This window comes from Lissotriton vulgaris, chromosome 2_1, assembly GCF_964263255.1.
Source record: "Lissotriton vulgaris chromosome 2_1, aLisVul1.2, whole genome shotgun sequence".
NCBI classification, from domain to species: domain Eukaryota; kingdom Metazoa; phylum Chordata; class Amphibia; order Caudata; family Salamandridae; genus Lissotriton; species Lissotriton vulgaris.
In genome coordinates, this window is record NC_141687.1 from 400,134,800 (window position 1) to 400,206,888 (window position 72,089).

Here is a 72,089-nt window from a genome sequence, read left to right on the forward strand (position 1 = left end):
AGACAGTTCATCAGTAAAGGGAGGTGATTGGAATGACACTATGGTGCCCATTGATCGATGGCAAGAGGCAGGCCTGGGTCACCGAATGGGAGAATCTAAACTGTACTACTTGGTCTCCGCCCTGGGGTGGTCAGATGCATGGCGTGCTTATCATCCAGCAGAGTCAGGCTTCACCATCCTCTCAGCAGTGCAAGTGTCACTCTCTAGGCTAGACTACTTATGCCTCCCACTTGCACACATCCATAAGGCCATGGCGGTCTCCATCCTGCCCAGAGGGCTCTCAGACCTTCCCCCAGTAGCACTAAAACAGCATATAGGACCTCAGAAAAACCCCTTTAGATGGCGAATGTCGCCCTGGCACCTGCGGGACCCAGCCTATCAAATAACCCTCCGGCAAGCGAACACAGATTATTTAGAGTCCAATATCGGCACAATCCCTTTCAGTACAATATTATGGGAAGACGTGAACCCATGATATGCGATATAGATGTCAGCTACCGTGTGGGAGAGAAATGCCATGGAGGGGATCCTATGCACTACCATTGCCCAGGCGTTTGTCTCCTAATACTCAACTTTATATGCAAAACAGGAAACTATATCCCCAGGCCATATCTGTGAATTCCTGAGTAATATACCATCAAAATCACTACCCGACCATATCCGCGAACAGCTCAACAAACCACTGACGGTTGAGGAACTCGGTGCTGCCCTATCAGGCTTATGCCCGGCAACGCACCAGGTCCCAATGGATTCCTGAGTGAATGTCAATGATACCAAATGACCCAATTAGGCCTGTACCTCTTAAATACGCTCCATGAAGCCCTGGAACAAAGTATCCTCCCTCCGGACTGGCGACATGCCAAAATTGTGGTGTTCCTCAAACCGGGGTGTGCTCCTGAAGAACCCTCCTCATACCGCCCTGTCTCTCTTTTGAACTTTGAATCTAAACTCCTATGCAAGGTTCACTGGTCGCCTTTGCGCACACATTCATGAGGTTGTCCATCCGGACCAAGCAGGCTTCATGCCACACAGTTCCACCCGACATAATATTAGGCGAGTTCATAATGCCATTGCGAAGGCCCCAGCACTTGGTCGCCCTGCAGCTCTCTTGCAGCTGATATTGATAAGGAATTTGATTCGCTAAGTTGGGACTACTTATTCCTTCTCCTACGTGCCCTCTATTTTGGTCTGCGTTTTCTCCCATATATCCATCTCCTCTACACAGATCTCTCTGCCCAGTACGGATGGCAGGATTGCGTTCAGATCGATTTCCTATCCACCGGGGCACAAAACAGGGAGGCCCACTTTCCCCACTATTATTTGCATTGGCGATCGAGCCTCTAGCAAAGTGATTGAAGTGAGACAACCTTGTGCAGGCAAACAAATGGTCCGTGGAGGCATCTGACAGGATTGCATTATACGTGGACAACATTTTATTTTTTCTTACAGACCTCTGGTTTTCCGGCCCATGAATCCGTGTATTTGGGAAAACCTTGGGATTTGGAACCAACCCAGCGTAGTCGGTGCTATTCCAAATTTGTGGAAACCAGGGGAGGGGCACATGGGTGTCCCACGCTACGGAAGGATTCCAATACTTGGGGGTCTTTATTTCACCATGCCCGATCATCTCTTGGTCACATAATATTCACCCACTATAATCACGTCTTCAAGAGGAAACAAAGTAGTGGTCACTCTATCCTTATTCTGGCAGCCCACCATCTTCAAAATGATCTCCCTACCACGAATATTATACCAACTCCAAAATCTTCCTTATACTATTCCACAATCGTAGTTCCAACAGGTCAATGCACTTCTTAATCACTTCCTATGGGGGTGAGGGGGTGGCACCATTAAGGTGGCTATGCGGACCTGCATGCAATCCAGCTGTTGTGGAGGAATCACATCAGCCAATGCATACGCCTACTACCCTGCCTCTCACTTACTCAACATTAATGAGTGGTGGTACAGTGCACAAACAGGTCCGGCGTTTGCAGTCGAAAGATGGGCAATGAGTTCCCAGTGTCTGCTGGACCTCCTTCATCGTCAGACAAACCTAGATCATCTGCCTCCTATGTGTAAAGTAGTAATATAAATATGGTGCCACACAGTGTGGACGATGAGTTGGGGAGGGCGCTTGATGCAGACGACTCCACTTTGGAATGGAACTTACCTCCGACAAGTGGCCACACTATCAGGATTTTGTACATGGGCCCTTATTGGGATCTGTACTCTAGAGGACATAATGCAGGGGACAGCGCTCAAGTCCTTTCTGCAATTACAAACAGAATATCATCTTCACCACAGCCAATTTTACAGATACCTACAGCTTAGGCATGCATTGACTCGCATGTCCGATCTCTGGGAAGATTGCTGGAATTTCACCTTTTGGAAGGGTGTTTGTTAATGGGAGACCTGGGATCCCACAAAATCAGACAAATCTACCAAACATTAATCACACATAACCAAACTACATTGAGCAGTCTACGCACGGCGTGGGAGCAGTGGCGTAACGAAACTTGAGGGGGCCCCCCTGCAAAGCACAATGAGGGCCCCCAGCAGCCCGGTCCTGGAGTCAGCTGTTCCTATGTCTAAATATACCAATTTGTGTCTTTCGATGTGGTCATGTTGCATTCCCCATGTTAGCCCCATGCCTCTGCGTTTCCTGGTGCTTTGGTATATACAACCAGTGCAATAATCAGACCACCTCTAGATAGTCAATGAAAGTGTATGCTGGATGTCCAATCTTGGAGGACACATAAGTGTTATGCTTCACTAATCACTATGAGAATAAAGGACCCCAATCTCATTGATAAACCCCTGTCCTTACTTTGTAACCAAGAAACGATCCTCTCCATTGCCAAAGTGTTTTACACCTATATATACACCATTTGTATATGGTTAAACTTAGGCCCAAGGAGTTTTTGCCCAATACGTAACTTTGTGATACCAAGCGGTACCTCCCAAAAGCTGGAGGGTTTGAGGAGTGGACTTACACGAGGAAGTCCTACAGACTCAGCTGCCGAAATGCCCTTCCTCTAGCTTGGTTATTGAGACAGTTAATAAATACTTGGTGAAGGTTTGAGCAGACACCCATGTTGCAGCCTGGCAGATGTCCAGTACTGCAACACCTCTCGCTAAAGCTGTAGTGGCGACTTTGGCTCTGGTGGAATGAACCCTAAGGCCTTTGGGAACCTCCTCCTTAGCAAAGAATAGCATATTTTAATACATAGGGCGATCCACCTCGATAAGGTCTGCTTCTAGACCCCTTCCCCTCAGCACCGGCAAAGTCATTAAATAGATGCTCACCTACTTAGTTTGCCTATGTGCATGTGATGTAGAAGCTAAGAGCTCTTCTAGGGCCACACATGTGAAGCCTCTCCATGAGGTGGGACAAAGAAGACAGAGAAAGAGTGATGGACTGTCCCATTTGGAAGGGCAATACCATCTCTGGTATGAAGGAGGAGTGAGTTTGCAGCACCAATGTGTCCAGAAAGAAGGTTGTTTATGAAGTTTGCACTGAAAGTGCCTACAGCTCACTGACACGATACGCAGAAATAACTGCAATTAGGAAAACCGTTTTAATGATCAATTATATCAGTGAACAAAAGCGCATAAACTCAAAGAGTATGTACTTCAAGAGCATGTGCGTCAAGGACATGAGAACCAAGTTAAGATCCCATTAAGGCATAATAAAGGGCACAGAAGGAAACACATATGCAAACTCTTTTAAAAAACGCATCAAAACCTTAGACTTGAATATCAAAGGTAGGTCTGGCAAATGCAGAATTCTGAAAGAGCCAATGAGTAACCTTTTGTAGTGCCCAATACAAAACCTTGCTAGGCCGAGATAAAACAAACCTCAAAATACCAGCCTGTTTTGCCTGGAGAGGATCAGTTTGAAGGTCTCCACACAAGACCATGAACTTTGTCCAACAACCAGAATAAATACATTTGGTAGATGAGCACCTAGCCACAAAAATAGCATTCTCTACTTCCTCGGGCAGATCAAACACAATCAGTTGGTGTTGCTTACTTTCCATGCATGGAGTTGGAGCTTTTGGAGATTCAGTGGAGAAGCCTATCCTATCGTTGTGACAGGAGGTCCCCTTGAAACAGCAGAACAGGAGAGCAAATGCTCACATGATCAGAGTGCCACACCCTCCTGGGTCAATCCAGGCTTTCAGAATGACATGAGCCTAGTCTATTATGATGTTCTTCAGAACTGGGGCAGGAGATGTAGGTGCAGGAATGCATACAGGAGATAGGTGTCCCAATCGTGAAGAATACGTCTCCCAGGGAGCCTCTTGGCCGAAACTAAAAGGTGCAGTGCTTATGACAATGCATTCTCGGTGGTGGAAAAAAGATCTAGCTAGGATACAGCCCATTGGCCAAGACGCCTTGAAGCACCTCCTGGTGGTTAGCAGGTGGTATCTGCTGAACATATCAACTCTGGCATACTGCAAACCTGCCAAATGATTGATCATCGGAGAAATCCTTAGGGAGTCCAACTACTTCCAGAGCTGCAGTGCCTCCTGGTACAGGACCCACAACCCTCCATCCCACTGCTTGTTGCAGTACAACATGACAGTAATGTCTGTTAGGACCTTAAACTTTCTTCCTTTTGATGTATGGAAGAAAGGCCTTCAGACCAACCAAATGGAGTGAAGCTCTGGCAGGCTGATGTGGTGCATTGGCTCTAAGATCAAAGGAATGCTACTTCTCCCAGATGAACATCCTAACTCAGAGGTGACAAATCTGTCACTACTGCGAGCGTTGGGTGGGGATAGGAAGAAAGGTCTGTCACATCTGGTTGCGTACCAACAGCCAGCATTGGAGGTTACAGGCTGTCTTTTCTGAAATATGGATGTTGTCTGAAAGCCCACTAAATACCTAAGTTTCTTTGCTCAACCATCATGTGCCACCTGGCCAGGTGAGACTTGACAGCAGCCCACAAATGGAACCAAGCATCATACTGGTATCATAGGCTAAATGTCATGGACATGTTGTGGCGGTGGAAAAGCTTTGCATGCCACTGTGTCAAGGAAGGCTCCTATAAATGATGCTCTGCATAGGCTGCAAGTGGGACTTCGGCTCATTGATAGAAAATCCATCCCAGAGAAAACAGATAGCTGACAGTTGTCCACAACAGACTGTTCCAAGCCCACCTACAGTAGGCAGTTGAAGAAGTACATGAATAAAAGTATCTGGCCGCAACTACCACCAGCATCTTCGTAAACACCCATGGGGCAGAGGTGAGGTCAATGGCCAGGAAGGTTAAAATGGAAGTGTTCCAACCGTACCAAGAATCGAAGGAACATCTATGAGACTGGGTACATGAAAATCTGTGTCCTGCAAATTCAAGGACACCATCCAGTCATCTGGATCCAGGATGGCAAGAACTTTGGCCATGGTTATCGTCTTGAGCTTGTCCTCTCAAAGGAAGGTGTTATCCTGGGTCTTGCATCCTTTTGGGCACCAAAAAAGAGTGAGAGTAACACTTCTTGCCTTTCTCTGGAATCATCTCTAAACACACTCTAGCCAACAGAGACTAATCTTCTTGTGCCAGAATGGAAGCATTATCTGCTGAAGTCTGAACGGAAACAGGTTGAAAACGAGAGGGGCGGATGCAAAGAGAAGGGCATAACCACGCTGAACTATTTGCAGCACCCACGTGCCTGAAGTAGTAGTATAATAGCCAGACAGAAGAAAAACATATTCTGCCACCTATCAGTCACACATGATCATGGGAGGGGAATAAAAGACCTTTGGGCACATCTTGGGCTATAACATTATGAAAGCTATGAGTAGAACCTCTTTGTTGAACACACTTCATTACCAGAGTTAACATGTACCCTCAAAACAGAGTGTTTCGAAAAGGTGTCAGTTGATGTAGTTTACATTGTAATTGAAATTAAAAGGCACACGCAGTAAAATATCGCACAGTAGACCCTTTTTGCAAAAGGCCTCTATTTTTTTGTATCATTAGGAAAGTCTAGGCGTGCATGCTTTTGCTTTGGGAACAAAAAAACATAATTCCAACAGCAAGTTATCATGACAGCAAAGTAAAACAAATACATGTGCAAAGGTGATTAGAGAATAGTACTGTGTCTTGATGATATGCTAAAGGCATCCAAATAGCATATACTTCATAAAGAAATAAATCCAGACAGCAGCAATTAAAATGCAACCCTGTCTGCAAATGTATATCAAAGGACACACATTGGCTCTCATGTTGCATGTCCAGTCTAACAGAAGAGTTATTTCATGCCCTATAACCAAACACTAAGGGGAATACACATGGAACAATGGAACCATTCTCAAAATACTAAGGACTTGATGGATAACTCGTCCAAGCAATCAATGACAAAGTATGACCAATACATGAAAGAAAATGGCTGAAGGGGGCTGACCTTAATTCAACTCTCTCTGAACTATGTATTGTACATAAAAATAAAAATGATGACATGAAGTCTCAACAGAGCTGAACATATCTGAAGTTATGTTATGTTATATGCTGTTTTGTAACGCGCACAACTACTACCGGAGTATCCTGGCGCGGTATACTGCTGGGGAACCCATACTGGCTTTCCCTGTGGGATAGTCCCTACTGGGAGTCCCCAAGGTGGAGCCAGGCATCCCCAGCGTTGATGAGGCCGTTGTAGAGATTAGGCAAGCTAATGCCCAGAGTTGCCGAGTGGGACCCCTGGTTAGAGTAGGCACCGAGGAGAGAATTATCGAGTCTGCTGACCCTGGTCCACGACCCTGTTGCGTCGGGAATTGAACCCTGGTCCCGGGCCGACTCCTGCTTCCGTGTCTGCCGCCTCTAACCAGTGAGCCACACCACTCCACAAGTCAGATCTAAACAGTAGTTAAATCCTCAAGTTCCAGCATAAGCCAAATTGCACAAGCCTATTCATCCCACAAGAAAATGCACTGACCCCGAATTAGGATCTGTCCTGATACAAGAGAACAGTAAAAGAGAAGAACATTTCATTGCTCTGCTGGTACAGGAGTACCAGCAGAGCAATGAAAGCAATTATATGACTGAATAAGAACTATTTGCGATCAAAGAAGCATGCATTACATTGAGACATCATCGTCCAAGACTGTGACTATAGATCACGATTTGAACAGATCATCACAGCCTCAAAGTACTGCAACAACTCGAGAGAAACACTCAACAGACCCGACGGACTTCTTTTCCTTGCACATATTTGTATTATTTCAAGTTGCTCAGACACATGCATGTTTTCAGAGGATTCGTTATTGCACATTTTACAGACTCGTAGACCAAACTGTCACTCTTTATTTCCCAGTCCCTTCCACCCTGAGCTTCTCCCATCTCATCTTGCACACCACATCCTCTCAATTTCCCCAACCAAACTTGTGGGGTCTCTTATCCATAACATAAAGAAATACTCCTGCCACAGCACCACACTTTTTGAAACTTTACCTGGGTGACCTCTATTCTTAAATACCTCCTTCTCCACTAACATGTAATAGAAAATGCCCCTCAACCACTTGGCAATGCATGGTACGTCCCTCGACGCTGACTCAATGATGTATTTCTGTTTCACCAGACGCTAACTCCACAAAAATGATTTTGTACTTTGCTGGCACTGCCAAGCAGAGCAAGCATAGGCTCAATATCACAAGCAGAATAAGCTCAGGCTAATACCACACGCAAAGCGGAGCTTAACCTCAAGCTATACTCCAAACGCAGTCACTCTAGTCAAAGTATCTCCCACCTCCCTGCAAAACTGATGGACAATAGGAAGTCCTAATGCAAAAATGCCAAGTCTTTTCAGGAAACAACTGAAGACCTGGGTCTATCAACAATCTGATGCTTATGTTATGGCCGCTATTTAGAGCTTCCATCATCCAATCCCATCCACACACAATCTCTCAGCGCCAAGATGCTCCTTCCGGAGCGATAGGCTGCGCTTAATAAATACTCACAAATACAAATACAAATACAAGTCTCTCTCTGACTCTATACCTTTCAAACCTGGGTCCCTAGCTCGATCTGCCATTGGGGTGGCTTGGTGAGCAAAATAACAATGGATTAAACCCGGATCTGTGACTGGGGGTGAATGTTTTGCCATTGTGCAACATTCCGTCCATCATCTTGTGTGTTTTGCCATTGGGTCTACAGCGGCATCTCACTGATGAGGCCCAACAAGGGTGAAACTGCTCTGGTGCGGATTGTAATTTCGTTCAGAGCGAGTTAGTACAGTGCTTAATTTTTAAAAGAATAAATAGGGCCCAAAGTTTTGCTCAGAAGCCCATGGCTGGTGCAATCGAAGGTCAGGGCCGGAATATCAAGAGTGTGTCATCTGGATTCCACCTGATGGTTCTTTAAGCCACCACCAGACACTTTCTGTCTCTTTATCTCACTCTAACCAGTTCCTGCTTTCTCTTTGTCAAAGTTTTCCTTTCTCCGTACTGCGTTTTTCTCTCTCTCTTACTTAGTATCAAAGCCTGAAGAGGAAAACTAAGTGCTGCTCCCCAAAAATGAGTGCTGGTTGGCCCCACCGGCAACCACAAGCTAAAATTAAGCTCTGAGTGGGTCTAGAAGCTCAGGATAGGCGGTTCCAATTGGAGCAGTGCCAAGGCTGAATGGCATATGCCAGGACCATGTCTGTAATGGAGTAGACAACACTGACACCAGGTTTGAAAGCTGTAAGGAGACCGTTAAACTCTGGATGGACAGAAATTGTCTAAAGCGCAACTCTGCGAAGACGAAAGTCCTACTGTTTGGAGCTCATACCTCCTTCTGGACCCCATCCTGTTGGCCACTGGAGTTTGGCCCCCTACCATCTCCCATAAAGAAGGTTCATAACCTGGGAGTCTTGATGGACGATAGACTGTCTTTTTCAGTCCATATTAATTAAGTGACCTCTTCTGCTTATTTTTACTCGGAGGGCCATTAAAAAGATTCTTCCCTTTTTTCCAATTCAACTCCCAAAAACTCTTAGGTCATCGCTGATCATGATAAAACTGGACTATTGCAATGGACTACTCTTCTCTGCCAACCAATGTGTTATAAACAATTTCCAAACCCTACAAAATGCAGCTGCCAGGCTTCTTTTTAAGATCCCTAAACATCATTCAGCTTTCAATGCCATAAGACAATTGCAGTGGCTCCCCATTAAACACAGAATAACTTTCAAAGTACCCTGCATCGCCTATAAAGCACTGCATGGACTAGACCCACTCGTTATTTAACAGAGTATCATATGGTACACTCCAGGTAGAACCTTATGTTCAACCACAGCTAAACTTGTGGTGCCTTCCAGATTCAAGCGGGCAACCTAGGGAGGAAAGAGTGTTGTACAGGGAGCCACAAAAGCCTGGAATGTACTCCCACTGCATATTAAGGAGGCCCCAAATATACTAGTCTTCAGAAAACTGTTAAAGACTAAGGGGCATATTATCAAGGGGGTTTATCTCCGCTTTTTTGGCTTTAAAAGCCAAGAAAGCGGAGATAAAATTATCTCCCTATTACCAAGCTGTCGCTAACACCAGTTAGCGACAGCTAGTAGGAGATAGCGACCATCTTGGGCCCCACTTTGCATGTCAGTGATATTTATCACTAATGAGATGCAAAGTGGGCGTGCCAAGATGTTAGAGACTGAAAACAGTCGCTAACATCGCTATCTCCTATTACCAACCTTTGGAGATATTCGCGCTAAGCAGGAATATCTCCAAAAGCTAACACCTGCCCTGAGCAGTTCTTAGCCATGTTATCCAATGGGAGGTGGATAACATGGCTAAGAGCATTTGCTCGACAATGCATGAATATCGCTGACTTTTCAGCGATATTCATGCATTTCGGCCGTTTTTTATCGCATTTGCGATAAAGCTTGTTAATAGCAAGGTTTATCTGCGATAAAAATCGCCGATGTGCGGCGATAATTTTTGTCTCTAAACAAGTTAGAGACAAAAATTATCGCTAGTTGTTGGTAATATGCCCCTAAGTTATTTAAGTCTCTATAGCTTTTCTTCTTCCGGGTCCACCAGTTACACTGCTAGCTTTAAAGCCAACGCCAAAACGCTTTCAGGTATGTGAGCGCTTTAGAAAACTTTATAACATAACAAAAACAATTCCAGAGCAATTATCAGTTTCTTATTATTTCAAGCAGTTTCAGCCATAATTAATTTGCAGTACCTGGTGTACAGCTCATTATTCATTAGAGAGAGGCAGTCTAAGCAATCCCCTCATAGATAAATTAATTCTGCTATAATAATTCAAAAATGAAAACACACAAACATAAATTGCAGGTTTTTGCAGTGGGACCATTTCTTAAAATGGTTCACTTCAGTATATAGGCAATATAGCTTCAACGAGGTGCTCTGTGGGCAGTGTAAAAAGTGGTTGTGGAATAAGTGAATGTGCGTGAAAAAGAGAGACCATGAACAAGAATCAATTCCAAATTGTTTCAACCTAGTTACATAATAATGTATAAGTGTGTTCCAGCTGGTTAGGTATGTATTTGTTTTGACCAAACAAAGTGACGTAGTACAGGCAATTCTATTTCCGGATTTGGAAGTGATTATCTTTCATTGTATATCTTTTTCAGGCGCATTCAGTTATTGCACAAGCACTTTTTAGCATAGTTTACCTATGAGGGATTGCTTTGAGAGCCTCTCTTTAAGTATTGTAGCCTGAATTAATAGATCCGACAGACCTAAGGTGTTTTTATGTACTGTCTCTAGTCCAGGTTCTTATGAACACAGTGGGGCCCCATTGATTACTGCATACCATTACTCATCTCATCACATTTGTTTTCTTATTGCAGATTTATATACCTCAAACTCGACCCGAAGGTATTGGAGCACTTTACATGAGCACCATTTACATTATACAAGGACGGGTTCATTTTTTTTTGTTAGGCACGGGTAGATTAGGTGATTTGCCCAGAATCACAGGATGTGAAGTCGACCTGAGGCTCGAGCCTTGGTTTCCCAGCTCTAAATAAGTCAGTCTAGCTGTGAGACCACAATATCCTCTCCCCACATGCATCAATAGTAGGAAAAGGGAAAAGAGAAGTGTCCAATGAATTGATTTATACGAGCTTTAGAACAAGTGTTATTATCTCCCAGTTCAGAAGGATACATGTAATCAATATCAGACCAAGATAAGGCTCAGTCATCTGCACCGATAATGAAGCCAGTGACCTTTGGGTTACATACAGAAATCTGCAATGGGCGTATCACCACACTAAGCAATTATATTTTAACATCTATGTTTTTGACCAGCTTCATCAACTCAAAAACAGAGCTCCTATCTTTACCCAAAATCATTTGTATCATTGGAAAAATGGTACACATATAAGAGATGAAGAGGATAACCAAATTAACTACTAGTAAGGGATAAGACGCATGTGCCCTCACGCCGCTCCCAACTCCACACTACCGCCCCACCAACAGCACATCATTTCACAACTAGTAGCTGCTGATAAAACCTGAGGACACATTTTGTACATTGTACTAGTAGTAGCAGGCAACTGGTTTATCTGTGCCCCCCACCCAGGTGCAGTAATCTTTAAATCCCCAGAATCGCAACGTACAAAGAGTACCTTAAGCGCTACTTTGGTTATAATATTTGCATATTTTGCAATATTTTTGGCATGCCTGTTTCAAGCACACATCGAAGAATATGTTGCTTTTTGGAGGTACCATAGTGAGATGTGAAGTGAATTAGCTGGCTCCCTTGAGGGAATACCTAAATAGGTTTAGGAATAAAAGCATATTTCTTCCTTGGTGATTCTGTATCCCCATGGAATTCAAATATGGACATAATACAAACAAGGATCCTTTTCTGCGCAAGTTTATAAATGGAGATATGCAGAGCGATTTTTTGCTGTTCTGCCACACAAAGCTAGTGAATTGAGTGTATTTTGGCTTCTTGAAAATAAAACAGTTTGTTGGGCTGTTTTTTTTGCAGTCTTTTGGAATACTATTAGGAAGCTCTTCTTGTAAATATGACTTACAACTAGTATTTACAAATGGTTTGGGTTAAGTACAGTCTGTGGGCTGTCCTTTGTTTCTGTCCTAAGTGTTGATCTGTGGGTTAAATGTGTGTTTAAATGTCTATGTGGTTTGTGGATTTCACATTAGTGATACTTCTGTAAGTAAATAGCAATTGTGCTCTTTGTGTAAGGATTGCTAGCCTTAAGCGCGCTGTATTATGTGATTCTGAGTGTATGACCCCTTCTGTATATGTCTGGAATGAGCTCAATGTGTGTGTTTGTGTTGTCTTGCTGTCATCAGTCTGTTATGAAAAATGTCATTTAATTAATATTAAATAAAAATTAAATAAAAATCCAGAAATGAACCACATGATTTGCTAAATAACTGCATGTTACTATTGAATTGATAAGAGTGAGCAACTATGCACATGCACAAACTGCTAATGCTTAAAAGATTAAATTAAAATTCATATTTAATAGGAATAAAATAGGCCTAAAAAAACGAAATTGTGTGTTTTTCAATAAATAAACAATTATAAAACATTTTCCTTAGACACATTGTATTAGATATAAACAGGCAAACACATCATCTAAGTAAATTGGATGTTGCTGAACTACACACATTTTAGAACTAGAAATGCCTCAGTTTTGTGTCACAACAGCTGTGTTTCAACTGCTGAGCAGCAGCTGTTGTTTTGATTGTAGGCCACGGAGAGACAGGAATGTTGACTCAGCCAGGATTTTGTCACAACCGAACATGGTGTAAAACTCTGCATTTTAGACTGCGGTTTTAAAAAGGTACAAAAATCAGGTTCATTATTTTGGATAACAGGAAAACGTTTAAAGTAAGGATTTCCTTTTCTAAAGCCTTTTTACATAAGCATATCCGTGGTTCTGATTTTAAATAATGACTGTCCTTTTTAAAAAAGTGGCGCAAAATGTTTCATGTTTCAAGTTAGGCTTCTGTGCTTAGGCTTATGAATGAATGTATCTAAATATGATAGGCAAGAGATGCAGCTTGCTTTTCCTATGTGGAATTATCAAAATGATTGGTTTATTAAAAAATATATATATTTTAAAAAATAAGTGCTTTTAAATTTGTTTTTTAATATTTATAAAGCTTAATACTCATACTGTGACCTTCTAGCATTAAAATTAAATGTAAGTCGTGTTGTACCACATAATGCGGATATTTGCATGTGAAATTTCACTCTGGGCAGGCGTAAAAGCCTCATTTTTATAAGGGTATGAATGATATTTCTGAAGCCCAAATCTCTGGGATTTGTAGAGAACATTCTGAGGATGACTATTATGCAAAGAAATTATAGGATATTCATTTCTAAGTGCCCCAAATATCAAAGTCGAAATTGGGCAAAATTCATTAATTTAAAAACTAAATTCTGCATTCTGAGCAGCTTTTAAAGTGCCTTGGGCTTCAGTAAATGCATACATTTAGGTATAATACAAATAGCTGACTCTATATTGTTAGACAAGTATATTGGACACTGCTTACAATTTAAAATATGTATCAAAAACCAGCAGAAGTTATTAAACTGACAAACAGAGGAATGGGTCAGCTTTTTGTTTTCAGGGTGACTTTGAATAGGGAAAGCTGCATGGAAAATGTGCACACAGAATAGGACAGCTGGGAAAAGTTAAAGGTCAGTTCTATATTTAGAAGCCTAGCAGGGCTACCAGAGCAAGGTCTCGTGACATTTTGGCATCTGAAACTTTTTGAAAGACAAGATGGCAGCGCAGGTAAAGAAGGAGGAGTTGTGCTTATTTTTTGTTGGCAGAAGCAAGTTTTTATGCACTCATATGAATATACCACAATACAATTGTATATGTGAGCTTGGCCATATATACAGCACTAATGCTTTTAGTTTGGTGCTTACTAGGGCTGAGCCAGTGGGATTTAGTTTGAATTCATTCGCCCTCATGTTTTATATTTGCTAAAAGAATTGGGGTTTGGGCATTCATATTCTTTACCTCCTCAAAAGTACTATTTACCTCCTATAACTTTGTTTATGCCTAGTTGCTACAAATAGAGGTTGATAGTGTTGACAGAAGTGAAACCTGTTTCAGGTTTCCTAGTGTCAAAATGGGGGAAGAAGGTTAGCTCCTCTACAAATTAAGGCTAGGTAGAATGTATGTTGCTCTCTCCATTTCTCCATTTGTTTTTGTCTGTCTAAATTGTCTGTGAAATAGCAATGGGACACCTAATTGGCTATTCAGTAATACTGTTTTAAACATTGTTAGCATCAATAAAATGAATAAAAATATATGCTATGTTACTGCCCATCCTGTTTGATGAACTTATGACAGGATCAGTAGTCTAGATTGTTGTTCCCTTATTTTGATCTTTAAGGGGAACTAGATGTGGGTAGTTTTTGTTCTAAAAGTCTTAGGTGATAACACCATTATTATATGTTTTTCCATGCTATATAGTTTAGCAAGAGCATTGATAGTTTTTTTATTAGCTAGTCCTTGTAAATAAACTGACAGTCCTTATTAGAGCTGATGTTGCATAGTTTGGATCATGAAAAGAAGAACGCAGGGAAGATGCCCATGTGATCCTTAGCAAAAAAATGTTTTGAAGGAAATGTTGTTTTATAGATCAGACTCCTGTTAAATTAGCAGTTTTAGATTTTCCTGCTGCTCCTATAACATGAGAGCATGGTCCTAAGCGTACAATGTAGGTGATTTTATTGGGAAGAATCATTTTAGAAGTTTCTGCAGTCCTGTACAAGTAATGTAAAGTTTATGAGCAAAAGTGTAGAACATTTCCTTTTTTAGGGTTTTCAGATTAGTACACAGGAATACACCAATGTAAGGATTTAGAGTGTGTCTGTGTTATTTTTCTCTTTTTCCTCTGAGTTTAGTAAATTAATACAGACTTCCTTGGCTGCTTGGGATTGGGTGATGTATTACTCTTGTCAGTTCACCAAAGAATTCTTTTATACTTGCCAACAGGTCCAGGCTGTTGTTTTTTTTACTCTCTCATAGATGGATGAAAGTGGTTCTTGGGTGCCTTGCTAATATATGGGGCGTCTCAAGACTAGGAAGTATTCTGACACTATCCTCTCTGTTGATAGACTGTTTCTGTGCATTGTCTAAAGACATTTTGTTCTGTCCACCAATAGATATTTGCTGCTTTACAACCATTGCCAGAGGGCCCGGACATCAGATTCAGCCTGGGGAGTCAGAGTCACCACCAGTCCAGCTTGAAGCCAAAGTGAAGGTAACCAGCACAGGCATTGCTGGCAACTAGGACCTCCGTGAAGGCGGAAGCCCTGAAATTAATTGTATACCCCTGCCACTGTCTTGGGCGAAAGACGGGGTCACAAATCAGAAAGGAGAAATCGTGGATCACGCCCAACTGAGAGTCACATACCGACCAGAATGGCGAGGAGACTTTGCTTGAGGTGACCCCTTTTGAAACAAGGGCTGCTACAGAGATCCTAGCATCAGGCCTCTGAATCCTGATCCTAAAGTGAATGCAAGTTTGCTCCTTTGTTTGTTGGTCAAGAGTTACCTGAGCACACTGGATGCAATTTGTGGCCCCAACGAATGAGCAGTGCGGCAGCAGAGCAATACAGGAGTTAGGGAAGGACTTGAGTTCAGGGTACAGGTGCTGTGTCTCTGGTGCCTGTTAGATTGAAGTGAAGAAAACTGGTGCACTGCCTGAGTCACTGGACAGGATCGCTAAGAGCATTTGCCTGGTGGGTGACGGCCATATCCTGAAAGAAGAGACTCTTTTCCCTTGAAGCTGGGCTGTGATTCATGAGTTGCGAGTTGTGCAGCTCTACCGTGGAAACAACAGGAGCCTGCCTGTGAGGCTCAAACGGACACAGAGAGAAGACTCCCCTCTGGCTTGGTTGTACAGCGGCTTTAATTTCCACAAGGACTTCTTCTTTTTCTTGTTAATAATGTACCCCTTTAGTCGTCCCATTTTTGAGGAGGAGCAGCCCTTTGCAGCTCTTCGTTCTAATTATTATGGCCCTGTGTGGTCCTCCTGGTCCCAGATATGATTGTTGTTCTAGCCATCATAAAAGGAAAATGGACAAGTAGCCCTGAAAATGTTTACTAAATGGTTTTAGGATTTGCTTTTGCTTAGGACTAAAAAAATGATAATTCTGTTTGTAATAATGGTCATTACTCTCTCTCCTACTGTCTGTATGTTAATTATGACCTAATGCTTTGTTCCCTTTGTATTTGTCCTTATACTTTATATATACCCACTTAATGAAATGTTTAGAATGGAAAATGCCCACCTAGCAATGAATTAGGATATTGATAAATTTATGAAAATTAATGTGCAAATATTTTCTATGTTCCTACTGGATCATAGGAATGTCTTTAGCTGATGCTAAAAGGACTATCTGTTAAATATTGCAGGGATTTGTTAGCATGAGCTGAAAGCCATTTTGTAATTCTGGCAGCCATCTTGTTTGTCTGCCACGTGCTCGCCATGTGCTCTGTCCTCCCTCAGTGTTGACTGCTCTTGTAATCTGCCTAGAAACAAACTATATTTAACATCTTCCACCTTCGCACATGCTCAGAAGGGCCTAGCTAGTAGAATGCACCTGCTTCTCTAGTATAACTGTCAGGCTATTTTTGCTGCTGTTTGGAGAAGTAACTCTCCTCTCACTTTGTTGAGCAAGCAGATCTTGCATGCCCATCTTAGGCATTTTGCATGCTTACATGAGCCAGGACTGCCCCTTGGTCTTATGCTGACTATGTAAACCTAAGCATATATAAGGCCCTTGTTTTCTGTACTCCTTAGACTGCCTCATTTAGTAGCTAAGGCTTCTGTGTGACGTAGTCTCCCTCATCTGAGGTGAATAAATGCATTCTTTTTATATTTCAGCTTCTGAGCCAATTTCTTCTTTGTTGGTTTAAAAGGATCAAGTATCAGTGGGACTCCTGAGAAGGTTTCTATTTTCTACACCCACCTCAAGGTAACTTAATAAAGTATGTCACACCCCCTACACCCATCTCCACAACCACCACCACCCTTCTCCTACCATTTTGGATACATTCCTGATTTGTAAAAATTTGCTCTGTTTGAAAGGAGGAGACATCACGCACCCTGTTCTTCACCTCGCGCTCTACTTTCTGTAAGGGACGTAACGTAAGTTACGTAACTCGCAGGATCGGATGTTTGGAGTGCTGAGTGGTTGCTGGCTGCGTGCCGGCCTCTGAGGCGGCCCCTGGAGTGTGGGGGCCCCCCCCGCACTGCAGGGGCCTGTGTTACACCCCTGCGTGGGAGGTGGATGTTCCAGACTTCACAGATGAGGACTGGACAGCGGCTCTGGCTAGCCCCTGTAGTGCCACTATCAGAATACCACCTAATCCAGTTCAAGTATGTGCATAGAGCATATAATATGAGGTCTCACCTTTGGCGTATGGGTATTATCCCACCCCCTACCTGCCTCAGATGTGGGAAAGAGGACAGGACCTTTCTACACACAGTATAGAACTGTAGGGCACTTGAGCCCTTCTGGTATAAGGTATCCTCTTGCTTAGAACTGGTCCTATCTTGGCATCTCGTCCTGGATCCCAAATTGTTCCTATTCACAGTACAGATGAGATTGGAGGAAACAGATACAAGCAGAACATCCTATTCCTGGGACTTACACTGTCGAAGCGGTACTCTGCCAGACATTGGAAGGGGACCTCTCCACCATGGTTGGAGACGTGCCATGGACAGGTGCATGGGGACGGAAATGCAGTGTTCAAGGCGTGACGCTGCCCACAGAAACATAAAAAGATATGCTCTTGTTGGGCAAGCTCCAGGGGTATAAACCTGACCCCCCACACAATCGATAGACATGGAACAGGAAATACACTCATTTGGCCACAGAAACGTCCATGACTAGCAGACTCCACCATCCGACTAAACTTGACAGACATTCTTTGTTGGGGGGAGAGAGGTGCATTGCCTGTACCAGGGTTGTCTAATCAGTTCTTCTTCATTTTTCATTTATCGGTACCATTCTGTAACACATTCCAATCTTACGTGTGTAATTGGCCATCCGGCCCTGATGTACACCAAACAATCAATACAAAAAAAAAAACTTACAAAAGTAGTTTTACTGGTAGATCCAAATATAAATCATAATCCTGGTTTTTAGAAGGAAAGAAATTTGAGGTAGCAGAAACATATAAATACCTGGGATTCAATGTTGAACACCAAATGAATTATAAACAGCACTTAGCAGTCATGAAGGTAAAAGCCCAATCGTTAACCTATGGTTTTAAGCTTTAAAAAAAGAAATTGAATTGCCGACACTCAGCCATTTGCTATCCTTATGCATGCCCAGTTAATGGCAACTGTGAAGTATGGCACGGAAATGATGAGGGGCCGTAAAGCACTCACCTTAAATTAAATCCAAACAAGAGTGTACAAATCTGTGTTCAACATCTCAAAATCAGCCTCTGATTAACCAAACATTCCAAAGCAAAAATGCATTTATTAAATTATGCTGGATGCTGCGTGCATCTGAAAGAGGCGACATCCACAATCTGTGCTGGCAGGAAATTGATGAGCAAAAACAGATCAACAAAAAAGGTTCCTGGGGATTCTATTTAAACCAGGAAATTGAGGAATTAGGTGTACAAGACGTTTGGAATGTGAGCATAAGGAGAGCAGCTTTTTCTAAAACAATTACAGCTATAACCAAAAATCTGTCTCAAATAATAGACAAGAACACCTTTACACGAAGACGACATGCCTGGACCGTGCCAATTCATATAAAAAAGGACAGCCTCAGGAATACCTTGCAGCTCACTTATCACTGATCATAAAACAGCAGTTTATGCAATTCTGTTTCGGCATGTGGGAAACCAAAGACCTCATTACTAACTGGAAATATCAGTTTTAAAACCAAGAATTGTGATTGTGCAAATATAAGCAAGAATCTTTAACAGACATTCTCTGCAAGTGCCCAAAGTTTAGAACAGAAAGGAAAAAACTATTTTATAAAATTGAAAATCTGCACCTGCAGGTAAGCACTAGCTACCTGGTTAGGAGGCTCTCTAATTCCCCTCGTTTGCAGGGGGAGGTAACCTTTTAAAAACTGAACCTAAAAGAAATAGACCAGACAAAGGCCTAACAACACAAAACATACACAAGGGTACCCGATCTGGTCGGATGTATCATACAAGGAACCAGTGACTACACCAAGGTCAATCTTTTTTTTTGCAACTTGTTTTTTAGGTCTCGACTAGCATAGGCTGTGCACATGCGCAGTCTCGCTGGCGAGATTTAATGACTCTGAGTAGCGAGGGTAAACCCCGCCCCTCTTCTCCATTGGCTGGCTTCCTAAACGGCGGCCAGCTATTGGAGAATAGGTCTTAGTTACGTCATTCTCTCACTCTAAGCCCCGTCTTTTTCGGATTGGGGGGTGTGTTTTTTAGGTTTGTTCTACCCTCTTCTCCATTGGCTGGAATGGTAAACAACAAGTCAAAAACACGCCCGTTGTTACATTTCAGCCAATGGAGAAGAGTGGGGAAAGAAAAACACGCCCCCCAGTCTGAAAAGGACGGGGTTTACAGACGCAGCCTGGCTCGAGGCAGGTCACTCAGGGAAGAAGTGTCGGCGGAGGGAGGAATTCACCCTCAGGCCACTACAGTGGGCTGCTCCCGCGTTCCTCCCAACGCTCGTGTGCCATAGGATCATTTTCCCTTCATGCCCCAGAGCCCGTTGCATCCTTGCTCCACTGCTGCGCCCAAGTGTGGGCGCATGGCGGCTTCAGATCCTTCGTTGCGACAAGAGCCCTCGATTGAAGGCGCTGGGTGGCCTGAGGCCACCAGCCCCCGGAGTGAGAGGAACAAGCGCCGCAGCCGCACGATCCTCAGCAGGGCCCGGCGGCCTCCCATTCTCACCGCACTCCCCCAGCCCCCTCCCTCGCTCTGAAACCTGTGAGTCGGAGGCACCGCTTCTTCTCACAGACACCGAGGGGTGGAGCCAGGCGGGGGAGAAGGGGAGACGGGGAGACGGGGAGCTAAGAGCGCCGAGCCGGGCAGAGAGGACGAGTCTGCAGCGCGAGCATTATTTTGTTTGCAGAGGGAAGGGAAGTAAGGGCACTGACTTAGCAAGGATTCTATTGGCCACGGTGCAGCCAAATGCAGCCTATTAAGGAGGTAGTAAAAATACAGCAATGATCGCGGTGCAGTGAGCACCGGTGCCACTGCACTCGCTTCACCAATGGTAGTGCACATCTGTCGTAAGTGACGATTGAGTTGCTTGACCTGAAGGGTACAAGACTGGCAGGAATGCACGGGAGAGGGTTCGTATACCGCTAACTTAACACGCGTGTTAGTGTGTAGGGGGGAGTCGGCTTCAGGAAGGCACTAACCTAGCGCCTACGGGTGTGTACATTCGGGCTTTTGTTTGAGTTTCTCCAGTTGCTGTTGGTGATGGCATTCGGGTGTCCGGAAGTCAAACTCGGGGCTGTTGGGGGAGGATCGATGTATAAGGGGGAGGGGCTTGCAGTAATGAGACAGTGTGCAATGATGTGGGGTCGCTCCAATGAACAGACGACGAGCGGAAGCCATTGTAGTAATGAGATTGTGAACCGCGTACTGGAGGGGTGAGCTGTGCCGGGTGTACGTGTGGCACCGGTTGATGTCTGCCTTTGAAACTTCGACCTTGGACTGTGGCCGGAGGGGCAAGTACCCCCAACAACCTCGGTCATGTTGGCATCATGTCCGCTTGGGTGCCAGCCGGATCAGGCTGTGTTACGGATAGCTCGCTGTGCATCCTTGCATGGGCTTGGGGAGAGCGCTCTGGGGCATTTATCTAACTTTGTATAGGTTGAAGTTGTTGGCGCAAGAGTTTGGTAAAGAAGTCTTAACTTCATACATATATCGATATTGACGTCTTTTATTATTAAAGTGCCTAGAAACGTTGTAGCATGAATTTAAAACACTCCTCTGCAGTGTCACGACCTCACGGCGTATCTAGTTCCGCTACAGGTCTCGCGCTGGTCTGTCCGCTTATGTTGATGCACGTTCCGATCCCAAAGGGTCCACACCTCTAGGCACACACCCACACCTTCCTCGGAGACCTCGACGGTGTTTGTGCCTGAGCCGCCTCTGCTCTAAATCCCGGTAATATGCGGTAGCCAACCAGCTTCGGCTATGGGCTCAGGGAGTCCGGGGGGCGGGGTGTCGCAGGCGCCGCTTTGGTCTGTGGTGGGTGAACGCTGGTCATGTCTGGACCACTGAGTGGCGAGCGCCCACCCGCCCCTTGTTCGTGCCTGCGCCGCTGCGCCTCTGTGCCTCAGCGGCAGATCAAAGACTGATCTGGTGGTGGGTGAGAGGGATGCTGGAGGGGCCCTTTGAAGTTAGATGGAGAGTGAAACTACCCCTGAGGCATAGCCCGCCACATTCAATACTTGTTTTTTTTTTTGGGTGGGTGGAGAGGGGGCCCTGTACAACAATAAAGTCCGTGGGGAAGAGGGGAAGATGCTGGGGGGAGGGGGCGGGGTCGCCACGTCACCGGCCTAGTGGGTTCCCAGGGAGCGGCTGGCGGGCTTAGCACTGATCATTTCCCATTAAGCCTTGTGAAATTTCAGTGTTCGTGAAATGATATTTCCCTCTGGTGCTAGCACCTAAAACATTGCATGCCTTCGATCAGTTTCTGAGTACACTATCTTCATCCACTTCCATTCCTGTTTACTGTGCCCGTCGCCTGAGGCTTCGTTGCAGAGTCCAAAAAGATAATCCGTCCAAGGGTATAGTGAGTGTTCCCATTCTAGGTATAGCCTCATTAGATCACCTAATACCCGTTAAAAAATTATGGTAAACCATTGTTCCCGAAAACCCATACTTACCTCGTTACGTCACCAACACAATGGAGGTAGGCCTGCTCTCCCCGTGACAGCACGGAGCTCCCGAGTTTCGCTTTCTCTCCCCCACCCCCTCCGGACAAAACTGGCAACGCGGCTGAGCGTGTTCAGTGTCTGAATTAGACTTGATTGTGACCTGGCTAGGCCAGTTTCAATCATGATATGTGTAACCGAAATTTGATGTGTGTGTGGCTGTGTGTGTGTGTGTGTGTGTGTGTGTGTGGCTGTGTGTGTGTGTGTGTGGCCCTGTGTGTGTGTGGCTCTGTGTGTGTGTGTGTGGCTCTGTGTGTGTGTGGCTCTGTGTGTGTGGCTCTGTGTGTGTATGTGTGGCTCTGTGTGTGTGTGTGGCTCTGTGTGTGTGTGGCTCTGTGTGTGTGTTTCTCTGCGTGTGTGTGGCTCTGTGTGTGTGTGGCTCTGTGTGTGTGTGTGTGTGTGTGTGTGTGGCTCTGTGTGTGGCTGTGTGTGTGTGTGTGGCTCTGTGTGTATGTGTGTGTGGCTGTGTGTGTGGCTATGTGTGTGTGTCTCTGTGTGTGTGTGGCTCTGTGTGTGGCTCTGTGTGTGTGGCTCTGTGTGTGTGGGGGGGCTCTGTGTGTGTGTGGCTCTGTGTGTGTGTTTGTGTGGGGCTCTGTGTGTGTGGGTGTGGGGCTGTGTGTGTGGAGCACTGTGTGTGTGTGTGTGGCTCTCTGTGTCGGTGCAAATGCAATAGGTCTCGCATTTGCGAGAGATTAAGCTATTGGCATTGTACATGACAATGCCATTTATTTATGTTTTAAAAACAAAAACATATACAAAAATAATGTCATGAGCAATGCCAATAGCTCTAACATTAACAGAGATGAGACCATTGCATTGTAAATGTTTGTTATTGATAGCACTGCATCAGATGATAACACTGATATTCGTCATGTCCACACTTTTAAATTATAGTAGTCCTCTGTTTTGTTTCTTTGTTTCCGGTCAATTGACTACATGACTTTACATCATCATTGCCACTCTGAGAATAGGTTACTGTATACTGCAGTATGCGCTAAATCAGAATAATAACCACAACCACAACCATAAACTGAAAAGGTGAAAACAGCATTATAAAGGGAGAGTACCCCCCGGCAGCTATCGGCAATTGTCGCAACTCTTTTAGTGGGCGACTGGACAATTAGCAAGAAACTGGAATAGGGTATGTGTGAGAGGATTATTAGACTAGTTCTGCATTAGGTAAGTGGGAATTCCGGGTGGATGGTGTGATGGGTGCAGTATCATTGTCGCTTTGTGCTGTTGACACAGTCACTTCTGTTAACATTTGTTCCCAGTCTAGCAAATCTCCCACAGCATTCTCATCCACTCTCACCGCCCTAAGGCAACATTCCTCCACCACTCCCCACTCTCTCATGTCATGCTTCCACTTACCCCATATGGGGTGGGGGGGCGAATCCAATGAATCGTTATTCGTCTCTTCGCCAGAATCAGACCCAGCATAGCAAACTTATGTCTCATCCGTGTCCCCTTCTTTGTTGTTGGGAGTACTCCCAATATGCAGTGTTTTATGAATGATTTGATTTGCACTGCGGTAGATGTGCGAAAAGAGTTTACCACCCGGTTTCAATACGTTCATAGGCGCATGCAGGTCCAGGTCATATGTAGGAAAATGGCATGGTCTCTGCCACTCCGGGGACAGGAGGGAGTCAGACCTGGGGTAAACCATTCCCAGCGTTGTGTGGTTAGATATTCACAATGTAAAAAATTGAATTGAGTGAGCTTGAACCTCGCATTACTTGGTGCTTCAACCACCTGCGCTAGTGCCCTCTTCCGCTCACCATCGGTCAATGAGATGGGTAAGTCCTCCACCCACTTTCCCCTAATTGCCACAAAATTAGTCCCTCTGTCTTCCTTCAGCACTATGTATATGCGTGAGATGAAACCCCTACTTGAGCCCGTGTCCAGCAGCGTCATCAGCATACATGACTCGCACTGCTCCTCTGGAAACGTGGTCCACATCTCATGAACCGTACGCGATATCTTTGGGTATTGCAAAAAATGCCCTGCTGTTACCCGGAACCAAGTCTGTGCCTCATCGAAGGTTAGAAAGGCTCCATTCTGGTAGAAATCCACTGTTGTTTCACATCCTCCCTCATACCATTTTGAAATGCCATACGTCTTGTATGTTCTGAAATCCTCATAACCATCACAGTGGTAGTCAACGAGCATACGGAGCCCTGCGAAGAACAAACACAACTGCCTGTTTTCAGGCCTCGGTCACCTGTCGAACTATATAAGGAGAATCTTTCGGAACCCCCTGAGCCCATCGTAAGGAACTGCTGTAGTTGCGTTCTGTCGTTCCAGCAACCTAATACGTCAGTCTTTGCCATGCGTTCCCCCATGCACCACTGTGCTGCGTATTGCTATAATCCTGCTGTATAATATAATCTGAGGTCAGGCAGTCCCAAGCCCCCCATGTCCATATCCAGCTTAAGCATCTCTAGTTTAGCTCTACTTTGTCTCCCACCCACACTAGTGAGATCAGGAGGCCATTCAATATGTCAAACGTGGACTATGGAATTTTACAAAAAGAATTCTGTAGAACATAGAGACAGCGGGAAAGGAGCACCATCTTTGAGAGTGCCACCCTCCCCATAAACAACAGTGGTAATCGGTTCCAAAAGTTTATCGATGCCTGCAATCCTGTGAAGACTCTTCCCATATTGAGTTCAAACTGGCTCTCCAGCCGATGGGCCACCTGGATACTGAGATATCAAAAATGGTCACATTTCCAATCCAGACCTACTTCAGGAAGACTCGGAGGGGGAGAGGACCGCACCAGAGCGCAGGTAGTATTATCCAGGCTACAGGGATTGTCTCTTCTGGTTCTGTAACATAGAGAAGCTTATCATCTACATACATGGAGACCACATGCGTATGGCCATCCACCACTATGACCCATGGTTCCCTGTCTCTCCGCAGTCTCACCACCAGGGGTTCCATCGCCAATGTGAAGAGTAGCGGGGATAGTGGGCATCCCTGCGGCATACCTCTCTCTATCTGTATAGTCTCTTTGAATTCCTGCAAGGTATTCAATAGGCGCAGGAGTAGGACATCTGCACGTGCCTGATACAATTCAACAGGAAGTCCATCCAGGCCCATTGTTTTGCAATGAGCCATACCCCGCAGTGCTTCCTGCAATTCCTTTAATTGGAGCGCTGCCTGCAGCTCCTCCCTCTGCTCGTCCATGAGCCGCGGGAGTGGGATATACTGAAGGTAGTCCTCCTCTCTCATCTTCTCACTCCAGAGGCTTCATGATAAATACTGGCTAAGTGATTAAATAGCACCATTGACACTGGCCTGCGTATTGACCATGAATCCCTCAGGGACGCACAATCTTATTATCATCGTGGGAGAGCACTCTTGCTTTAACAGCCATGCCAGCAGTCTTCCCAATCTATGGCCCTCCCTGTGCAATAATTGCCAATATTTCCTGTGGACTGAGCAGTCCAGTCTATCCCAGACCTCCCCAATTCTACGCTGCACCTGAAGGAGGAGATCCGGGGGTCGCCCGTCACTCAGTTCTCGCACTGAAGCATGGTCAGCTTATGTTCTGCCTCTGTAGGTTGCAGCTCCAATCGTCTTCTGGTACCCACCACTCGAGACAGACAGTCCCCTCTAGTGACTACTTTGAATGCATCCCATTCTGTACTCCTAGTATCAGTGGTTGACCCGTTCATTGCAAAGTAGCCTTCTATAGATTCCCTAAGCTCTGCTCTGAACAACGAGTCACATAGTGTGGCCGGGTGCAATCGCCACACTGGGACTTTTGGCCTGCTCCTCTCCGGTCCCCATTCTTGCAAAACAGGGGCATGATCCAACAGAAAATGGCCCAGCACCGCTGTCCTTCCCACGGTACCACACATCTCTCGGGCGAGCAGAAACTGATCAAGTCTGCTATATACCTCACGGAATGGCGTGTAGCAAGTATACTGTCATTCACCCGGGTGTGTTTCTCACCACACCTCTACACAATGAAGTCTGTCCATCACATCCCTCATTTTCGGTTTGGTGTGGTGTTTTGGTGGATGCCTGTCAAGTGAACCATCCATCACACAGTTAAAATCGCCCGCACATATTAATGGCATCCCAATAAATGGGAGAAGCAAACTCTCCCTTCCGGTAAAACAATTGACCATCATTTGTATTTGGGGCGTAAATATTCACCAGACACACCTCTACCCTATGCACTATTAAAATATCTTCCTTCCACATCCGCCTCATATCTGCGCTGTTTGAACTGGACCTGTGGGGCTATACATATGGCCACTCCATAATTGGAGAAACTGGATGCAATCAGCTGACCTCTCCATTTCTTATGTAGCTTCTGCACCCCAGCGTTTAGGAGGTGTGTCTCCTGCAGCTTGGCCACATGAGCACCATGTCGCCTCAGATATGTTGTATTCTGTAACGCTCTCACATTCCATGTTATGATTATATGCTTGCCCATGTCCACCAATAAGTGCCAGCCTTAACTAAAATATATATAGTCCATTTTTTGTCGCTGTCACTGCAAGAGGAGCCCTTACCCTGATCATTCTGAACTCCCCACCCCCGGGTAAACACTGTGTTAAACAAGCGTGCATCCTTATATAGTCTCCAAACCTGGTTCCCACCTCCCTCCCGTTGAACATCAGCAACAAGTAAACAGCGATTATCTTAGCGTGAGAACACATAACAAAAACAATGATACACATGTGTTCCTCATGCAGCCCCTGTCACTCAATTTGCCCACAATCGCTACACTTGCGATCCTCCAATGTGTGTCAAGTGTCAAGCCAGAGATAGCGCTCCTCCCAGACACAAACCATCAACTAAGCCCACTGTTGGACCTGGGGTTACCAGTCCACATAGGGTAGCCTGGCACAGAGTAGGAAGGTCTATTCTCAAAGGCAAATTCGTGTTATGCTTGCGTCACATCCCTCACAGTAACCCAGCGCCCATCCACAGAAAAATGACACTACACCAGTTTAGAAAAATACGTATGACTTTTATAAAAGATCTTTGTTATCTTGTTCCGTTAGTCATAGTTTGGTTACACACATTAGGCACCTCCCCCATCAATTTCCTGCACCAAAAAAGATACAGCAATACATCGTTCCCTAGACTCAGTGGATTCAACAATTACACTTATTACTTCAAATTGTAGACAGTTTCTTGGTCGTTTAGGGAAGGTTCAATAGGAAAAACATTTTACATTAAATCTGGTTAGCAAAATCATGCATTAGAACAGTTTGGAGACCACTTTTTATACTTGTTTAGTTAAATTGCATTAGGGGGTTGCTCAGCAGGTGCCAGAGTCATTACTTCCTGTTAAGATAGGAGCAGGCAGGAATTTCAGTCAGTATCATATATTGGTTTAGATGTCTCACCATGCACTGGCCCCCTGTCTTACTTTACTGACCAGCGATAGCTCTAGGTCTGGTAGATCTTCGGTTTCAGATTAATTTTCTTGCCAGATCGGGCTCCCCTCGCCAGCACAACAGTTTTAATAGGGTTCATATGGGTGACTAACCACTAGGACCTGTGGCGTCGGCTTCCGATTTCAAGTTCCTCACCAGCCCCCAGATCCCTGCTTACTTGTGGCCAAGGGCACCAATGTTCCGGTTCAGCCGTCTCTGGCAGCTGAAAAAGATCAGACCCCACCGTCAGCTCTTTCTGTTCAGCGTTGTCTCCCTCGCAGGCCAGGCCGCTTTACCTCATAGCCTGCACTGAGGGGAGGACGCAATTGCTGAGCGGTGCCGCTGGAATCACCTCGTTGTGGCTCCTCACCAGAACGCTTTCGTCGTTTCCTTGTCAGGCCGCGCAACTGGACCTGCGCGGGGGAACAGAGTCTTCAGTGCGGTGCCGCCCCTTTCCTCAGGCAGCCGGCAGGCCCTCTACCGGACCCACTTGCGAGCGGCTGATTCCCCGATGCCAATCCGCCCCCTTTCATTTATGATTAACCCTCTACGGGGCCTGCGTGGGGGAACAGTGTCCCCACAGTTTCTCTCCGCCGTCTACTCCACCTTCGCCTCAGAGCGGGCAGTGGCTCCCAGGGCACCTCCGTCGCCGGCTCTTTCCTCCCCCTTCCTTAGTTGGGAGCCTCAGCAACCTCCTGGGTTACGGCCAGAATCGAGGCCGTGAGACAGGCGGTCCTCACCACAGCATCAATCGATATGTCTCTGGGGGGGGAAGACAACCTCCCGGCAGCGCTTCACGGCACAGGTGAGAGGGGACAGGTGGCACAAGAGTAGGTTGGTTATGGGATGGGGAAGGGTGTAAAGTTCCCTCAGTCCTGTCCCTACCCTCCTGTAATTTTTTAGAGTTCTTGGGCAGTTTCCTTCCACCGGATAGCGGGGCAGAACTTTCCACTCAGCTCAACCCCCCAGCAGTCTCACAGTTTCATCCCAGTGCCAGGGGTCAGTTCCTCTTGACTCGTGAGGACCCTATGACCAGGGACATCAGGGGTGTAATTAAGCAGGGCCAAGTCTCCGGGTAGGGGGGCGGTGACAGCAGTAAGGAAGCAACCCTTGAAAAGAAGTCAACCCTCTGAGTGTCCTAACCCCGCCCTGGTTCTGTCCTTATATACCCCTAGGCCCAGGTCACTAGAATGGGCCAGAAGGTTCTAAATCCCTCTCACTAGTCTATGGGCCAGTCCCTGAGGTAAAAATTTGGCAGTTACAAGCCTCCATTTTGTGTCTCTCTACTCGTCCATTTTAAAGGAGCACCTGTGCCTCAGGTTGTTGTAGGGATAAGGAGGCACCCAAAACCCTAAAGACAACACCAAAAACTTTAGTGGACACAAAAATAAAAGAAGGTTAGGAGGCAAAAAAAGGGCCAAAATACATAAATAAATAGGAGGGACCACCCAAAGGGCTGACACGCGTCCCCCCCAGCTGAAAGTGGGGAGAGCTACCCAACCCTTTGGGAGTTCTCATCACTAAGGCGGAAATACCTAGAGAGACCGTCTGCATTGGTGTGGTCCACTCCAGGCCGATGTTCCACCCGGAAGTCCATTCCCTGCAGGGAGATGGACCATCTCAACAACTTGGGATTCTCTCCCTTCATTTGCATCAGCCAACGAAGGGGCCGGTGGTCAGTCTGTACAAGGAAGTGCGAGCCAAACAGGTATGGCCGCAGCTTCTTCAGAACCCATACCACCGCAAAGGCTTCCCGCTCAATCGCACTCCACCTCTGTTCCCGGGTAAGCAGACTCCTGGAGAAGAAGACAACAGGTTGGTCCAGACCCTCTTCATTGAGTTGGGATAACACTGCCCCAATGCCATGCTCTGATGCGTCCATTTGGACAATGAATTCCTTAGAAAAATCAGGGGCCCTTAGGACTGGAGCTGCGCACATTGCTTGCTTCAAGGTGTCAAAGGCTCGTTGACAGGCCTCTGTCCAGACTACCCATCGGGGTTGTTTCTTGGATGTGAGTTCAGTTAGAGGTGCCACAATTGTGCCGTACCTCTTCACAAAGTGACTGTAGTATCCTGTGAGGCCCAGGAAAGCTCGGACCTCGGCTCCCAGGCCATGATAGCTTTAATCTTAGCCTGGAGGGGCTGCACCGTTCCCCTCCCCACCAAGTGGCCTAGGTACACCACCGACCCATGCCCAATCTGGCATTTGCTGGCCTTGATTATCAAGCCAGCCTGTTTCAGGGCTTGGAGAACAGCCTCTAAGTGACACGAGTGGTCCTCCCAGCTGTTGCTGAAGACGGCAATGTCGTCTAGATAAGCAGCAGAGAAGGCCTCCATCCCGGAGAGGACCTTGTTCACCAGCCGCTGAAAAGTGGTAGGAGCGTTCTTGAGCCCAAAGGGCATCATACTGAACTGGTAGTGGCCCTCAGGCATGGAGTAGGCTGACCTTTCCTTTGCTCCATCTGTAAGGGAGATCTGCCAGTATCCCGAGTGAGCTGGGTATGCTCAGACGTGAGTCCCAGGCTCTCCACATCACTGGAGTCAAGCTATCCAGGCTGAAGAAGGCTGATAGCCAGAAACCGGTCCTTGGATGCTTGATTCCGGTCTAGGAAAGACATGGCTTGGTAGTTCGGGCTGGACTGTTCCCATCAGGCACAGGGTCAAGGCTGATTTGCATATAGCCATTGTCTGACCTAGGGTGGTGTGGAGTGCAAAAAACGATGGATTTAGGCCCAGATCTTTGTACTGGGGTGAATGTAAGACATTGTTCTGCATTCTGTCCATCAACTGTGCTTTTTGCAATTTTCACCCCGAGTGGGCTGGGTATGCTCAGACGTGAGTCCCAGGCTCTCCACATCACTGGAGTCAAGCTATCCAGGCTGAAGAAGGCTGATAGCCAGAAACCGGTCCTTGGATGCTTGATTCCGGTCTAGGAAAGACATGGCTTGGTAGTTCGGGCTGGACTGTTCCCATGAGGCACAGTGTCAAGGCTGATTTGCATATAGCCATGGTCTGACCTACGGTGGTGTGGAGTGCAAAAAAACATTGTATTTAGGCCCAGATCTTTGTACTGGGGTGAATGTAAGACATTGTTCTGCATTCTGTCCATCAACTGTGCTTTTTGCAATTTTCACCCCGAGTGGGCTGGGTATGCTCAGACGTGAGTCTCAGGCTCTCCACATCACTGGAGTCAAGCTATCCAGGCTGAAGAAGGCTGATAGCCAGAAACCGGTCCTTGGATGCTTGATTCCGGTCTAGGAAAGACCTGGCTTGGTAGTTCGGGCTGGACTGTTCCCATGAGGCACAGGGTCAAGGCTGATTTGCATATAGCCATTGTCTGACCTAGGTTGGTGTGGAGTGCAAAAAAACGATGGATTTAGGCCCAGATCTTTGTACTTGGGTGAATGTAAGACATTGTTCTGCATTCTGTCCATCAACTGTGTTTTTTGCAATTTTCACCCCGAGTGGGCTGGGTATGCTCAGAAGTGAGTCCCAGGCACTCCACATCACTGGAGTCAAGCTATCCAGGCTGAAGAAGGCTGATAGCCAGAAACCGGTCCTTGGATGCTTGATTCCGGTCTAGGAAAGACATGGCTTGGTAGTTCGGGCTGGACTGTTCCCATGAGGCACAGGGTGAAGGCTGATTTGCATATAGCCATTGCCTGACCTAGGGTGGTGTGGAGAGCAAAAAAACGATGGATTTGGGCCCATATCTTTGTACTGGGGTGAATGTAAGACATTGTTCTACATTCTGTCCATCAACTGTGTTTTTTGCAGTCTCCTGTGTCCACATCATGGGTACACAGGTGGGTCCTTCCTGGGATAAGGGAGAACAGCGAGGAATATTGCTCCAGGACTTGGCGGCAGTCCCTCCGCTGTTCAGGAGTTAAGGATGGTGAGAGAATCACTCCCTCCACGGACCCATCCTTTTCTTGAGACGAAAATAGATCAGGGGGAGACTCACTTTCCTCTTCCTCTGCTCCATCAGAGACCATCATCAAGATGGCCTTGGGCCTCTCATGGTGGGGTTTGAGGCGGTTGGCATGGAGAGCCAATGGCGCTGCCTGGGGGTCTTAAGGTCCACTAAATAAGTGGCCTTGCCCTTCTTTTCAATCACCTCAAATGGGCCTGTCCAACGATCCTGGAGGGCACTAAGCTCTCCAGACTCCATCACCCACACTTTCTGGCCAGGCTCCAACTCCACAGGGTGAGCATTGTGGTCATACCACTCTTTCATCACTGCCTGGTAGGCTTCCAAGTTGTCAGAAGCATGCTTCCACAACTTAGCCATTTGGCTCCGTAAGGCCAGCATGTAGCTCACTATATCCTGGGGAAGCTTCCTGGGAGTCTTTTCCCATCCGTCTCTCACCAGGCTGAGAGGTTCACGAACAGGGTGCTCATACAGAAGTTCGAAGGGGCTGAAGCCCACTCCTTTCTGTGGCACTTCCCTCTATGAGAACAACAAACAGGGTAGGAGGAGGTCCCATTTCCTCCGCAGGCTCTCAGGCAGACTTCTGATCATGCCCTTCAATGTTTTATTGAACCTTTCCACCAGACCATTGGTCTGGGGGTGGTAAGGAGTGGAGAACCGGTAGGTACCCCCACACTCCTTCCACATAGCCCGCATATAGGCTGACATGAAGTTGGTCCCTCTGTCAGACACAACCTCCTTGGGGAAACCCACTCGGGTAAAAATCCCCATCAGGGCCCTAGCCGCCGCAGGTGCAGTAACGGTCCTCAAAGGAATTGCCTCTGGGTACCGAGTGGTGTGATCCACCAGAACCAGGATAAACCTGTGACCAGCTGAAGTGGGTGAATCCAATGGCCCAACAATGCCGATGCCCACCCTTTCAAAGGGGGTGCTAACCACAGGTAGTGGTTCCAGGGGAGCTTTTAGCTTAACCCCTGTTTTCCCACTGGCTTGGCAAGACACACACGTCCTACAATAAGTGTTGGACGCCACCCTCATTTGAGGCCAGTGAAAATGGGGGACAAGCCGGGCAAAGGTCTTGTCCTGACCCAGTTGTCCTGCCAAGGGTATCTTGTGAGCCAATTCTAAGAGAAAGGTTCGGTAACGTTGGGGGACTACCAAGGCCCGTGACGAACCGTGCACTGGAGCCTTGGGTTCACTGTAAAGGAGTTCATCCTCCCAGTAAATGTGGAAGTTCCCTACCATTTTACCTGATGCCTGGGCTTCGGCCTGGCGCCTCAGACCCTCAAGGGTAGGGCACTCCTTCTGGCCCTGACAAAACTCTTCCCTGGTAGGCCCCCCTCCACGTGCCATTCGGCAGGGATAGGTAGGTTCTCCAGGGAGACAACATCCCCCTCCGTGGAATCCGGGTCCACCACCACAGGTGGCCTATCCATCTCACGGGGTGTGGATGCCGAGGCAGGTGTCTCCTGTCCCTGGATCTTTCCCTTTTTGGCAGCTGGCTGTGCCTTTGTTCCAGGCTCCAGCCCAGGCGAACTCCCCCTCCGGGTAGTCGCGGACCGTGTGCTGGCACAGGTCCAGTCAGGTATACCCAGCATCTCTGAGCGAGTACGGTATTCCACCTCCTTCCAAGCATTGTGCTCCATATCATTCCCCAACAGACAATCGACTGGCACGGCAGGGCTTCGGCAACTCGAAGATGACCTGCGACCCCTTCCCACTCAAAGGGAACTTCGGCCACAGGGTAGTGGCCTATTCTGCCATCAGCCATTGTGGCGGGGTGGAGTACGTTTGGGATCACCTGCTCTGGGGACACCAGATGACTCCTTTCAATAGTCATACTGGCACCTGTGTCCCTCAGAGCTTCCCCTCTTTGGCCATTGATGGTGACCCACTGCCCATACTTGGTGGTATTTGGGGGCACCTGGATCTTGGGAACCATCTCTTCGTCTCCTAGGGAAACTAAGGTGACTCCTGCCCACTCCCCTCCCTTATCTAATGGCAACTCCTCCCCCGAGCACTACACTAGCTACTCCTGGGGTTTTTCCTCCAGTGGGAGGGGGTGGTCTCTTTGGGCACTTGACTTCTCCTTTATAGTGCACAACTCCACCACATTCATAACAGCGGACAACCCTTGGCTGCTGACTATGGTCAGGATGAGGGTTTTTCTGCCACACAAAATGGCCACCCTGGTTCTGTCCTTATATACCCCTAGGCCCAGGTCACTAGAATGGCTAGAAGGTTCTAGATCACTCTCACTAGTCTATGGGTCAGTCCCTGAGGTAAAAATTTGACAGTTACAAGCCTCCATTTTGTGACTCTCTACTCTTCCATTTTAAAGGAGCACCTGTGCCTCAGGTTGTTGTAGGGATAAGGAGGCACCCAAAACCCTAAAGACAACACCAAAAACTTTAGTGGACACAAAAATAAAAGAAGGTTAGGAGGCAAAAAAGGGACAAAATGAATAAATAGGAGGGACCACCCAAAGGGCGGACAGGTCTAACATCCACCCTATCCCCAGTCGTCACTTACTCCCACTCATGCCATCACCATCCATACACACTCATAACATCAAGCCTACCACCCACCAGATGGAACAACCATACAAGAAATAGAATAGGATGAGCAGGAAATAATATTAAGAGCAAAACGGGATAGAGAGATGTAAAAGAATCAGAAAGAGAACAGGTAAAGGAAGGAGGCCCTGTCCGCCTGCCCAGCAGCAGTGTCCATCAAAGTTCACCCCTCCATCTGCAAATTAGGGGGTGATGGACATTACTGAGACCATAAGTACTGTCCAGCAGAGAGGATACGGGTCCGACCTCTCGCCGCTATTACATCTGTATGTGAGTTGATTAGAGGTCTTTTGTCTGTGGGGTATCCTCAACAATGTCACCTGTGCTCATGTCCAAACCCGTGGCCGTTACCACCTCAACCAGCACCGTGGGGGCCTCCCGCTCGGCTAGTTGGGTCTCGGGTCGATTCTGGGCGATCATCTGCCCTTGCTGCCCGAGTCCGCTTTCTTCAACTCTAAGGATCCATCTTGGCACACTACCACTCGCAGTGTTGATCTGGAGGCTTTTCTGGACCTTCCCCTGCGGCCAGTACTCTTTCCATCTTAGGGGTTAGTGGGGTCTTTCCATCCCTCATCCCCCGCGTAGCGTCCTCTCATTTCCATAAACCTCCAACCAATCTCAGACCGCCTGCGGGGTGGCAAAAAAGTGTGCCCGATGTGAGTGCAGAACTTTTAACTTCACTGGATAAAGGAGCATGTATTGGAAGTTCATGTGGTGCAGCTTTTGCTTCACCGCAAGAAAAGACGCTCTCTGCTGCTGTACCAAATGTGTGTAATATAGAAATGTACACATTTTCTGATTCCCGAATGCAGGGTCTCCATCGCATCTGGCCGCCTTAAGGATGCAGCCCCTGTCCCTGAAATTCAAGATTTTACAATGAGAGTCCTGGGCTGGGCACCTGGCGGCTTCAGCTTGGCGAGCGCCCGGTTCGCCTGTTCTACAATCAAGATCAAAGAGAGTACGGCTGCGGGGAGGGCCTCTTTGATCCATTTTTCGAAGGGGAGTTCTGGCTCTTTCCCCTCAACCTCTTCTGTAAATCCAGCAAAGCGTAGGTTGCATCTGCGGGAGCACCCCTCGGTGTCCTCGGCCCGACGTTCCAGGGTCCCTGTTTTTTGTTTTTTGTGAAAGTTCGGTTAGGGTTGCCTTCAGCACAGAAACGTCTTCTTGTAGTCTAGTAGTTCACTGCTCATCTGTTCTGTGGCCAGTGAGTGGTCCGCAACCATGTGAAGGTCAGCACGCAGCAGCCTCATGTCTAGGGAGACAGAGTCTATTTTTGCCTGTACAGTTGCGCTGGAGGCTTCTATGGCCTCCAGTATTTGGGACCCAGTGAGCTCAGACAGTACTGTGCCACCCACCGTTACCACCATGTGTGGAGGATCCGATTTCAGAGGGGCCCCTGCTTTGTAAATTCATCCATCTTTGTCTGCTGAGCTGCTCTTGGAAGGTGGTCCTTGCCCATTCTGTGTGAGCCCAACCAGCTGCTAGTAGGGCACACGTTAACCTCACTCCACAGTCTGTATGAGGAAATATGGAATCGCACCCTGGAGATGGAACCGCAAAACAAACCAGGCTGATTATGTGTCACAATAATCGTTATGTTGCCTCAGTTAGTGGTGTCCGCAGACAAGCATAGGTGAAAGCCTGTTGTTCCCCCAACCGCAGACCCCAGAGGAGATGGGCTATCCCATATGTGCACGGCAGCAAATCTAGGTGGGAAAAGGGGGGGGCACAAAATGTACTCATGGCCCCCAGTTCAAAGCATTCTCCACAGTTTACTATGAAATAAAGGGCTCTCCCAACCTGCTGCTAGGATGGGACTATCCCATCGTGCCTGGGCCAATCCATTTTACCTGCCCAGGGATTTCCCAATAATGACGGCATCAGGGCTCCGCCAACCCCGTCTCGTCCAGTCCAGGCCCAATCCAATGCAGTTCTATACACAGACCCACTCTCTCCTCACCTCGTGTCAGGCCTGGGCACACAGTCCAGATGCAGCTCGCCTTCCAAATGTGCTGCTGCGCAGACTCCCAGACCGCTACAAAAAGGGGGGGGGGGAGACAAACCTCGCGCTGTCCTCTGCTGCGTTCAGCCGCAGGTGCCCCGCCTCACCACCTCCTCAATGCGGCTTGCTCGGGGTTGAATAAAGGGTGGCCCCAGGCTAGCTCCCCAGTGCAGGCGTACTCCCACTCGGAAGCGCTGCCTTAGGAGCGTGCCGCCAGCAGGCCCACTGGGTCCGTCTTCTTCACTCCCCGCACACCAGGCTGGGGGAACGACAGCCGCATCACAGTGGGGAGTGAGGGAGCAGCACACCTGACAAGTTCTGCCTCGCTCCGAGTGACTCCAACCGCCGTCGATCACCATCAGCTGGGTCCGCCCACCGCACCTCTTCCCCACTCCAAATCAGGCAGTCCCCAGGGCTGGCGGATGGATTTGCAGCAGGAAAAAGGCCTGCTGGGTTAGGCAACAAGCCTGGTGGAGCAGTGGCCACGCCAGCATCCAGGCGGACCACCACAGTGATTTCCAGGTCAGTATTGCTCTCCTCCGCATCAACGTGATGCAGTCCCAGGCCGCAGCCGATTGCTGCCCAACACAATAGTTTTGCCCCCTCACCACCAAAAGTCACACAACATACCGCCACCTCCTCCCTATCCTCTGGAGGTGATGATGCAATAGCAGGAGGGCTCAGATGGGCAGGATAATGTATGGGCAGACTGCGGAGCTCACTAGGCAGGTTCCAAACCGGTCGCCATCTTGGCCATGCCCCCACCAAGGTAAATCTTAAAGATTACTAATTGCACAAAGCACTTGTTCTTTACTAAGTAGAAATGCCTGGATCACATTCACTACACTATTAGGTACGAACTATGAACTTTGAAGAAGCAAAATAGCCAAACGCAACCTTCAAACTAAAACGTTGATTCTCAAGCAACTTCACGGCCAGCGCCAGTACAGACATTATAAAGAAATCATCATGATCCAATGCTTTGACATGTTATAATTGAGCTAACAATGGTTTTATTAGTTTGACGTATCTACACCAACAAGTACGAACTAAGAATTTTGAAGGAGTATAGACGCCACTCGACATTTCCTATACAGAAATCCCAATTGCAAAGGAACTTAACCTGAATTTTGTAAAGACATCTTTTGATAATGCTCTATTCCCAGGGGAGACAAGCCTGTCATACTATGTATTTTAATAAGATTCTATTTCGAATTTTGTCTATATTTACATTTTTATACTCAAATTTCTGTAAAATAAGTATTTAAAAGGTTTTTATGAACGTATTTTTGTGTAATGGTTTTAAAAGACTAAATACTAGAACAAAATAAACTTGAAACTTGAACTACACCCCCTATGTGACCACTTCCTGTGGGAAGTGGGCATAACCCTGTCCCAAATCTTTTAATTCTGCAATCACCAAGATGCCAGGATTTTCATAAAGGAGGGCACATCAGGCAGCTCACCATAGGGGCATGACTACCCTTTCAGTGCACCACACCTCCCTGCATATCTAATTTCTCACCTGTCCTGGTGCAAAATAGGCAGGGGGTTGGCATTTCCCCTGTCTGGGTAAGTCATAATCACATTTCAAAGGTGCAGAGGCCTTTGAAAAGTTCTATCTTGATATGTTGATTACTGAGCCAACCTACTTGGAGTAGGCAACAACATCTCTGGCCAGAGCAGGTATTGTTTCTGCCCTCCGGGTAGGCTCTCACTTTCAGGGGGTCAGAAACCTGCCCGTGGTGGCAGGCTGGTCTGCACCAGTCATCCAGCACACTAGAGGCTGTTAGGCTTTGAGGGGGCACTTCTAAGGTGCCCTGTGTGTGCAAGCATTAAAACATCCAAAACTGGAATTAGTGTGGGTTTATTAATACAAGGTGTTTGATACCAAACACCATAGATTTCTGTGAAGTCATCATGTAGGTGGCAAACTCGTTTTTACCCAGTGTCCAGCAGATGTAATTAAAATGACTTCCCTGTTAAATAGTGATATCTAAGAATTGGCTTAGACATTACAGGGGAATGTTTGATCATGCAGATATGTCTACACATGTAGTGTAGTGTACCCTGCCTTAGGGCTGCAAGACCTGCTGTAAGGGTGACTTACCTATACAGGAAGGTGTGCCATGTGGTATTTTCACTTTTATCTGCAACAAGACACTCAGCCTGCAATGGCAGTCTGCATGAGTTAGATGATGGCACAATACATGCTGCAGCCTTTACGGACCCTCTTTAGTACCCATGCTCTGGATACCCACGGTACCATTTCATAGGGACCTACAGGGATGCTAAAGGTATGGCCAATTGGGTGAACAATTGTACAATTTTAGGGAAAGAATTCTGGCACTGGAGACCTGGATAGCAGGAACCCAGTGCACTTTTTGTCAAAATTGTATCAAATACCAGGTAAAAAGTGGGGGGGATGACCATTTAAAAAAAAGGGCAATTTCCTAACAACGGAATTGCTTACATAACAGAATGAATTGTTATGTCTTTTATTCAACATTCAATATTCAATGAACTGCACCCGTCAAGAGCAAAGATGAGGGGTAGGAAGCTACAGGAGATGGGGAGTGGGTATTCAGTCCATTTTGTATCTCACATTTTACTTTCTTCTTATTTATTAGTATTTGCTTTTTCAATTTGTTGCAATTCCTTTTTTTCATGCAACATTTGAGTATTTTATGGTGGAAAGCTCTATAGGTGGACACAAGATCAGATTACTTCTGCCTACTGATTATGTTACAAAGCCTTAGGATGCTCGCTTCGCAAGAACATATTGATATAGAAGAGGGTAAGACAAAGTCCCACAGTGCTTCTGTCTTACTGTAGTCCCACAGCTGGAACATTGTATATGTAACAAAGATGGATGTAAGGTCACACAGTGTGCTTGTCACATGGGTACATAATGTGAGCAGTGTTCACAATGTGCTTCAACAGCTAGAACACACATGCAACAAAGGGACAGAAGGTAACATGGTTTAGTGATCTAGGCAGTGGTGCACAAATGTGCATTATGTTTTATATTGGGAAATCAGGTTTTGACCATTGACTTTAATTTGCTCTAACTCCATCTTGAATTTTGACTCCGTCTGGCCTGGGTTCTGCACACACAAGCAGGTCCCCAGGTTACTCACAGTTATTTGCATTCAAGATTGCTTTCCTCTTTGAGGGTGTTTTTTTGTACATTTTGAGAAGTGTTCTACTTTCCCAAGCTTTACCAAGATAAGGGGCTGGAACATGTAGCATGGGACACGTGAGGAGAATGTGTGAGGAATGCTTGCAGGAGCTTGGCCCGCTCTGAGGAGTTTCCTTGATGTAGGTGGTGTCTTCTTGAAACTTCTCATTGATTGAGAATATTATAAAAACTTGGGATTCTTGGCTCTTAGATGGGACCTCTCTTGAGAGGTGGACACATCTGCTCAGTGCTGCATTTCCTGGCTTGAGGAGTCTCTTAACCCTAGGACTGTTACCTGAGACCCCCAGTCCTGGGAGGGTCAAGATGAAGATATTACAGCCAGTGAGGTATTTTTTCTGATCATTGATATTGAGATATATATGTATAGATATATATTGTTATCTTTATATGTGTTTTTGGTCGGTGTGCACATTCATTTATTATTTGCTTGTGTTCTATTTCCTTGCATTTCACTTGTAAATGTTTGGTTATTATCTGACTTGTAAGTGTTTATTATTTGCGTGTTTTACCAGTATTATCTTCTTATGTCTTATCTCATGCATTTGAACTTGTAAGTGTATTATTATTATTTGCTTGCACATTTATATACATCTATATATAATTTGCACGTTGTTTTACCTGATTCATTTGACATCTGGGAAAGTCTTTCTGTTAAAGAATATTGCATTAATAAAACCCCACAATGTATTTTTGAACTGCCTTTTGATGTGCTTCATTTTATGAGTGTTGAGCCGCCTTTCCGGGTGCTTTCTCTTACTTTACGGAGTGCCTCTGCTTGGGAGTGCTGAATTTCTTATGTTTGGGAGTGTAAAGCAAGACACACGGTGCCAAGAAAATGGGTGACCATTCCTGCACCTTGTACATCAAACATATCTCTAATACATGTAGTATTACCCACCGCATATGGTGGGTTTTGATCGAGCACTGTCAGGTCATAATTGTTCCTGCTTGCCTTGCATCATAACCACAAACTCCCTTTCTCTTTCAACCCACGGTCCCAACCTGCAGGCCGGACATTATTTTTCCCACCAGGAACCAACTGGCAGCCTTCAGTGGAAAGATCATGCACTTCCAATTTGAAACTTGTGTTTTTTGCCTATTGATGAATTATTTCCCCTCATCTCCGATAAGCTTTAAAACTGAGCCGTGCGTGCCTTAAATGGTACCAAAGACACAGAGACTCACTATACTATGGGGTGTGAGTTTTCAACATTAAAATTTACAATCACTACTTATCTTCTAATTTTTAACAGCATTATACTGTTCCCTTCTTTAGATCATTAAAACACCCCATGTTTATGTTGAGAGAGGGAACATTATTACTAGTAGTGTGCAAATTGCTCTATGTGTGTGCATTACTGAAATGTTGGCTGCTTAGACTTTTACTGAGAAGACTTAACAGTTCAGGTTTTCTTGGGCTAATGGCCTTGTAAAGCCGCTCCTTTACTATATTAATAATTTTAAAAAAATGATGCAGTTTGTAATTATTAAATGTTTACCAACTGACTTGTAGGAATACACGCCGTGCGTGGCTTGTGACATTCCTAAAATGATTTAAGTTGTAAAGCTCATGAAGTTTGTTTGCACCTGCAAGAGCAGTAGTGCAGCCTTGGCATTACTCTCCTCATGCACAAGTCAGGATAGTATGTCTAAAGGGCTCAAGCTCCTCATACCAGTTAAGTGTAACTCACCAAGTGTTGTTTTGTAGGCTGCATTCACTACAAGCTAAGCAAATGACAACCAACCAAACATAACAAAAACCTCATGCATTTCATGTGAGACAAGGGTAGTGCTGAAGTGAATGGATTACAAACGTTTATAGGGTTTCTACTGGAGCTGCCATTTTGATAATAATACTGACCGTGCAGTGCATACTAGCAATGGAATGTGTTTGGTTATAACAAGAGATGTTAGCATCTCAAACTCAAGGTACTCTTTTTAATGTCCTGACTTTTCGCTACCTGGGCCTACAATTCTCAGACAACGATTCTTGGACCCCACATCTGGCCTATGGACGGTCTAAGTTTATTAAAGCTATAAACTCAGTATTGACCCTCCCCAAGCCTAAAATATTAGAGGTGGTATTGTCATTACTAAAAATGTATAGGACACAACGTGTTCCAATTATGACGTATGGGGCTGAAATTTGGGGATACACAAATTTAAAAAATGCACAGGCTGAGGAGAACAGATTCTGCAGAAGGCTTTTGGGATTACCAATCTAATCATCTACTTTTATAAGCCACACCGAACTGAAATTGTCTTATTTGGAGGATTACATTAAGGCTCGCCCTGCTTTGTTCTGGATAAAGATCTGGAAAAACCCTGAAGCTTCTCTGACCAGGGAAACTCTGGCTGACTGCCTAAAATGTGATCAGGGTATCAAAATCCCATGGCTGGCCCAAGTACGGGCGAGCCTGGCAGCAGTCAAGTTTGAGCACATTTTTGATAGCCCAAATGGATTAGATGGGATTAATGGGAAGACAATTCGCAACATTCTTTACAAGCATTATGGGGAGACCAGGTATAAAGTAGAATCGGTTAAAACAACTGTGAAACAGTATATCCAAATAGTAGGTGATACTGAATCCACTCCACGTACACCAGCTGGATACCTCCTCAAAGATATCACATGTTGGGAGCGTAGTCTTCTCTTTCGTTTAAGAACAGGTTCTATAAAGTATTTATTGTGTTTCCCCATGGGCTACCAACCTAACATCGAGAACTTGGTCTGCCCATGCCAGAACTCAGGAAAACAAACACTGATGCATTTTTTGTTCTTCTGCTCCTATTACCAAAAATATAGTAAGCCCCTCCTGATATCATTTTTTAGAGCTAAAGGCATAAAGGATTTTAAAGTGGCATATAAAACTGCTCTTCAGCATCATATACTGTGTGTGCACCTTTTTAAAAATGGCTATTCGATCTCGTTCTTCTATGAATTCACACCTACTTACTTAGACTAACGTGACTCATAAACATTAGGAAGTGGTCTATTTGTACTTCGCACACTTGCACTTTAATTCACTGCTGTCATCTGTAAATACTCGAGTTAAAATAATCTGTGTATTAATGTCCATCAGGCCAATATGTACTATCTGTATCTAGAGGCGCTGCATATTAGCACTTTGCACAGTTGCACCTTATTTTGCATTTTTACCTGTAAATACTGAGCCATAGTAATCTACCTATTTGTAATGATCCTCGGGTGACCTTGCATTCTGCACTTTATTTAGATGGCCTATTGATTAGGAATCATGCTTTATGCACTATGTACTTTATAAAACCAACACCTTAGATAATGCTGCTAAATGCTCCAGTAAGCCCTTATTTTAACTGATGCTTGAAACATGTGTCCTGTGTATATATTGCTGCTATTCTAAGGGTGATTCCTGCATATGTATATTTCATTTGATAATGCCATAGAAAAAAGATCTGAACTTGATGATTTGGATAATAACGACACCTTGCACTTTGTTATTTCAGTGTTGCTGCTATTGTTAATAACAAGGAATCCAACAATGTTTTTACCCTATTTTAATGTGATTTTTATTCTGACCATGTACGTAATTATGTATGTACTTTTATGGATAATGAAATATCCGAATAAAGGTTATTGACTGACTGACTAATGTCCTGACAAGGACAAAATGCTGAGTCAACCTGACACTTTAAGATTCTAGAGTTAGTGGTTAGAAACATACCTTTGTGTTACCTTGTGGGGCTATCTTCAGGGATAACATCAGTAAAAACATCTGATCCAGAAAATCTAGGGGCTGCAAACACCTTTTCCTGCCAGGTCATGTTCTAAGTTTCATCCTTCATTTTCCATAATCCATGATTCCAGGGGCATTGTATTCAAAAGCAGTCAAATTCCTATACCCTATTAAATGGTGACTTCTGAAGCAGAGTTTACAAAAGTGTAAAGGAGGCAGTGCCGGCAGCCCCACACTATCAGCCCTGTTGTTCAACTAGTGTATGTGTTATACCCGAACAATGAACCATGCAATCAGGTGAGGCAAGGCACTGGCTACTAATCAGGAGCTCCACAAGGAAGTTTTTCACAAGAGGGTTGGTTACACAAAGTTTTCGGCCTTTCACCTACAGTACACAGGTAGCACATTTATCTGCACAGGACCGTGTAAATTATTTTACTCCTAGGAGTAGAAATTAAATTCTGCACCCCAAGCGTCCTGCCTTCTCCTCTTGATGCATTGTTCCTTCCCTTGAATGAGCCCTGCACTAGGCTGGGACTTCTACTGTCTGTTTCAGGCTGCTCTCATGAAACATCCATGTCACAGCAGAAAGCACTGAGGCTGGGGCCCCCACAATATGGACACAAAAAGTGTGAGATCTTAGCAGCTGACTATTATTCTTACAGTAGTAGAAAATAGGAGGAGGCAAAGGACAGACCTGACCTGAAAACCTCCTGACTTTGAAAATATTCCCCCTCCATCCACCAAATGGCAGCATTCAGGGTGCTAATCTACATCTCATTTTTAACAAAAGACTTCATAGAATTTCTAGCGGTAGCCTGGTCTCTCCCTCCTCACCTCAGTGTCTGGGCCTCCTCCCTCCAGCTACAAGAAAGCAGATAAGACACTGCCACAGTCTGGAAAAATATCCTCTTCCCCTGGCTATGCTAAACCCGGGACATCCAAATGCTTTGCTTTTGGTTCTTAGGAAAAGAATTTGTGAGGCAACAGTTAAGGTTTCTGTCATGTTTCTTTGATCATGAGGTTCCGTCTCATTGGAGCACAGTCTAAAGCTCTTGATATGTCCTTATATATTTGCACAGCCATTACTTCGCACTTCCATTCCTGGAGCTGATCAGCTGTCCATGATGATGCAGTAGTCTAGTAGTAGCCTAGCAACAGACCAACTGTTCACCTGATTCTATTGCCAATCAAAAGTTCCTAATACAGCACTATCTCACAAGCAAGTAAAGCATCCTCAGAGTACATCCTACCTCAAAAGACTACTCTATGTGCCTAAAAACCTTCGTTATTATATTGATCTTGACTTAAAACTTCAGATTATCTTTTTCTTTTAATGTCACTGTTCTAGTTTCTTTCCTCTACATCCCTCCTCTCTGGCTAAAGCCTACTCTAAGTTGCATGTATGTTTGCCTTAAAATCAATTATTGTATGTGAATACATTTCCCACATCTCATCTCAAACATCACATCACAACTTATCCTTCTTTGAAATTTACTCTGTTTTTAAACATTCTTTTTATTAATGACTAAACCAGGGTATTTCTGTAACATTACAGTACATTATTAACGATGAAGCTACCTTTAAAGAATCTATAGACATAGTTCAACAGTCTGAATTATTATGCTAAATGTCCCTTTCCCTATGGAATGCAAAACCCTTAGTTACTCGCTAGGGGAATGGTGTCGAGCCCAGGCAGCATACATATGTCTATACTGCTAAAAACTTGACGATGAATGGTCAACTACTTGGCTGCACTTAAGAGCAATTCTAAGATCAATAGTTCTACGCGCTAACACCCTCAGAGGCACCGCCCTACCTCCGTAAACCTTGTGAATAATTCAACACAGGAAGGAGCGTACTTGTAACACAAGAGTTAATACAATAACTTGAATTCACAATAACAATTTTCCAGAACTTCTTCTGTATTTGAAAATTCTGTTTATTCTCTCTGTTAGGAGTCAATGGTCACAGTGTAATCAACAGCTGATGCGTTTCGTCCCAAGCAGGGATGTCCTCAGGGCTGTGAAAAAGAGTACAAACAATAATCACTAATACATTCATCATTGAACATAATACACAACCAATCTAATACAAATCAAACTACTAATGTACCCTGTACCATAAGCAAGCTGTATATATCATTCATCATCACATCACAAAAATATCTGTTCTTTTATTTTTTACAACAACAGATTGCCAGATGGGGCGCCAGAGCTTTTTCCGTGGTTGCTCCACAGCTGTGGAACTCCATTCCCACAGATATAAAAACTCTCCCGTCCATCGAGTCTTTCAAAAAGGCTCTCAAAACCTACTTCTTTAAGAGGGCCTACTTATGAGTAAATAGGACTTTGTAGGTTGCTAGCTTCTGCATTTGATTTAGGCGCCTTGACGCCCACTGGGCTAAGTTCGCGCAATTACAAGAACTGTTTCTTGCTTTCTTTCTTTCTTTCATTATCACTTCCTATTGAACATTCTAAGCATGGAGTATGGTATCCAAGACCCTCAATCTTCAATAATGATATATACAACTGATCTGCATGGAGCTTCGTATTGCTGGTCATGTATTCTCGACAAAAACGTCACTATATCACGATATAATAGCTCACCTTAAAATAATGTATTTCCTCAAAAGCATATAAGGTGCAAGATTCCTTTCCTTTTGTGGATTTTCAGAAGGCGACCCAAAATTCAGGTTTATTAAAACTAGAAAGTGACAATGAATATCATATTAATGTTTGTTTATCTCACTCAATGTATCAAAGATGTTTTGAATACTGCTGACTGGAGACTAGAATTATAAGATCTAAGCTGCCACTTTCTACTGTGCTAACCACACTCTTTAAAGTTCAGAGTGCTCTCTAATTTGAAAACTAGCGGCATTATTCACTCCTCGCAAGAATTATTTGCCTGTAAGTTCTGGTATTCTGTTTTATCGAGTCCTCATGTCGCACCATTTTTAAACTCCGCCCCCTGTATTCCAATATCTCAAGGGACCCTCTATATTACTGTAGGTCAATTTCCTGTAGTTACCTATATCTCAATGCATGTGCTCTCCTTGTAATCCTCTTCTATATTCAAGTAGATGCACAAACGTAATCAGCCTGATAATCCATCAGTGATGCGCTTCACCAAAACAAAAAATACATATCATAATTATCAATGGGCCCACCAGGTATTTCCTATATGCCAGTGAAGACTATCTTATCTAACTTACTGTACTTCTCACCTTATTCTATTTTAAAGTGCGGACTCCTTTCTGGTTCCCCCTCGTATCAAAGTATCTTTCATATCTCCTTATCTCGTTACTTGCTGGTCGTTAATTGGCCAAAAGGAACGCTGTGTAAAACAGACAAACAAAAGTCTATTACCTCCTACAAACCAAGTATAACACGTTTCCTGTACGATTGCTACTCCTATTCCATTCTCACCTCGAGTATTCCTTCGGTTGCCTTCCGATCTACATCTCTGGTCAGAACAATCCAGTGTGCAAACAACCCCCGTTTCACCAGCATTTTTATACTCCGTTCCTCCAATCTGTGAAAGCTACCAATCTACCTCATTATCCATCAATACTAACCACCTGTACACGGATCAGGGGGTTCCTCTCTGGTCCGCCAGTCATATTACATCTGGTGGAGCATGCCTCCACTGCCGGTCCTACAAGGTTCATTCCCCGTTAGTTCATCGTCACTCCTGATAGGCCGATGCATGGAAACTAGCAATCCCATTTGTTCAGCCCCTACCAATACCAACCTCTGTTTACTGAGTCTGAGCCGGTATATACGATCTTTCATATACACACCAGTACTATTTTAGAAACTAGCAATTCCGTTCGTAGAACCCTTACCAATATAAAACTGTGTTTACTGTAACCAAACCGCTAAGTTCGAACTATCGTGAATTCGTTAGTACTATGCCGCCGAGTATTTAATATGTCTGTCACTTCGAAGTGCCTCCACTTCCGGTCCTAAAACTTTTTTTTTGTTCAGACGTCACTCCTGATAGGCAGCGACCTGGAATAAGCAATCCCATAGGTTCTGCCCATGCCAATACCAAACTCTGTATGCTATATCCAGGCCGCTATATTCGAACTTTCCTGTACACGCTGGTACTGTTTTTTTACAACAGGCACTCAGATCCCTTGCCAATATACAACTCTGTTTACTGTATCTAAGCCACTAAGTTCGAACTATCATAAATACGCTGGTGCTATACCGCCGAGTATTTCTTATGTCTTAGCTAAATACAGGGAATAATTGAATTATTAAAAAAAAGATCAACTAGTGAATTATAATAAGAGTGCTAAACAATCTATCTGTAAAGTAAAGAACAGCGCATCCTTCCGCACCAATATCTTGACGTCGACAGGGTAAAGAACTGGCAATCCAACTGTTTATCCATACAAATCTCCATTTCATTTCCTACTAAAGCACTTTGTATAAGATCTTACTTTCTAATGTATCTTAACCGGTGAATGTGTTGAATATCTCAATCTCTATTAATTGTAAGCGAAAAACGAAAAAAATATTGGTAACATTTATATTGTATAATTATATACAAATACCCTAAGTTCTTACAGAAACACATATTTAGTCCAGCACAACCTTCAGCCCGGTTGTCCTCACGTAAACCAGGTTGTAGGTGGTTCCTGCTGTCTATTCACAAACTCCTGATCTATTGAATAGATCCTATACATGACTAGTCCCGCACAGGCTACTTCAGTGACGCCAGCTTCGTACCTGTCCAATATAAACCATACCCATCTAAACCTTTCCATACATGGAGCGATCACCCAACATACAAGTACTTGGAGAGGTTTAACCCAAGAAATAATGCAATTCTGAATCCTTATTAAGACCCTGTCTCACTGATCTACATTTACTGATCCACCTCGCCTCTATTTGCCTGATTTTAAGATCCCAATCCCCGCCTCTAGCATTTTGAGTAACCTTCTGAATTCCATGTAATCGAAAGCTTTTTAGAGTGTTATGTTCACTTTCCATGTGTACAAATAATGGTGACTTGATTTCCCCATTAATTATGGCACGTCTGTGTTCCTGAATCCTCACTTTCAAAGGTCTTCTGGTGCTTCCTATGTATAGCTTGGTACAATCACAAATATTGGCGTAAACAACACCTACACTATTACAGTTGATAATCTCACTAATACAGTAACATTTACTCCCATTATACACAAAGTTTTTAGTTTTGTTGAGACCTAAAGCACATACATTGCACGACCGACAGACATAAAAACCTTTAGGAGGGGGTGGTATGCAATTCATAGTACCTGGGCCTTCTGCTTGAATATAATTTCTGGATGCTTTATCCTTGATTGTTTTGCATTTCTTATATGTCACCATAGGTTTGTCACCTATCACTCCCACCAAGCCAGGTACACCCTTCAGCAAATTCAAATTTTTATTTAATGCCTTCCTGATTTGGTCTCCCTCAATGCAATATGTTGTTACAAACGATATTCTTATGTCATTGTCCCTTCTATTTTTCTGCACTAGTGTTGATTCTCTGCTAATACTTGACCCCCTTATCCTGGCCTTTGCGAGATGTTTATTGGTATAACCTCTCCGGCTTAGCCTATTCTGTAAATTATCCAACTCCTCCTCGCAGTCGCTGTCGCGACTGCAATTTCGTCGAACCCGGACCATTTACCCAAAGGGAATTCCTGAAATAACAGAGGCCGGGTGAAACTGTCTGCCCGCAGTATTGAATTAGTAGCCGTTGTTTTTCGGAACACTTTACTTGTTATCCTATTGCCTTCCACTACTAATGTCACATCAAGATACTCAATTTGTTCAGTACCAAATTATATGCAGCTATTAGATTCGCCAACCAGATTTGCATAAGCGGGGGAGTCTTATCAAGCCAAGCCCTGGCTAAAGTTAATCTATAGACTGCCATTACCAAAAACATAAATTCATTCTGTACAATATTACTTCCGTCTGGTCCAATCCCAGCAGAATCCAAATGGGAGCTAGGATTATCTGTATCCCTAGTGACCTATGCAAAAAGTCCTCTATATCTTTAATTAGTGTGTGTAGTTGTGGACAGGTAGTGAAAATATGGACAATATCTGCTTCAGGGAAATTACATCTAGGGCAAGTCGTCCCCTCAGAGCCCCCCCATTTAGCGATCCTAGCTGGCATATGGTAGAGTGAATTTAAGGTCTTATAGTGCTGGGATTGCACGGGGGCTGAACACAGGATAGTGCGGCCCAAGTCCAATGACTCCTGGAAAGCTTCAGGTTCAACCCCTAATTTCTCTGCCTACTTACTCCTATGTTTATCCATATCTTCCGGTTTGCCTCTTGCTAAAAACGCATATGCTGATCTAATCGTAGGCTCCCCACCAGTAGTTATACTCTCCATAAAATCATTGCAATTGTACCCTGATGGGCCCCCCTGTTTGTTGCTCATAAAGCTCCTAACCTGTAGATACTTAAAAAAATCCCTTCTGTCTATGTTATATCTAGTCAGAAAAAATTTCTGGAGGAAAGGATTTATTATTATATGGTTTAATATATATATTGTATCTACCCAGGCCCGACTTTTTCAGAAAGGCATTCCATATTGTAAGGGCCACACTAAGGGTCTTAAACGGTTTCCTTCTAAAGTATCCTAGCTCAGTGTGGTATACGAAACAATTTTCTGCCTCTTGCCCTAACACTACTGCATATACGTCCGTGGACATAATTATTTTCTGTAGGATACCAATCCCTCCAATCAATCCCTGCATATATTGCAGAGCTGCCGCAAGATAGTACAATCTAAAATCTGGCGCGCCCCAGCCCCCTCTTTCTTTTGGTAGAGACATAAATCTATAGGCACTCCGAGTACTTCCATGAGCCCATATGAACCTATTTAGCATACCTTCCAGCGTGTTAAACCATTTGGCTTCAAAAAATAGGGGAATCGCTCTGAATAAATAAAGAAACTTTGGTAAGATCACCATTTTCACAACATTAGTGCACCTCACCAAAGAAAGATGTAGGTTATTCATCCTTTCTAATTTTTTTTTAACTTTAGCCAGTAATGGAGCCATGTTGATTTCGACCACAGTATCCAAGTCCGCAGAAATTAATATCCCCAGATATGTTGCTGAACTAACCACCCTGGTATCAATACTCCTAGTGTAGCGATTCCTAACTATCTAAGTCTTGAACTTATTTAAACTATAGCCCGAAACTTGTCCAAACAAATGAGCCTCCGCTTCAACCCCCATGATAGCTGTGTCTGGATCATGGGTCAGTATAGCGACATCGTCGGCATAAGCTAGAGATTTAACTATGCAGCCATTCAATATCATTGGTGGAATCCCTTCATTTCCTTATAATCTTCGTAGCAATGGCTCAAGGTACAATGCAAAAAGCAGTGGGGATGACGGGCACCCTTGCCTCGTCCCCCTTTGTATTTTAACTGCATCTGAATGCCCCCTATTCACTCTGATCTTCGCAGTTGGATCTTTATACAAGGCTTGTATAGCTGTTATGAAGCCTTTACCTATGCCACTCCACCTCAGGACTGCCCAAAGGTATTCCCAGGCGACCCTATCAAAGGCTTTTTGGGCGTCTAGAAAAAGGTCCGCAATAGGATCGCCCAGGACCCCTGCGGCGTCAAACATAGTGACCACCATTCTGATATGCTGAGTAGTGCCCTTCCTAGGTATAAAGCTGTGTTGTAATGGGCTTACCAGCTGCTCAATACTCCCTGCAAGCCTTTTTGCCAGCATTTTAGAATATATTTTTAACGTCTGAATTCATCAGGGTAATGGGTCTGTATGAGCCAGGGATTGTTGGAGGCTTCCCTTTTTTTGCAATAACTATAATATCCGCCCCGCCCCAAGACACTTGAGGTGGACCACCCCGTTGTGTGTGTAGCATAATATCAAACATGTCAACCAACAGTACACTTTGAAATACTTTATAAAATTCAACCGGGATTTGATCTGGCCCAGCCTCCTTCCCTGAGGGCAGGCTGCCCAAAGCCCCAATAAATTCCTCCAAATGCAGTGGAGCATCTAATATTTCCCTTTCCTCTGGAGACAAGGAGGGGGAAAGGATGTCGCTAAGATATCTATCTATTTCGGCTAGGCACCTTGCATCACCCAAGGAATATAATTCATCATAGAAATTCCTGAAAACTTCTCTTATCAAATCCGGATCTGTAACAGAGTCTCCCTGCGGATCCAGAATCTCCTTAATATCAGCCGCAGCTGTACGCTGCCTAGTTCGCACTGCCAGGATATGACCAACTCTCTCACTTAATTCATACGCATCCTGCTTTTTAGCCAGATAGTTCTTGGCTGCTTTCCTGGTAATACCTTTGATAGCATCCCCTTTAAGAGCTATGATTTTAAACAAAAAGGGCTCCAGTGAGAGATTCTGTCTTATAGCTGTAGCTAGATTTTCTTCTTCTACAATTAGCCTTTGCCGAGTTTCTTCTATTTTAATTCTTTCCCTTTTTTGTCTTGCCAACACATAGCTCAGCGTCTCCCCCCCTTACCCCAGCTTTGAAACAGTCCCAGACCGCCCCTGGAGATGCCGTGCCTCTATTGATATCCCAGAAAAATGTTATCCAAGCTTCCATACGCTTCTGATACGCCACATCCTTTAATAGGATACGTTCAAAAGTCCACTGCGTGTTCCTACTCTGAACCAGAGGCATATTAAGTGTTAACACCAGAGGGCTATGGTCTGAGATAATCCTGGGTTGTTTTTCCACCTGCGCACCAGGGATTAAAGACATAGAAATTAAGAAATAGTCCAGTCTGACCAAAATTTTATGTGGGGCGGAAAAGAAAGTGCTACCATCCAAAAAGGGATGTAGCTTCACCCACGGGTCAAATAAAGAGTTGTGCTGAACCATACTGGCCAGGGCTCTGTATGACTTCTTCTTTATCCCTGCGTATCTCCCCCCCCCCCCCGGTTCTGCGAATGAACTTTTTGGGTTATGGATGTTGAAGTCCCCGCAACATATAATGGGCTCTGGCCACTGAGCAAGTTCCGTATCCATGAACTGCCAGACATCAGGATCATCATCGGTGGAGCCATATATTGTAACCAAGGTAAACCTTACCCATTTAAAGCATATTTCCACTATGACCCACCTACCCCATTGATCCTCCTTTTTCCTATGAACCACTACATCCCTACTTCTCCCCAAGATTGCCACCCCTCTGGTCCTGGTTCCTTGTTTACTGGCTGCTAATACTGCAAACCCCAACTGATCCAAAAGGTATACCTGTGTTGCTTCAATGTGGGTCTCCTGGAGACATACCAGGTCTAATTGGAGAGCTCTCAGCAATCCTGCTACTTTCAATCTCTTATTAGAATCATTGAGGCCGCATACATTAATTGAAGAAATCTTACAAGGCATTAAAGGGCGTCAAATAAATCCCTGCTCATAGACCATCCTTCCACAGGAAAAATGTAAAAACAACATCCTGCTTTCTTTATGCGCTGTCTTTACTGCCTGTACTGTACCTTACACCCAGTGTAAATGTGCGTTATCAAACCAAGAAGATCAACAATTTTAACCGTGTTTAAAACCCCTACCTCCTCTCTTGCCCTCCCCCCCCCTACTATCCCCACCCCCCCACTACAGGCAAATAGGTCAGGAATGACCTATACTTGACCGTTTTTGGGTTGCATCAGTCGCACCCCTCATCCATCATCACCCTCCAACTAACACCCCCCTCAGAAACCCTCAAAACCCGATGTTCCTTATAAGACCCGCATGTCTCTTGGTATTACGAATGCGCTACCAACCCAGCCATTCAATTTATTCTTTGTACATCCTATTTTTTCAGCTCTTCCATGAACTGCTGTGCTTTAATTTCTGATAAAAACACTCTGGCTCTCCCTTTCGTGACTACTTTCAGCTTGGCAGGAAACAATAGATAGGCCTCTGATCCCAGAGCCTGAAATTGTGAAATCATCTGCCTCAACCTCCACCTTCACTCGATTGTCACGTGACAAAAGTCCGGCCTAGCAAAAAAAGTGGTGCAATCAAAAGATCTCTTACTGTCAGGCCTAGCTTTTTCGATGATTTCTTGCCGTAACAAAAAGTTCCCTACGTAAACTAGAATAGCTCTAGGAAAGGACGCCTGACCCCCTCCTTCTGCGCCATGCACCTTCCTCTGAGTGAAGGGGAACCTATGCGCCCTCTGGATCTCCCTGTCCCACTGCCACTGGGACTCCGGGAACGCACCCTTGAGTAAGTTAATCACATAGCACCTGGTATCCAGCCCTTCCAACCCCTCAGCCACACCCAAAAGTCTAACATTGTTACGTCTTTGTCGATTTTCAAAATCCTCCATTTTCCACTGGAGGTCTTCTGACATCTTCTTCTGTGTCGATTTAAAGGACTGACAGTTACCAAGATCATCTTCAAGCTTGCCCGTTCGCTCTTCCACCTCCGTGACTCTACCAACAAGTTCATCATAGAGCTTATTCGTCTTCCTCAATGTCAATTGTATTTTCTTAGAATCCTGCCTTGCTTTCCGGCTCACTGACCTAGCCTCAGCTTGCATTTGTTTTAACATATTAAACAAAATTTCAAATGGAGCACTGCGCTTTGAAGACCCAGCCGAATCCTCTTCCTGGTATCTCTGGGAGGTTGCTGAATAATCCCAAAGTAACCGCTTCTCCGTGCCCCCCGGGGACCCTGCCAACTGTCGGCAGGGCTGTTCTGATCAGTACCGGTACTCGTACTGGGTTTCCCCCGTGGCTCCGTCTTCTTCTTTAGCTGTGGGGCCATCGTTTTCCTTATTGCCCCAGGGTTCTTGGCAGGTCCCCCTGGAAGCACTACCTCTTCAGTTGGGGCATTTTTTCCCGCGTCCGCTTGCTCTTTTGCCCTTTCCTTCCCTTTGTCGACTTTGGCAGGGCGCGGGGGCATTTTGGACGGCTGCTGATGTAGAATTCTCTTAGAACCGAAGGAACTCATAAGGTTACTGAGCCTTTCCTTCAGCCACAGACGTTCAGGTAACAATCTACTTTTAAGCACCGCACTGGCAGGGTGCACCAAAGCGTAGGTTGTTAGTCGAGCATGGCACCACAACTCAGGGGCCATCGGGGGGTCGTTAACATATTATGAAACACTCGGCATCTCGGTGTCGACGGGAGAGAGGTCTAGTGCAACCATTCAGCACAACCCGTCCGCGGCCATCTTGCCTCTCTATTCTCTTAGGTGTGACACAGCACCAAGAAGAATATAGTTTGTAACAACATATTGCATTGAGGGAGACCAGATCAGCAAGGCATTAAATAAAAAATGGAATTTGCTGAAGGGTGTACCTGGTTTGGAGGGAGTGATAGGTGACAAACCTATGATAAGTAATCAAAATAGGGAGGAGGAATAAGTGTCCACTTGCTTCCCCTGGGTGAGTATGTAGGTTATCAGGTGTGAAATGGACACTTGTAACAAATCTCAACTTTGGATAAATTTATGGTATTCTCAAAAACACAATGTTTTGGTTGGAATAGCGGTATATATCTTTCATCCGCCCCTACATTGTAGTTGTGGCAGTTATCATTGAATACCATAAGACGTGCTAGGTGCTCCTCTGGTTTCGATTTGCAGTGTCCAGAGATAGATTGAGGTGTGAGTTACGATTGTAGGGACCCCAAAAAAAAATTGTAATTTTTATTTTTCACTTTTTCTTCTTTTTTTTGGGGTCCCTACAATCGTAACTCACACCTCAATCTATCTCTGGACAGGCGGATGAAAGATATATACCGCTATTCCAACCAAAACATTGTGTTTTTGAGAATACCATAAATTTATCCAAAAGTTGAGATTTGTTACAAGTGTCCATTTCACACCTGATAACCGACAAACCTATGATGACATGTAAGAAATGCAAAACAATCAAGGATAACGTATCCAGAAATTATATTCAAGCAGAAGGCCCAGGTACTATGAACTGGCTACCACCCCCTCCTAAAGGTTTTTATGTCTGTAGGTCGTGCAATGTACGTGCTTTAGGTCTCAACAAAACTAAAAACTTTGTGTATAATGGCAGTAAATGTTACTGTATTAGTGAGTTTATCAACTGTAATAGTGTAGGTGTTGTTTACGCGATTATTTGTGATTGTACCAAGCTATACATAGGAAGCACCAGAAGACCTTTAAAAGTAAGGATTCAGGGCGTGGCCAAGATGGCGGAGTGAGAGGACGTTTCTTCTCGATGCTCCCCGGTCCGACTAGGCCCGAGCCCTGAAATATAGCTCTTTCTCCCCCCTCCGGAGCTTAACGGCACGGGGGGAGGCAGAGGAACCTGCAGAGACGACGCTGGTCGAGTCCTAGCCTCCGTTTAGCCTCAGGACAGCCTGTCAGACGGTGTTGAAGGTCGGGCCCGGGAAGCTCGAAGAGGAGGAGGCCGACCCCAGAGCACGTCGGCTGGAAGCACGCCGCGCCCAGTGCCGCTTGGAGTGAGCAGCCGGAGGAGATACCGCAACGCCTCGACCGGGAGGTACTGGGAACCTAGAGGGACCACCGTATCGGCCCCGGGAGAGCAGCAGAGTGAGGCGCTTGTGTCCCGGCATACGCGTCTGGCCGCCCACCGGGAGGGCATCGAAGCAGCAAAGGTGCGGACCCGGGACCTTGCGCGGAGCCTTCCCTCCCCAGCCCCTCCGGTGGCGAGACTCCACAACTTAGTGAACGCCGAGGCTCACAGCGACATCGGAGTCCTTGGCTGCCCCACAGCTTGTATGGGCGGTCCCGGAGCGACTCTTGGCCATTGGCACTGTGACGCACGATGAATTTAGCCGAAGGTGGGAGATGGCGGAATCGCCCTGAGGGGCCTCTGTTGACGGCGACGGCTGGAGAGTCCTGCGCATTCCCGGAGGAGTCCACAACGCCTCCCCCCTTGGGAGAGATCGGAGGCAGAAAGAGGGGACAGTCGCAGGTGATACTACCCGGGCCTAGTGGAGGCCACGACGGACGGCGGCTGGCGAGGCCCATAGGAGGAGTGCGTATCCCGCCATAGCGACCATGGCTGGCCCTGGCGCGACGGACCCAGAAGTGCTGTCCCCAGACGGTGCTTGGTGCAGTTGCCGGTGACGATCGCCGGTCCCATGTCTGCCACGGGAAGGGAGACCTGGCCCGTACTCAATCCAAGATGGCGTTGGGCAGAGGCACCAAGCGGGGAGAACGCACTCTCCCTGACATGCTCAGCAGATCCCAGCAAAGAGGAGATAGGGGGCCGTTATCAGCAAGCCCGGCCGGTGGCTCGCAGAGTTCGAATGGAGGGGAACCACCGGTCACCAGATCGTTCCTTGAGTCGCTGTTCGGCACCCTCAGAGACGATTTTCAGACACTGAAACAGGAAGTGGCGGGCGAGGTTCGGGAGGTATGCAGAGAAGTGGAAGAGATCGGGGAACGAGTCGCCACGGTGGAGGCCACGAACCACCGTATCGATGAGGAGTTAGTCATGCTGCAACAGGAGGTGTTGCGCCTCAGAGAAGAGCACCTAGATCTGCAAATGCATAATGAGGACCTTGAGAACCGCTCTCGGCGAAACAACATTCGAGTCCGGGGGGTTCCGTCCTCGGATGAAGGCACAGATGTGACTGGCTACCTGGGAGACTTGTTCCGAGCTATCTTGGGTGAACCGCCTGAATTCCCGGTCAGGATTGACAGGGCGCACCGAGTGGGCCCACCACGGCGAGCATCAGCACCCACCCCGACATTTTGGCCTTCCTTCCGGACTTTCCACTAAAGGAACGCATCATGGCTGAAGCCCGGAAACAATCTCCGTTCACTTTCCGTGGCCATTCTGTGGCACTGTATCAGGACTTGTCCGCCATTACTTTGCAAAAACGGAAATCTTTCAAGATCGCCACAGACTTTCTGAGAGAGCACGAAACACCATATGCCTGGGGCCACCCCTTCCGCCTCATCTTTAGATGGAACGGCACGATGCATCAACTTAGATCGCTCCAGGACACCTGTGAGGTTCTGGGGATCACGGCGGAGGAGGAAGACACGAACACGCCCAACCGGAGGCGCGGCCCCAGAGACGGATGGCAGAGGGTGTCAAGGAGACGAGGATCGGCCAACCCCAGAAGGCCGGACTCACCCACCATTAGGGCCAACATGGCAGATGCAGTCTCTGAGGCAGCCAGAAGCAACGCCTCTACCGGTGATGTGGCTCTTACAGCATAATGACGCTCCGGGGGAGACCACCACAGCCTTACTGGACTAGCAGGTTCGGGTCTTGGAGGGCGGGGGGTGGGGGGAAGTGAGGAAGGGGGTAAGTGGCTGGACGTCCACATTGGTACCTTACCACAGACTTGCCCGAGGGCATGACTGGGACTGACATTTGTTTGAACTTCAGGGGTTTGTTGGGGGGAGTGGGGGGAGGTCGTTTGGTTGTTTGCATGAAGGGTCTGTTGGGGTGTGGAGGGTGTTGGTGGGAGGGGGAGGATGGGCACCTTGGAAGACGGGTGAGGGGGGTTGAGGGGGAATCACGGGGTCCGTCCAATGCAACTATGCCACTCACAACAGCCTTGCTGTGCTTCTATACATCATCTACACCACACCCACCTCTCTCAGGCCATGACACACTGCATCTACCTTGGACTTACCCACACAGATGACGGCTTTCACAGTAGTTACCCTTAATGTGAAGGGGTTAAATAATCCTGTCAAGAGAAGGGCGGTTCTTTCCTTACTGGAGAATACCCACGCAGACATTTGCCTCCTACAGGAGACACATCTCCTAGCCAGAGACTGCCAGAGGATGCGCTCACATAAGTTTCCCACTCAACTCTTCTCCTGCAATACCACTAAGACCGCTGGGGTCGCAATTTTGGTATCCCAAAATTTTAAGGGAGAGATCCTCCATAAGTTTGCTGAGCAGAAGGGTAGACTCCTGGCTTATAGGGTCAAGTACGGGGGACTGACCTTCACTATTGGATCGATGTATAGCCCTAATGAACACCAAGAACGATTCCTACACTCGGTTATGGTGGATATCACCGCCACACCAGATAGACACTTCATTATAGGGGGGATCTGAATATGGTCTTCGACTCTTCCCTGGATAGGTTTGGTGCAACAGCGCCCGCAGACTAGGGAGATCTCGCAGACGGGCAAACGCCAATTGGAGGACTCGGATCTCCATGACCTTTGGCGTTGCTTACACCCCACCACTCGGGATTATTCCTATTATTCACACGCCCACAAGACCTACGCACGCCTCGACCATCTCCTGGTCTCCAAACCGGTCCGCGACTTAGCCATAGCGTCAACGATAGGGGTTCTCTCTCTATCGGATCACGCCCCGGTTATAGGAACATTTCAATTGCCACAGATGTCACCGAGGCGCGGGGTGTTACGCCTCAGAGATACCTTGCTGCACAAACAGATGGTGGTAAAGCATATTCAAGACTCAATTCGGGAATACCAGGAGCACAATGATAACGGTGACACTTCCCTAGCAACGCAATGGGCGGCATTGAAAGTGGTGCTCCGAGGGGAATTTATTGCCATCTCCTCAGCTGAGAATCGGGAGCTTCAACGGAAGCGTGAGGAACTCACAGGCAAGGTGCGAGAACTGGAACAGGTTCACTAGAGAACGGGGGCTCCTAGAATCCGGAAGCAGATTAAGGCAGCGAGGAAGCTTCTGGCAGCCTTGGATATGGACAGGGCGGAATATGCTGCATTGCGCCTGAAGCATGCATATTATACAGGTGGGCACAGGTGCGGGAAACTCCTGGCACACAAACCTAGGGAAGCACACCAGAAGCACTTAGTGAAGGAGCTATCGACACCCTCTGGGGGGTCAGTAACGGAAGACGACCAAATAGCTGAAGGCTTCCGCCGATTTTATGCTGACCTCTGCAAGACCTATGCAAAAAGCCCTCTATATCTTTAATTAGTGTGTGTAGTTGTGGACAGGTAGCGAAAATGTGGACAATATCTGCTTCAGGGAAATTACATCTAGGGCAAGTCGTCCCCTCAGAGCCCCCCCATTTAGCGATCCTAGCTGGCGTATGGTAGAGTGAATTTAAGGTCTTATAGTGCTGGGATTGCAGGGGGGCTGAACACAGGATAGTGCGGTCCAAGTCCAATGACTCCTGGAAAGCTTCAGGTTCAAGCCCTAATTTCTCTGCCCACTTACTCCTATGTTTATCCATATCGTCCGGTTTGCCTCTTGCTAAAAACGCATATGCTGATCTAATCGTAGGCTCCCCACCAGTAGCTATACTCTCCATAAATCATTGCAATTGTACCCTGATGGGCCCCCCTGTTTGTTGCTCATAAAGCTCCTAACCTGTAGATACTTAAAAAAATCCCTTCTGTCTACGTTATATCTACTGAGTCAGAAAAAATTCTGGAGGAAAGGATTTATTATTATATGGTTTAATATATATATTGTATCTACCCAGGCCCGACTTTTTCAGAAAAGCATTCCATATTGTAAGGGCCGCACTAAGGGTCTTAAACGGTTTCCTTCTAAAGTATCCTAGCTCAGTGTGGTATAAGAAACAATTTTCTGCCTCTTGCCCTAACACTACTGCATATACGTCCGTGGACATAGTTATTTTCTGTAGGATACCACTCCCTCCAATCAATCCCTGCATATATTGCAGAGCTGCCGCAAGATAGTACAATCTAAAATCTGGCGCGCCCCAGCCCCCTCTTTCTTTTGGTAGAGACATAAATCTATAGGCCCTCCGAGTACTTCCATGAGCCCATATGAACCTATTTAGCATACCTTCCAGCGTGTTAAACCATTTGGCTTAAAAAAAAATAGGGGGGAGGAGCTAAGATGGCGGCGGAGACGGACGTCTAGTCTCCCGGCTCCCCGAGCCTTTGTTCCCCGCGCAGCTATCCTGTCCACTATCCTGTAATTGAGTACCGGCGGGATGATGGCGAGAGTGTTCGGATGCCAGTGGTGTTCCTCGGGTGTCTCTACCTGCCGGCTACCCCTCGGTTTCATCGAGATGCCTGCCGACGCCTGCCCTGGCCCTGGAGCCGAGACCTGCGCCACAGCGCGCCGCCTGTGATCGCTGCAGCTGAGGTGGCCGATCGCGCTGGAGAGGAGCGGACATCCTGCAACCACTGAGTGGATGCGTGGTCGCTTGCATTGGGCGCTTCAGCGGAGGTTGAATACTGGCCGGATGGACTTTTCCTTACCTCTCTCCGTCTGTGGAGCACTAGAGGTGAGCCGCGCTTTGTTCCTTCAGAGTCAGAGGGGTCCCGGCTGCCGGGACTCGATCCTTAGCTCGCCTTTGCCTGTGCCGGACAGGGGGATCTCCTCGCAGGGTGCCGTCTACGATCGCGGGCCCATACCGATCCGGGGGGTTGGCCACCGCAATATAGCGCTGAAACTCGCCTGATCACCTTTGCCACCCCCTGATGACATTACTATGGCGGCTGGCTCCTCAGCAGATATGGTGGACGGCGTTTCAGCTCCTGTCCGGCGCGCCCAGCACAGACCCGACCGGAATGCAGACCTGCCTGCCGCGCCCCGCAATACGGAGTTATTTGGAGACCACTCGACAGTGACCTGCGCATCTGTCCTTGTCGCTCTGGCTCAACTGAGGGAAGAGTGGCGCGAGAGCTCGAGATTACTGGAGGAGAAACTGGACGGATTCCCCACCAGTGTGGAATACATTTTGCCAGTCCGCTCTCCTCGCTGTGCAGATCGGCCTCAGCTGAATTCGGTCAGTGAAACATTGTTGCCGGGTGTCTATGTGAAGGAACATCTTTCTGGCGGAGATACTACGTGTGAGCTGAGATCCGACGACCCCAGTGCTGCTACAGTGTCTCTCTCCCCGATGCAGCTTCTTGCCTCGCCTTTGTTCCAACAACTGACTATCCTGTCTGACTGCGCCTGCCCCGTGGAGACACTTATAACTTCTATTTGGCACTTTAATATTACTTGGGAACTACAGCTCCTTTTGGTTGTTGGCTCTGTTTGGGACTGGCGACGTCCATCTTGTCTCTGGACATCTCTTCTTTGCAAAGTGCGGCCATTTTGCCTCTTTGTTCTCACTGGGGCGGGCCTTCTTGTTATCCCCGAAGGTACTGGCCTTTCACGAAGGGTGGATGTGGCGGGACTTCCAAGATCGGGCCAGGGCTAGGTGGTTTCTTTAGTGGAGTAGACGCACCGGCTGGTGGGGACTTGGTAGGGGCTGATTTTTTGTCTGCTTAGTTACTGCATTGGAAATGACTCTCCCCAATTACAGTATTGTTTGCTATTCTCAACGTGTCGAAATGCTAGGGGTAGAGGATGTTAATGGGGCCGGTGGTGACCGGGAGTATGTGGAACGGACCTCCTCCCGATTGGTTTCTTTTTTTGGGAGTTATAGATAGGAATGCTCTTTCTTGCTCCCTATATTTAAATGTTATAATTCTTCTTTCCTTTCTCTTCTATCTTCTTCCTATATTTCGGGTTTACTGGGCGACAGACACACTGCTGGGGGGGGGTAGGCCGTAGCCTCTGCATGCGTGTAGGGTGGGGGGTTGGGGGATGGGATTTTAGTTTTCGGATTTCATTTTCTATGGTGCCTTGAATTTTTCTTTGTTATGTTTCTCTTTCTTTATTCTATCTTCGGTCCGCGTTCGCTGCAGCTGTGGGTTGGGTGGCGGGTGGTCACTGATATGATGTGAGACGCATAACTCCTGTTACATAAATTTCGTGCTGCTGTGCTGCCGTATGGACTTGACTTTTGGTAACTTGACTAAGTGGTAACTTTTCAGCTACTGCTGCTTCACGCTTGCACGGACTCCTTATCTTAGCCTTTTATTTGTATAAAATTTAAAATGTCGATTAATAGTTGCAACTAAAATGTAAAACAAACCTTCATTATTCCTGAGACACGGTACCACACGTCTTTATAGCTCAACTCTTGCATGCCAGTATGTCGTACTAAGGCGCTACTGTGTCACCGTAATACTTGCCTCACTGCTACAAACGTATTCGTGGCCGGCCAGTTGGTTGTGGGCCCGTATTTGTACTCTGCCAAATGCACAATAAAGGTTTACAAAAATTAAAAAAAAAAAAAAAATAGGGGAATCGCTCTGAATAAATAAAGAAACTTTGGTGAGATCACCATTTTCACAACATTAGTGCACCTCACCAAAGAAAGATGTAGGTTATTCATCCTTTTTAATTTTTTTTAACTTTAGCCAGTAATGGAGCCATGTTGATTTCGACCACAGTATCCAAGTCCGCAGAAATTAATATCCCCAGATATGTTGCTGAACTAACCACCCTGGTATCAATACTCCTAGTGTAGCGATTCCTAACTATCTGAGTCTTGAACTTATTTAAACTATAGCCCGAAACTTGTCCAAACAAATGAGCCTCCGCTTCAACCCCCATGATAGCTTTGTCTGGATCATGGGTCAGTATAGCGACATCGTCGGCATAAGCTAGAGATTTAACTATGCAGCCATTCAATATCATTGGTGGAATCCCTTCATTTCCTTCTAATCTTCGTAGCAATGGCTCAAGGTACAATGCAAAAAGCATTGGGGATGACGGGCACCCTTGCCTCGTCCCCCTTTGTATTTTAACTGCATCTGAATGCCCCCTATTCACTCTGATCTTCGCAGTTGGATCTTTATGCAAGGCTTGTATAGCTGTTATGAAGCCTTTACCTATGCCACTCCACCGCAGGACTGCCCAAAGGTATTCCCAAGCGACCCTATCAAAGGCTTTTTGGGCGCTAGAAAAAGTGCCGCAATAGGATCGCCCAGGACACCTGCGGCGTCAAACATAGTGACCACCATTCTGATATGCTGAGTAGTGCCCTTGCCAGGTATAAAGCCGTGTTGTGATGGGCTTACCAGCTGCTCAATACTCCCTGCAAGCCTTTTTGCCAGCATTTTAGAATATATTTTAACGTCTGAATTCATCAGGGTAATGGGTCTATATGAGCCAGGGATTGTTGGAGGCTTCCCTTTTTTTGCAATAACTATAATATCCGCCCTGCCCCAAGACTCTTGAGGTGGACCACCCCGTTGTGTGTGTAGCATAATATCAAACATGTCAACCAACAGTACACTTTGAAACACTTTATAAAATTCTAAGCATGGGCGAATTTTGCGAATCTGGCGTTCGCGAATTTTGCGAATTTGCGAACTCGCAATCCGTAAAATCCGCGAATTCTCGCGAATTTGCGGATGGTTTTTTTTTGTGTTCCCAAGGATTTCTGCCAGTTCGCAAGGATTTCTGACAGTTCGCGAGGGTTTTGTAACAGTTCGCAATCGCGAACTTACATGTCGGCTCGCAACGGTCACGATTATGTTGTTTCTACCTCTGGTTCATCATCATAGGTTCCCAGCACCCTCTGTTTCACCCCTGCCACCCTCTGTTTTACCCATGCCACCCTCTGGTACATCAATGCCTTATGCCACCCTCTGGTTCATCATCACTGTAGATTATGGGGGGAAAAAGCAAGCACACCTGCCTGCTTCAACTGACATGAATTAATTTGGGGTTGATTTATTAATGTGTCACTGTTTTAAAATTCCAGTCTGGCACCTGCATCCTTATCTGTAATTTGCTTTCTGTTGCAGTGCAATTTTTTTTCTCCAGGACCTTTGTGGCCTACTTGTAGCTATTCTATGAGCCTGCTGTGAGGGTCAGAGCAGGGTCATACAATTGTTGCAACTAGCAACTGAACTCTGGAGGGGCCCTTGTCAGGAAGCACTACAGGGAATGGTTACTAATAATGAGTTTGAACTTTTGAACCTGCTGAATGCTTTTTTTGTGTTCGCAAGGAATTCTGCCAGTTCGCAAGGATTTCTGCCAGTTCGCGAGGGTTTTGTACCAGTTCGCAATTGCAAACTTACATGTCGGCTCGCAACGGTCACGATTATGTTGTTTCTACGTCTGGTTCATCATCACAGGTTCCCAGCACCCTCTGTTTCACCCCTGTCACCCTCTGTTTTACCCATGCCACCCTCTGGTACATCAATGCCTTATGCCACCCTCTGGTTCATCATCACTGTAGATTATGGGGGGGAAAAGCAAGCACACCTGCCTGCTTCAACTGACATGAATTAATTTGGGGTTGATTTATTAATGTGTCACTGTTTTAAAATTCCAGTCTGGCACCTGCATCCTTATCTGTAATTTGCTTTCTGTTGCAGTGCAATTTTTTTTCCAGGACCTTTGTGGCCTACTTGTAGCTATTCTATGAGCCTGCTGTGAGGGTCAGAGCAGGGTCATACAATTGTTGCAACTAGCAACTGAACTTTGGAGGGGCCCTTGTCAGGAAGCACTACAGGGAACGGTTACTAATGATGAGTTTGAACTTTTGAACCTGCTTTCACTTTTGCAAAACTCGTTTTTCTGCAGAGCAGCATTACAGCAACTTTAATGCCCCACCAAGCTTATATGAGAAAGTTGATTTCTAATCCAAAAGTTATCCAAAGAAAATCAAAAGGCCTCAAATCTAAAAAAGTGCAGGCAAATGTCAACCTGAGGAGTTATTCTGATAAAAATAATCCTTTTCAGAAGGTCTATGCTGCTTGCTAGTAGATTTCTTGTGCGGAATTGCAATTTTTGTAATTTCGCGAGTGCGAGATTGTTGCTGCCCGCCGCACCTACATGTTCGCAATTGCGAACTTACACCGCAAAGAAAAAAAATCCGCTGCGTGCGAATTTGCGGATTTTGCGGGAAATTCGCGAATCTCGCGGATTGCGAATTTACCGAAAATCCGCAAAATCCGCGAGCGTAACGGATTTTCCGCCCATGCTTATAAAATTCAACCGGGATTTGATCTGGCCCAGCCTCCTTCCCTGAGGGCAGGCTGCCCAAAGCCCCAATAAATTCCTCCAAATGCAGTGGAGCATCTAATATTTCCCTTTCCTCTGGAGACAAGGAGGGGGAAAGGATGTCGCTAAGATATCTATCTATCTCGGCTAGGCACCTTGCATCACCCAAGGAATATAATTCATCATAGAAATTCCTGAAAACTTCTCTTATCAAATCCGGATCTGTAACAGAATCTCCCTACGGATCCAGAATCTCCTTAATATCAGCCGCAGCTGTACGCTGCTTAGTTCGCACTGCCAGGATATGACCAACTCTCTCACTTAAATCATACGCATCCTGCTTTTTAGCCAGATAGTTCTTGGCTGCTTTCCTGGTAATGCCTTCGATAGCATCCCCTTTAAGAGCTATGATTTTAAGCAAAAAGGGCTCCAGTGAGAGATTCTGTCTTATAGCTGTAGCTAGATTTTCTTCTTCTTTAATTAGCCTTTGCCGAGTTTCTTCTATTTTAATTCTTTCCCTTTTTCGTCTTGCCAACATATAGCTCAGCGTCTCCCCCCTTACCCCAGCTTTGAAACAGTCCCAGACCGCCCCTGGAGATGCCATGCCTCTATTGATATCCCAGAAAAATTTTATCCAAGCTTCCATATGCTTCTGATACTCCACATCCTTTGATGGGATACGTTCAAAAGTCCACTTCGTGTTCCTACTCTGAACCAGAGGCATATTAAGTGTTAACACCAGAGGGCTATGGTCTGAGATAATCCTGGGTTGTTTTTCCACCTGCGCACCAGGGATTAAAGACATAGAAATTAAGAAATAGTCCAGTCTGACCAAAATTTTATGTGGGGCGGAAAAGAAAGTGCTACCATCCAAAAAGGGATGTAGCTTCACCCACGGGTCAAATAAAGAGTTGTGCTGAACCATACTGGCCAGGGCTCTGTATGACTTCTTCTTTCTCCCTGCGTATCTCCTCCCCCCCCCCCGGTTCTGCGAATGAACTTTTTGGGTTATGGATGTTGAAGTCCCCGCAACATATAATGGGCTCTGGCCACTGAGCAAGTTCCGTATCCATGAACTGCCAGACATCAGGATCATCATCGGTGGAGCCATATATTCTAACCAAGGTAAACCTTACCCATTTAAAGCATATTTCCACTATGACCCACCTACCCCATTGATCCTCCTTTTTCCTATGAACCACTACATCCCTACTTCTCCCCAAGATTGCCACCCCTCTGGTCCTGGTTCCTTGTTTACTGGCTGCTAATACTGCAAACCCCAACTGATCCAAAAGGTATACCTGTGTTGCTTCAATGTGGGTCTCCTGGAGACATACCAGGTCTAATTGGAGAGCTCTCAGCAATCCTGCTACTTTCAATCTCTTATTAGAATCATTGAGGCCACATACATTAATTGAAGCAATCTTACAAGGCATTAAAGGGCGTCAAATAAATCCTTGCTCATAGACCATCCTTCAACAGGAAAAATGTAAAAACAACATCCTGCTTTCTTTATGCGCTGTCTGCACTGCCTGTACTGTACCCTACACCCAGTGTAAATGTGCGTTATCAAACAAAGAAGATCAACAATTTTAACCGTGTTTAAAACCCCTACCTCCTCCCTTGCCCTCCCCCCCCTACTATCCCCACCCCCCCACTACAGGCAAATAGGTCAGGAATGACCTATACTTGACCGTTTTTGAGTTGCATCAGTCGCACCCCTCATCCATCATCACCCTCCAACTAACACCCCCCTCAGAAACCCTCAAAACCCGATGTTCCTTATAAGACCCGCATGTCTCTTGGTATTACTAATGCGCTACCAACCCAGCCATTCAATTTATTCTTTGTACATCCTATTTTTTCAGCTCTTCCATGAACTGCTGTGCTTTAATTTCTGATAAAAACACTCTGGCTCTCCCTTTCGTGACTACTTTCAGCTTGGCAGGAAACAATAGATAGGCCTCCGATCCCAGAGCCTGAAATTGTGAAATCATCTGCCTCAACCTCCACCTTCTCTCGATTGTCACGTGACAAAAGTCTGGCCTAGCAAAAAAAGTGGTGAAATCAAAAGATCTCTTACTGTCAGGCCTAGCTTTTTCGATGATTTCTTGCCGTAACAAAAAGTTCCCTACGTAGACTAGAATAGCTCTAAGAAAGGACGCCTGACCCCCTCCTTCTGCGCCATGCACCTTCCTCTGAGTGAAGGGGAACCTATGCGCCCTCTGGATCTCCCTGTCCCACTGCCACTGGGACTCCGGGAACGCACCCTTGAGGAAGTTAATCACATAGCACCTGGTATCCTGCCCTTCCAACCCCTCAGCCACACCCAAAAGTCTAACATTGTTACGTCTTTGCCGATTTTCAAAATCCTCCATTTTCCACTGGAGGTCTTCAGACATCTTCTCCTGTGTCGATTTAAAGGACTGCCAGTTACCAAGATCATCTTCAAGCTTGCCCGTTCGCTCTTCCACCTCCGTGACTCTACCAACAAGTTCATCATAGAGCTTATTCGTCTTCCTCAACGTCAATTGTATTTTCTTAGAATCCTGCGTTGCTTTCCGGCTCACTGACCTAGCCTCAGCTTGCATTTGTTTTAACATATTAAACAAAATTTCAAATGGAGCACTGTGCTTTGAAGACCCAGCCGAATCCTCTTCCTGGTATGTCTGGGAGGTTGCTGAATAATCCCAAAGTAACCGCTTCTCCGTGCCCCCCGGGGACCCTGCCAACTGTCGGCAGGGCTGTTCTGATCAGTACCGGTACTCGTACTGGGTTTCCCCCGTGGCTCCGTCTTCTTCTTTAGCTGTGGGGCCATCGTTTTCCTTATTGCCCCTGGGTTCTTGGCAGGTCCCCCTAGAAGCACTACCTCTTCAGTTGGGGCATTTTTTCCCGCATCCGCTTGCTCTTTTGCCCTTTCCTTCCCTTTGTCGAATTTGGCAGGGCGCGGGGGCATTTTGGACGGCTGCTGATGTAGAATTCTGTTAGAACCGAAGGAACTCATAAGGTTACTGAGCCTTTCCTTCAGCCACAGACGTTCAGGTAACAATCTACTTTTAAGCACCGCACTGGCAGGGTGCACCGAAGCGTAGGTTGTTAGTCGAGCATGGCACCACAACTCAGGGGCCATCGAGGGGTCGTAACATATTATGAAACAATCAGCATCTCGGTGTCGACGGGAGAGAGGTCTAGTGCGACCATTCAGCACAACCCGTCCGCGGCCATCTTGCCTCTCTATTCTCTTAGGTGTGACACAGCACCAAGAAGAATATAGTTTGTAACAACATATTGCATTGAGGGAGACCAGATCAGCAAGGCATTAAATAAAAAATGGAATTTGCTGAAGGGTGTACCTGGTTTGGAGGGAGTGATAGGTGACAAACCTATGATGACATATAAGAAATGCAAAACAATCAAGGATAACGTATCCAGAAATTATATTCAAGCAGAAGGCCCAGGTACTATGAACTGGCTACCACCCCCTCCTAAAGGTTTTTATGTCTGTGGGTCGTGCAATGTACGTGCTTTAGGTCTCAACAAAACTAAAAACTTTGTGTATAATGGCAGTAAATGTTACTGTATTAGTGAGTTTATCAACTGTAATAGTGTAGGTGTTGTTTACGCGATTATTTGTGATTGTACCAAGCTATACATAGGAAGCACCAGAAGACCTTTAAAAGTGAGGATTCGGGGCGTGGCCAAGATGGCGGAGTGAGAGGACGTTTCTTCTCAATGCTCCCCGGTCCGACTAGGCCCGAGCCATGAAATATAGCTCTTTCTCCCCCCTCCGGAGCTTAACGGCACGGGGAGAGGCAGAGGAACCTGCAGAGACGACGCTGGTCGAGTCCTAGCCTCCGTTTAGCCTCAGGACAGCCCGTCGGACGATGTTGAAGGTCCGGCCCGGGAAGCTCGAAGAGGAGGAGGCCGACCCCAGAGCACGTCGGCTGGACGCACGCCGCGCCCAGTGCCGCTTGGAGTGAGCAGCCGGAGGAGATACCGCAACGCCTCGACCGGGAGGTACTGGGAACCTAGAGGGACCACCGTATCGGCCCCGGGAGAGCAGCAGAGTGAGGCGCTTGAGTCCCGGCATACGCTTCTGGCCGCCCACCGGGAGGGCATCGAAGCAGCAAAGGTGCGGACCCGGGACCTCTTGCGGGGCTTTTTTGCCTCCCCAGCCCCTCCGATGGCGAGACTCCACAACTTAGTGAACGCCGAGGCTCACAGCGACACCGGAGTCCTTGGCGGCCCCAAGCTTGTATGGTCGGTCCCGGAGCGACTCTCGGCCGTTGGCACTGTGACGCACGATGAATTTAGCCGAAGGTGGGAGATGGCGGAATCGCCCTGAGGGGCCTCTGTTGACGGCGACGGCTGGAGAGTCCTGCGCATTCCCGGAGGAGTCCACAACGTCTCCCCCCTTGGGAGAGATCGGAGGCAGAAAGAGGGGACAGTCGCAGGTGATACTACCCGGGCCTAGTGGAGGCCGCGACGGACGGCGGCTGGCGAGGCCCATAGGAGGAGTGCGTATCCCGCCATAGTGACCGTGGCTGGCCCTAGCGCGACGGACCCAGAAGTGCTGTCCCCAGATGGTGCTTGGTGCAGTTGCTGGTGACGATCGCCGGTCCCTTGTCTGCCACGGGAAGGGAGACCTGGCCCGTACTCAATCCAAGATGGTGTCGGGCAGAGGCACCAAGCGGGGAGAACGCACTCTCCCTGACATGCTCAGCAGATCCCAGCAAAGAGGAGATAGGGGGCCGTTATCAGCAAGCCCGGCCAGAGGCTCGCAGAGTTCGAATGGAGGGGAACCACCGGTCACCAGATCGTTCCTTGAGTCGCTGTTCGGCACCCTCAGAGATGATTTTCAGACACTGAAACAGGAAGTGGCGGGCGAGGTTCGGGAGGTACGCAGAGAAGTGGAAGAGATCGGGGAACAAGTCGCCACGATGGAGGGCACGAACCACCGTATCGATGAGGAGTTAGTCCTGCTGCAACAGGAGCTGTTGCGCCTCAGAGACAGCACCTAGATCAGCAAATGCATAATGAGGACCTTGAGAACCGCTCTCGGCGAAACAACATTCGAGTCCGGGGGGTTCCGTCCTCGGATGAAGGCACAGATGTGACTGGCTACCTGGGAGACTTGTTCCGAGCTATCCTGGGTGAACCGCCTGAATTCCCGGTCAGGATTGACAGGGCGCACCGAGTGGGCCCACCACGGCGAGCATCAGCACCCCCCCCCCGACATTTTGGCCTTCCTTCCGGACTTTCCACTAAAGGAACGCATCATGGCTGAGGCCCGGAAACAATCTGCGTTCACTTTCCGTGGCCATTCTGTGGGACTGTATCAGTACTTGTCCGCCATTACTTTGCAAAAACGGAAATCTTTCAAGATCGCCACGGACTTTCTGAGAGAGCATGAAACACCATATGCCTGGGGCCACCCCTTCCGCCTCATCTTTAGATGGAACGGCACGATGCATCAACTTAGATCGCTCCAGGACACCTGTGACACCTGTGAGGTTCTGGGGATCACGGCAGAGGAGGAAGACACGAACACGCCCAACCGGAGGCGCGGCCCCAGAGACGGATGGCAGAGGGTGTCACGGAGACGAGTATCAGCCAACCCCAGAAGGCCGGACTCACCCACCATTAGGGCCAACATGGCGGATGCAGTCTCTGAGGCGGCCAGAAGCAACGCCTCTACCGGTGATGTGGCTCTTACAGCATAATGACGCTCCGGGGGGAGACCACCACAGCCTTACTGGACTAGCAGTTTCGGGTCTTGGAGGGCGGGGGGTGGGGGGAAGTGAGGAAGGGGGTAAGTGGCTGGACGTCCACATTGGTACCTTACCACAGACTTGCCCGAGGGCATGACTGGGACTGACATTTGTTTGAACTTCAGGGGTTTGTTGGGGGGAGTCAGGGGAGGTCGTTTGGTTGTTTGCATGAAGGGTCTGTTGGGGTGTGGAGGGTGTTGGAGGGAGGGGGAGGATGGGCACCTTGGAAGACGGGTGGGGGGGGCTGGGGGGAAATCACGGGGTCCGTCCAGTGCAACTATGCCACTCACCACAGCCTTGCTGTGCTTCTATACATCATCTACACCACACCCACCTCTCTCAGGCCGTGACACACTGCATCTACCTTGGACTTACCCACACAGATGACGGCTTTCACAGTAGTTACCCTTAATGTGAAGGGGTTAAATAATCCTGTCGAGAGAAGGGCGGTTCTTTCCTTACTGGAGAATACCCACGCAGACATTTGCCTCCTACAGGAGACACATCTCCTAGCCAGAGACTGCCAGAGGATGCGCTCCCATAAGTTTCCCACTCAACTCTTCTCCTGGAATACCACTAAGACCGCTGGGGTCGCAATTTTGGTATCCCAAAAGTTTAAGGGAGAGATCCTCCATAAGTTTGCTGAGCAGAAGGGTAGACTCCTGGCTTATAGGGTCAAGTACGGGGGACTGACCTTCACTATTGGATCGATGTATAGCCCTAATGAACACCAAGAACGATTCCTACACTCGGTTATGGTGGATATCACCGCCACACCAGATAGACACTTCATCATAGGGGGGGATCTGAATATGGTCTTCGACTCTTCCCTGGATAGGTGGGTGCAACAGCGCCCGCAGACTGGGGAGATCTCGCAGACGTGCAAACGCCAATTGGAGGGCTCGGATCTCCATGACCTTTGGCGTAGCTTACACTCCACCACTCGGGATTATTCCTATTATTCACACGCCCACAAGACCTACGCACGCCTCGACCATCTCCTGGTCTCCAAACCGGTCCGCGACTTAGCCATAGCGTCAACGATAGGGGTTCTCTCTCTATCGGACCACGCCCCGGTTATAGGAACGTTTCAATTGCCACCGATATCACCGAGGCGCGGGGTGTGGCACCTCAGAGATACCTTGCTGCATAAACAGACGGTGGTAAAGCATATTCAAGACTCAATTCGGGAATACCAGGAGCACAATGATAACGGTGACACTTCCCTAGCAACGCAATGGGCGGCATTGAAAGTGGTGCTCCGAGGGAAATTTATTGCCATCTCCTCAGCTGAGAATCGGGAGCGTCAACGGAAGCGTGAGGAACTCACAGGCAAGGTGCGAGAACTGGAACAGGTTCACTAGAGAACGGGGGCTCCCAGAATCTGGAAGCAGCTTAAGGCAGCGAGGAAGCTTCTGGCAGCCTTGGATATGTACAGGGCGGAATATGCTGCATTGCGCCTGAAGCATGCATATTATACAGGTGGGGACAGGCGCGGGAAACTCCTGGCACACAAACCTAGGGAAGCACACCAGAAGCACTTAGTGAAGGAGCTATCGACACCCTCTGGGGGGGTCAGTAACGGAAGACGACCAAATAGCTGAAGGCTTCCGCCGATTTTATGCTGACCTCTACAAGGGCGAACCCCCGTCATCACAAGCAGAGGAGGCCTACCTGGCCTCGGTTGACCTTCCCTCCCTCGCTCCGGAGCAAGCAGAATATCTCGAGAGGGATATTCGAGTGGAGCAAGTAATCACAGCCATCTCCAGGCTTAAACATGAGAAGGCCCCAGGCCCTGATGGTTATACTTCCCTCTTCTATAAGACCTTCTACCCTACGTTGGCCCCGATCCTCACGCGCCT